At 45.6% G+C, this 70669-nt stretch overlaps 2 protein-coding genes and 1 pseudogene across 5 annotated transcripts; all 3 read left to right on the forward strand.

The window, feature by feature from the left end:
* The first annotated feature begins 19722 nt into the window (after positions 1-19722).
* RGS16 (regulator of G protein signaling 16) lies at positions 19723-25931 on the forward strand. 2 transcript variants are annotated; one of them, XM_033853774.2, is made up of 5 exons: positions 19723-19924; positions 20812-20922; positions 21710-21771; positions 22060-22226; positions 23647-25931. In XM_033853774.2, the coding sequence occupies exons 1-5, from the start codon at positions 19881-19883 to the stop codon at positions 23857-23859; spliced, it is 597 nt and encodes a 198-aa protein (XP_033709665.1). In that variant the 5' UTR covers positions 19723-19880; the 3' UTR covers positions 23860-25931. The 2 variants fall into 2 exon arrangements, with proteins under 2 accessions (XP_033709665.1, XP_004329241.3); XM_004329193.4 differs by having other exon boundaries at positions 21707-21771; positions 23647-25930.
* A 5938-nt stretch (positions 25932-31869) lies between these two features.
* On the forward strand, positions 31870-52731 carry RNASEL (ribonuclease L). 3 transcript variants are annotated; one of them, XM_019918390.3, is made up of 8 exons: positions 31870-31996; positions 34429-36093; positions 40323-40408; positions 44579-44784; positions 45585-45717; positions 49683-49813; positions 49897-49993; positions 50467-52731. In XM_019918390.3, the coding sequence occupies exons 2-8, from the start codon at positions 34617-34619 to the stop codon at positions 50539-50541; spliced, it is 2205 nt and encodes a 734-aa protein (XP_019773949.2). In that variant the 5' UTR covers positions 31870-31996; positions 34429-34616; the 3' UTR covers positions 50542-52731. The 3 variants fall into 3 exon arrangements, with proteins under 3 accessions (XP_019773949.2, XP_019773950.2, XP_019773951.2); XM_019918391.3 differs by lacking the exon at positions 49897-49993; XM_019918392.3 differs by lacking the exons at positions 44579-44784; positions 45585-45717.
* Positions 40451-44084, forward strand: LOC117311686 (nucleolar and coiled-body phosphoprotein 1 pseudogene; annotated as a pseudogene).
* Positions 52732-70669: the final 17938 nt, after the last annotated feature.

Here is a 70669-nt window from a genome sequence, read left to right on the forward strand (position 1 = left end):
TTGGCAGGCGGACTCTCAACCACTGCACCACCAGGGAAGCCCCCTCATTGTAGTTTTGATTTGCATTTCTCTAATGATTGGTGTTGTTGAGCATCCCCTCATATGTTTGTTGCCAATCTGTACATATTCTTTAGAGAAATGTCTATTTAGGTCTTCTGCCCATTTTTGGATTGGGTTGTTTGTTTTTTTGGATATTGAGCTGCATGAGCTGCTTGTAAATTTTGGAGATTAATCCTTTGTCAGTTGCTTCATTTGCAAATATTTTCTCCCATTCTGAGGGTTGTCTTTTGGTCTTGTTTATGGTTTCCTTTGCTGTGCAAAAGCTTTGAAGTTTCATTAGGTCCCATTTGCTTATTTTTGTTTTTATTTCCATTTTTCTAGGAGGTGGGTCAAAAAGGATCTTGCTGTGATTTATGTCATAGAGTGTTCTGCCTATATTTTTCTCTAAGAGTTTGATAGTGTCTGGCCTTACATTTAGGTCTTTAATCCATTTTGAGTTTATTTTTGTGTATGGTGTTAGGGAATGTTCTAATTTCATTCTTTTACATGTAGCTGTCCAGTTTTCCCAGCACCACTTATTGAAGAGGCTGTCTTTTCTCCATTGTATATTCTTGCCTCCTTTATCAAAGATAAGGTGACCGTATGTGCATGGGTTTACCTCTGGGCTTTCTATCCTGTTCCATTGATCTATATTTCTGTTTTTGTTCCAGTACCATATTGTCTTGATTACAGTAGCTTTGTAGTATAGTCTGAAGTCAGGGACCCTGATTCCTCCAACTCTGTTTTTCTTTTTTAAGATTGCTTTGGCTCTTTGGGGTCTTTTGTGTTTCCATACAAATTGTGAAATTTTTTGTTCTAGTTCTGTGAAAAATTCCAGTGGTAATTTGATAGGGATTGCATTGAATCTGTAGATTGTTTTGGGTAGTATAGTCATTTTCACAATGTTGATTCTTCCAATCCAAGAACATGGTATTTCTCTCCATCTGTTTGTATCATCTTTAATTTCTTTTGTCAGTGTCTTATAGTTTTCTGCATATGGGTCTTTTGTCTCCTTAAGTATGTTTGTTCCTCGGTATTTTATTCTTTTTGTTGCAGTGGTAAATGGGAGTGTTTCTTTAATATCTTTTTCAGATTTTTCATCATTAGTGTATAGGAATGCAAGGGATTTCTGTGCATTAATTTTGTATCCTGATAATTTACCAGATTCATCGATTAACTCTAGTAGTTTTCTGGTAGCAAATTTAGGATTCTCTATGTATAGTATCATGTCATCTGCAAGTAGTGACAGTTTTACTTCTTCTTTTCCAATTTGGATTCCTTTTATTTCTTTTTCTCTGATTGCTGTGGCTAAAACTTTCAAAACTGTGTTGAATAATAGTAGTGAGAGTGGACATCCTTGTCTTTTTCGTGATCTCAGTGGAACTGGTTGCAGTTTTTCACCATTGAGAATGATGTTGGCTGTGGGTTTGTCATATATGGCCTTTATTATGTTGAGGAAAGTTCCCTTTATGCCTACTTTCTGGAGAGTTTTTATCATAAATAGGTGTTGAATTTTGTCAAAAGCTTTTTCTGCATCTATTGAGATTATCATATGGTTTTTCTCCTTCAATTTGTTAATATGGTTTATCACACTGATTGATTTGCATATATTGAAGAATCCTTGCATTCCTGGGATAAACCCCACTTGATCATGGTGTATGATTCTTTTAATGTGCTGTTGGATTCTGTTTGCTAGTATTTTCTTGAGGATTTTTGCACCTATGTTCATCAGTGATATTGGCCTGTAGATTTCTTCTTTTGTGACATCTTTGCCTGGTTTTGGTATCAGGGTGATGGTGGCCTCATAGAATGAGTTCGGGAGTGTTCTTCCCTCTGCTATATTTTGGAAGAGTTTGAGAAGGATAGGTGTTAGCTCTTCTCTAAATGTTTGATAGAATTTGCCTGTGAAGCCATCTGGTCCTGGGCGTTTGTTTGAAGATTTTTAATCACAGTTTCAACTTCAGTGCTTGTGATTGGTCTGTTTATATTTTCTATTTCTTCCTGGTTCAGTCTTGGAAGTTTGTGCTTTTCTAACAATTTGTCCCATTTCTTCCAGGTTGTCCATTTTATTGGCATATAGTTTGTAGTAATATAGCTTGTAGTAATCTCTCATGAGCGTTTGTATTTCTGCAGTGTCAGTTGTTACTTCGCCTTTTTCATTTCTAATTCTGTTGATTTGAGTCTTCTCCCTTTTTTTTTCTTGATGAATCTGGCTAATGGTTTATCAATTTTGTTTATTTTCTCAAAGAACCAGCTTTTAGTTTTATTGATCTTTGTTATTGTTTCCTTCATTTCTTTTTCATTTATTTCTGATCTGATTTTTATGATTTCTTTCCTTCTACTAACTTTGGGGTTTTTTCGTTCTTCTCTCTCTAATTGCTTTAGATGTAAGGTTAGGTTATTTGAGATTTTTCTTTTTTCTTGAAGTAGGATTGTATTGCTATAAACTTTCCTCTTAGAACTGCTTTTTCTGCATCCCTTAGGTTTTGGGTCATAGTGTTTTCATTGTCATTTGTTTCTAGGTAATTTTTATTTCCCCTTTGATTTCTTCAGTGATCTCTTGGTTATTTAGTAGTGTACTGTTTAACCTCCATGTGTTTGTATCTTTTACAGTTTTTTTCCTGTAATTGATATCTAGTCTCATAACGTTGTGGTCGGAAAAGATACTTGATACGATTCCAAATTTCTTAAATTTACCAAGGCTTGATTTGTGACCCAAGATATGATCTATCCTGGAAAATGTTCCATGAGCACTTAAGAAGAAAGTGTATTCTGTTATTTTTGGATGGAATGTCTTATAAATATCAATTAAGCCCATCTTGTTTAATGTGTCATTTAAAGCTTGTGTTTCCTTATTTATTTTCATATTGGATGATCTGTCCATTGGTAAAAGTGGGGTGTTAAAGTCCCCTATGGTTATTGTGTTACTGAGGATTTCCCCTTTTATGGCTGTTAGCATTCACCTTATGTATTGAGGTGCTCCTATGTTGGGTGCATAAATATTTACAATTGTTATATCTTCTTCTTGGATTGATCCCTTGATCATTATGTAGTGTCCTTCTTTGTCTTTTGTAATAGTCTTTATTTTAAAGTCTACTTTTTCTGATATGTGTATTGCTACTCCAGCTTTCTTTTGATTTCCATTTGCATGGAATATCTTTTTCCATCCCCTCACTTTCAGTCTGTATGTGTCCCTAGGTCTGAAGTGGGTCTCTTGTAGACTGCACATATATGGGTCTCGTTTTTATATCCATTCATCCAGTCTATGTCTTTTGGTTGGAGCATTTAATCCATTTACATTTAAGGTCATTATCGATATGTTTGTTCCTATTACCATTTTCTTAATTGTTTTGGATTTGTTATTGTAGGTCTTTTCCTTGTCTTGTGTTTCCTGCCTAGAGAAGTTCCTTTAGCATTTGTTGTAAAGCTGGTTTGGTGGTGCTGAATTCTCTTAGCTTTTGCTTGTTGTAAAGCTTTTAATTTCTCCATCGAATCTGAATGAGATCCTTGCTGGGTAGAGTAATCTTGGTTGTAGATTTTTCTCTTTCAAGACTTTAAATATGTCCTGCCACTCCCTTCTGGCTTGCAGAGTTTCTGCTGAAAGATCAGCTGTTAACCTTATGGGGATTCCCTTATATGTTATTTGTTGCTTTTCCCTTGCTGCTTTTAATATTTTTTCTTTGTATTTAATTTTGATAGTTCGATTAATGTGTGTCTTGGCGTGTTTCTCCTTGGATTTATCCTGTATGGGACTCTCTACGCTTCCTGGACTTGATTGACTATTTCCTTTCCCATTTTAAGGAAGTTTTCAACTATAATCTCTTCAAATATTTTCTCAGTCCCTTTCTTTTTCTCTTCTTCTTCTGGGACCCCTATAGTTTGAATGTTGGTGCGTTTAATGTTGTCCCAGAGGTCTCTGAGACTGTCCTCAATTCTTTTCATTCTCTTTTCTTTATTTTGCTCTGCGGTAGTTATTTCCACTATTGTATCTTCCAGGTCACTTATCGGTTCTTTTGCCTCAGTTATTCTGCTATTGATTCCTTCTAGAGAATTTTAAATTTCATTTATTTTGTTGTTCATCGTTGTTTGTTTGCTCTTTAGTTCTTCTAGGTCCTTGTGAAACATTTCTTGTGAAACGTATTTTCTCCATTCTATTTCCAAAATTTTGGATCATCTTACTATCATTACTCTGAATTCTTTTTCAGGTAGACTGCCTATTTCCTCTTCATTTGTTTGGTCTGGTGGATTTTTACTTTGCTTCTTCATCTGCTGCGTATTTCTCTGTCTTCTCATTTTGCTAAACTTACTGTGTTTGGGGTCTCCTTTTCTCATGCTGCATGTTTGTAGTTCCCACTGTTTTTGGTGTCTGCCCCCAGTGGGTAAGGTTAGTTCAGTAGGTTTTGTAGGCTTCCTGGTGGAGGGGACTGGTGCCTGTGGTCTGAGGTTGGATCTTGCCTTTCTGGTGGGCAGGACCATGTCCAGTGGTCTGTTTTGGGGTGTCTGTGAACTTATTATGATTTTAGGCAGCCTCTCTGCTAATGGATGGGGTTGTGTTCCTGTCTTGCTAGTTGTTTGGCATGGGGTGTCCAGCACTGGAGCTTGCTGGTCATTGAGTGGATCTGGGTCTTAGCGTTGAGATGGAGATCTCTGGGAGAGCTCTCACTGACTGATATCAGGACATTGGACCAAGAGAGACCTCCTGGGGTCAGGAGGTCCTTCTTGGTCCAATGTCCTGAACTCGGCTCTCCCACCTCAGAGGCTCAGGCCTGACACCAGGCTGGAGCACCAAGACCCTGTCAGCCACATGGCTTCTAGTGTTGGAGGGTGTACTGCAGAGGCAGGGGGTGGCTTTGGCTCACTGTGTGTATGAGGACCCTGGCAGCAGAGGTTCTGGGAAGTACTCCCCTGGTATATTTAAATGTTGGCTCATAGATCTTTGCTTGCCAAGAAAAGTATGAAGGCAGGGGGGCAATGAAACTTTAAGCTGAAATACCCAGTTGTCAGTGCGTGCTGAAGAGCAGTTGGCAATTAACAATGATTTCTGAAATGATGGTGTAAGCCAATGAGTATATAGAATCAATTCACAAAAATGCAACTCACGTGCAGCTTTGGGGTCATATGTGTTTTATGAAAGTAAGCCCTGCCCATAGCAGTGTAAACCCAGAGGTATAGAACCCCAGAGAAGATTTATGGAGGCCTGGTGGGCTAAGGCTCAGTGGGATGGGGACGTCTGCCTTGACAAAGAAGAAACCATAGATCCCTGCCAAATGGCCTCACAGAGCTTGGCTACGTGGGAGGCTGGGACAGCTGCAGTTCTGGGGTATCAAGAGGAGACATAGGTGGTTAGCAGGTAAAGAGCTGGAGCGCCTCGGTCCTAAATCCAGATGGAGTTTACTGTCCCCTCCCTCCATGGATCATGGCTGAGATTCAGCAGCAGGGATCTCTCTTGTGCCAAAATTTTGCCTGAATTTCAACCCCCCTAGGAGACAGTGTGTGTTCCTGTTTGTATAACGGGTCTGTGTTCAAATCTGCGCTCAGCCGTGTTCCAGACAAGATTCCTAATCTCTCTAAGCCTTAGATTCTGCATCCAAAAATGGAGAGAGTGAGTAGCTACCTTGCAAAGAGGTAGTAAGCCTGAGAGATGATGTCTGTAAAGGATTTGCATATAATAGGTGCTCCAAATTAGTAGCTATTATTTTTATTGGAAGAGAGGCTGAAATCCCATCAAGGGGAAAGAGAAAGGCTGCCATCAGCCAAAGTGTGTTTGGAGGGGGGCGGACTTCCATAAAGAGTGGATGGAGAGTCAGCCCTAAGCTCCGGTCTGCATACTCAGCAGCAATAGGACCGGTGCCAGAAGCTGCCTGTATCTGCCCAGCACAGCTTGGAAATTTGCATCAGAAGCAGCAGGGTGCCAGTTAGGTACCCTCATCTGGGACTCTTGAGTCAGGAGCTGGTGATGCAAAGAAATGGGGTGGGGGAGACTCCACTTTGAGGTTAGTGGTGGCCGTGGCCTCTGTTTTCCAGGGGCAGCGGAGCCAGTGGGGGGGCTCTGGGGAGTTCCAGCGCTGGCTGTGGAGCAGGCTGAGACATCTAGCCTTCAGCCGTGGCACCTTGCTGGTGCTCATCGGAGTGGTTCTGTGGAGGGATTTTTGGCCACCGAGCCTCCCTTTGTTCTTGTCTGTGTTCGGAGACTCCCCGAACATTCTGTAGGCTACCCCAAACTCCCTTCAATAATTTTTTTCTCTTTAAGTCAGAGACAGTCCATTTCCATCCTTAGCAACAAAAACTTGACCAGGACATCTTTCCGACCACCTTACTTAAAGTAGGTCCCCCTTTGCTCTCTGTTTCCTTTGTTGCTTTCGTCACTGTTCATCATTATTTTACCAATTTGATGCTTGTTCCTTATTTCTCTTCCCCTTCTGGATGGAAGCTGCCTGAGGGCTTCGTCTGCCGTCCTCTGGGGTCCGTCCACAGCCAGGCTCCTGGAAGCTGCTTGACATAGCATCCTGACTATGCCCACAGACGCCGGGGCCAGCCTGCCTGGGTCTGAACCGTGGCACTGCCACTGTGAGATTTCAGACCTCCATGTGTCTTGGCTTCCCTAACAGTAAAGCAGGGATAGTAACAGTTCCTGTGTACAGTTGTTGTGAGGATTAAATGAGGGCACATATAAGAAGAGTGCCCGGCACACAGTGTTCATGGATGAACTTAGGAGAAATCCAGATAAGAAGGCAGCTGCTTTTCAGGATTTAATGATCTTCGTCCCATTGCTCTAACCTTCACTCTCAGTGGAGAACCCCTTTCCTAGGGTTAGGCTGAGTTTATCAGATTGAAACTTGGGGTCCAGAACCAAGGGCCCAGTCTTCGACGTGCTCTCATCTTTTGAATATTTCATGCTGCCCCTGTTTTGTTACCTAAGCATCCCAAACCTGGGTGCTCAGAGCCTGGGAAGCCAAGCTTCTCTGAACCACTGAGTCATGGCCCGCCGTCTCCTTCCTCAGAGGCCTCTCACTGTCTTTCCCCAGACTGCTGGGGCTAGTGGGACAGCCACTGCTTCTAGGAAGAGCTGCTCCTTCTGGGATCCCCAGGCCTTGGATGATACGGGAACATCAGGGCAGAGCCTTTCACCCAGACAGGCTGTGGCAGGGCAGCCAACTAAAACATCACATTCCTGGATGACTGCTTTTCTCCAGAACCAGTGCGTTACTTTTTTTTTTTTTTTTTTCAGTGTGTTACTTTTTCCATGGTCTTGGCTCTTCCGGCGCAGAGGGCTGGATGCCACGTGAGCCATCCATTTCTCCGTGTCCCCTGCCAAAGTCCACCGATGGTGCAACCGAGCCTGGGGCTACGAGCCCAGATATTTGCTGCTCTATTTTAAGATTCTTAGTTCTGTCTGTTTCCCAGAAGTTGTCAATTGGTCAGAGGAAAGGGAAAGCGGGGGTGGGAGAAGATGAGGGCCAAGCCACAGTGGCTCATTCCTTCCAGCTGGGTGGAAATTCCCATCCTTCAATGAACCGAAGCACCGCCCTCCAGCCCCAGACAGAGTGACTCAGAATTCTTCACTGGTCCTGGCCACGACGAAAAAGTCTTGTTCATTTTAATAATAGAAATGAGGAGAGTACCGCATTATTTGTGTACATCTTAGACTTCTCAGAGCACAGTCACACACTTTCCCAAACAGAGGCACAGAGAGGTTGGTCATTGCCCACGGTCACACAGCTGGTTAGTCACGGAACTGGTCACAGAGGCTGGATCTCCTGAGTTTTAAACTGTTTTCTGCCATTCAGTAAACAGCCATTTATTATCTTTCCCCATGCCAAGGCGCCTTCCCGGACTTGTCAGCGTCCATGTGACGGAGAACGTAGCCTGGGGGCTGGTCTATGGTAATTCCCAAGACTTCCTGTTCCCATGGCTTATTGCTTCTCAACCTCACAGCAGAGGACATTCATTCATGCAAATGAACAGTTATTGTGTGCCTGCTGTGTGCAACTACCGTGCTTTTGCAGGTTCACAATTTGCAGAAGAGAAAGTTGCTAAATGCAAAATTACAATAAAATGTAGTAAAGTGCTGTGTTGTTGGCAAACACAGAATGTTTAGGGAACACAATGAAAGAGGTAATTCACTTTGTTGGGGGGAATTCCCTGGCACCCCAGTGGCTAGGACTCCACGCTTTCACTGCTGAGGGCGAGGGTTTAATCCCTGTTCAGGGAACTAAGATCCCAGAAGCCGTGCAGCCAATAAACAAAAAAACAAACAAACATTTTGCTGGGGGCAATGAGGACAAATCATAGATGAGGTGGTTTTTCCCCCAACTTAAAAAAATTTTTTTATTGACGTATAGTTGATTTACAATGTTGTGTTAGTTTCAGGTGTACAGCAAAGTGATTCAGTTATATATACATAAAGAATATATATACATTCTTTTTCAGATTTTTTACCATGATAGGTTATTACAAGATATTGACTATAGTTGCCTGTGCTATACAGTAGGCCCTTGTCTCCCAACTTTTAATTGTGAAAATTGTCAAGCATATAGAAGAGCTGAAAGATGATTATAACCACCACCTAGGTTCAACCATTGCTATCATTTGCCATATTATCTTTCTCTCTCTTGATATATAGACAGGTGGATATAGATACCTAGATACGCAGATATATACACACTTATGTAGGCATATAGCTGAATCATCTCGAAGTCAGTGAGGGATGTCATGACACTCGCTCCTAAACATCTCAGCAAGCGTCTTTGAAGAATAAGGACATTTGGAGAGGTGCATTTTGAGTTGGGTCTTGTCAGATGAATAGGAGTTTATCAGACAAAAGGGGAAGGTCATTTCAGGTAATGGCAATGACGACGTACGTGAAAGCAAGTGAACGGTGTGGAGCGTTTGGGGGAAAGGTTATGGAGCGTGACCAGAGCTGAAGGGGTTGGGGGGCAGGTAGAAGAGGAGTCTGCAGCAACGGGTTGGCACCAGACTGTGGAGGAACGGGAATGTCCTGCTGAGGGTTTCAGTGCGGCCCTGGGGGAGGTGGGAGACACTGGAGGCTTGAAGAGGGTAAGGACACCCTCCAATTTTTCTTTATCTGGCACCACAGTGGGTAGGATGGGTAGGATGTGAGAAGATGGCTTAGGATGCAAGAAGGTGGACAGTGGTTGTGAGGATGGAGAAGGGAGAGTCCAGAGATTGGATGAGAGTAGACAGGACTTAGAGGCTGATTGGAAACAGGAGGGATGAAAGTGAGGGATCGTCGATGGTGAGTGAGATTCCTCTCAAGAGCAACTGAATGGATGCTCTCCTGCCATTCATCAAGGCCATTCATCGAGTCACATGATGGTATGTACACCATATTGAATGAGTTTTGGACAAGTTAAGTATGAAGACACCTAATAAGCAGGTGGAAATATGGGTCTTGAACGCTAGAAGGGGTCAGAGAGATGGGTTCGGGAAGGCAGCAGTGTATAGAGAGTGGTTGAAGCAAATACAGCTTACTCTGCTAGAGGCTGAAGTACCAGGAGAGAGGCTGGCCAGGGCACAACCTTGGACGGCACCTATATGGAAGGACAGATAGAAGACAAGAGGGGCAGCCTCGGAGGTGGGAGACCAGCTAGAGGGAGGCCCGCCCACCCGCCAGGTTCCCAGTGGGCATTAAATGAGCTCATATGAGTGAGATTCCAAACTCCAGGCTAGGACTGGGTAGGTGTTGGATAAGTGAAAATACCATTCTTTTTTTTTTTTTATGGACCATTTTTAAAGTCTTTATTGAATTTGTTACACTACTGCTTCTGTTTTATGTTTTGGTTTTTTGGCTGCAAGGCATGTGGGATCTTAGCTCTCCCACCAGGGATTGAACCCGCACCCCCTGCATTGGAAGGCAAAGTCTTGACCACTGGACGGCCAGGGAAGTCCCGAAAGTACCGTTCTTAGAGTGGATGGATGTTCTAGGTGATGAGCGCGGCTCCAGGGTCAAAAGCTGCCGGGATTGGAGGGCTGGCTCCTCCTGAGCTGAGCCTTGGAAGCTGAAAGCCCTGTTCCTGTTCCCAAGAAAGGAAGCCCAGACTGAATTAAAAGAGAAGGAAGGTAAACCTCCATCTCGCGAATCCTCTTAGAGCTGCGGATGTGAGTGTTTGGAACCCAGGGCAGGAAAGAGCTTTCTGCAACTCTGGAGGGGGCGAGGAGGGGGCTGTCTACACAGTGAGTGGCTCACTGCGTGGGTGCTGGCGTCAGACGACCCGGTATCAAACCAGGGCTCTGGCCTCTTGTCCCTTCTTCAATTAGCCTCTCTATGCCTCGGTTTCCCCATCTGTAAAACCACAATAGTAGGCATACCTTCCGCAGAGGTTAGCGTGAGGATGAGATGAGATGAGAAGAACCATAAATTTGGAGCACAGAGAATGCTCGCTTCACGTAGCAATTGTCCTCACCGTTGCTGCCGCCCGGGGGTTCGGGAAGCCTGGGCATTTGGATCCAACAGGTTCTCCTGTAGCCCACACCGGAGCGGCACAGCCACGTGGAGAGGGAGTGGCTCGCCGGGGCTCAGCCACACAGCCCAGCGCGTGTCTCCCCCGCGCAGATGTCCGGGGCCCATTAGGCAGAGCTCATTTCTTTCTCGGCCAAACATCACGCAGCCTCCCGCTGCGCTCTTCCCCCTGTCCACCTGGGCCTGTTTCTAGGACATCTGCTATGTCAGGAGCTGATGGCCGGGGAGGTTGTGAAAGGATCACCTGTTCCCATGGCTCCCCCCCGCCCCCTTCCCTCCCACCCCACCTCTGCCGGCCCCAGCCTCCCGTGGCTCAGACAGCTGGCCACGTTCCTCCCTTCGCTCGGGGATCTGCGGGCACAGTGTAAGGAGGCACGTTTCCTCCCAACTTGTTACGGAGGAACAGCTAGCGTTGATGCTTTGTCAAGCCTCCTGCTTTCCTACAAGATTGCTTTTCCTCTGTGCCCCTCCTTCAACCCTCCCCACCGGCCCCTATTCTCTCCCTATTGAAATGGGGGTTCATGCGCTGTGACTCAAAAGAGGGCAGGTCCCAAACTCCCAGGAGATGGCAAACCACTCCTGTAGCTCCGACCTGACATCTCTGCACGTGTGTGAGACATTCACATGCCGGGGCTTGCTGTGTGAGCAGTCCTCGTGTGTCATCTGTGGCCTGTGTAAGCACCTACACATCCCTATCTAGGGCAGCGTGGAGAAACGGCCTGAAGTAGCAGCCAGGGGCCAGGGGGAATGCTGCTCAGAGGCAAGAGGACGGGGCAATGAGTAGCCCTGCGTCCGGATCTGCTGGACAGAACTGGGTTTCAATCCTGGCACCTCTGTTCACTGGGTGGGTCACTGTGGGTAGATTACTTACCCACGCTGTTGGTTTCTCCATCTGGAAGGCACTGAGCTCAGTGTTGGGTCACGGGGGCCCTGCAAATGGTATGTCCCTTCCTCCAAGACAAGGTCTAGAACAGGGCCAGGTGTTAGCCAGCTGCAAGCAGCTGAAATCTGTTCTTGCTACCAAACACAGCATCTCCCTAGCACCTGCCTCTCTGGAATACCTAGGAGAGAGGGAAAGGCGGCGAGGTGTGCCAGGAGCTCTCCTCACTGAAGACCTTCAGAGAGACGGGACGAAGTGGCACAGCTCCGTGTGTGTCTGGTGCCCTGTTTCCAACTCGAGCTGGGCTCTGGAAGGACGGATGCGTGTCAGACTTTCCCTGGCTTTGTGCCGGTTTGCCTGCATTGGGGGACTCCACCAGCCCCAGTGGGGGCCATGTGAGGGAAGTGCATGATAATAAATTTCATTGCGTAAGGCAGACTGTCTGCGACCCAATTCCAGAAAGTCATCAGCTTGGAGTTCAGCCAGGAGTGTCTGCGACCCCAAGGAGCCTGGAGAAGCCGAGCTGACGATGGCTCTCCAATGACATCCACCGTGTCCAGTGGGACGCACTCCTTCCTTCCTCAGCCAATATGTCATGACTGAGCTGACAATGGCTCTCCAATGACACCCACCGTGTCCAGCGGGACGCGCTCCTTCCTTCCTCAGCCAATATCTCATGACTATCTATACTATGCCCGACACTGAGCTGGGCACAGATTCCAGGTTCCAGGCCACCCTGAGGCCATTTCAGACCCGCCCAGGTGAGCACCTACATCTCAAAGGCAGCTTTCCAGCCGAGGAGAGCACACCAAGTGTCTCTAGGACCAGGGATGGACTGGTGTGCTGAGCTCCCCTAAGAAATGAAGGGGGGTGGGCTGGGACTTAAACTGCTGCTTGCAGAGGTTTCCATCTCTGAGGGTCTTTCAGTCCCCCGTCCGCCACCCCCCCTCCCCCCCATGTGGTTTGAGAGTAAAACAATGTTTCAGGTAGGCCATTTGCTTCCCAGAGAGCAGGGGGCCTTCTCCTTGCCCAGAGCATCGCCTATCAGTGTTGGTGGCTGCCCCGGCCGGTGAATATGGTAGAGGGAGTGAGTCGGTCAGAAGCCCCCTCTCCTCCCCAACCGGGGGTGGCATCTGTTAGATTCCCCCGGTGCTTGTTTCCTGCCTGGAGTGAGACACAAGCCGGCAGGCGATACCTGCCTCACGTCCCAGGTCTGGAATCCCAAAGTCCTCACTCCTCAGTCCAGGAAAGAACAGGGAATTGGACATGTAAATTTCACCTTGCAGTCATTTGCAAATCCCAGGCCTCACTTTTTTGCCCCCTCTAATCTGTCATTCTACGTGGCTTCCCAGGGCCTTGGAAGATTATGAAATGAGAACAATCTAGATTTTTATAAACTTTGTTTCCAAGACTCAGTGAGTAGAAGTGAGATGCTCTCAGAAAAATGACATTCGTGACAAAAGTGAAAAAGGAGATGGGGAGGGAGGGTGAAAAGGAGGAAGACAGAAACCCAGGGCGCTTAGGTGACCCTCCTCTTTTGGAATTGGCAGTATTAGGGTGAGGGGGGGCCTCATTTATTGCCACTGATTTCGTTGATACTCTAGGGAATGAATCAATATGCGAGCACACGCATGTGAAAGCTGAGGCAGCGCGCTGCAGGGGGACCCCAGACGCCGGGAGAATTCACGATTCAAGGCAGGCAGACAGTCTGGTTGGGCTGTGGGGTAAAGCAGACCATCACAGCCAGACAGGCGAGCCCGCCTGCATGGGGGAGACCACAAAACACCAAGCACGGGGCCTGTGAAGGGCCACGGCCCACATGCAGCGGAGAAAGCATTAACCCCAGAGGCTCCATCTACCAGAAGAGGATGAACAAAGGTTTCCAGGGCCCACACATCCCAAAGGCTTTGGGAACTGGAGCTCTGCCTCCCTTGAAAGCTGCCCCTGGGCTCTTTCCAAGCTGGGAGCCAGGATCCTCTATGAGCAAAGAGGGCTTGGGAAGCACAGCTGGGAAAGGAGGCGTGGCAAAGCAGCTGAATTGAGTTTTCCTGAAAACATAATAAAAGCCCAGATGTTAACCAAGGGATTTTAGCAGAGGAAGGAGCTCTCGGCAGCCACGTGTGGGAATTGCATACGCAAGAGACAAAAGAAACAGACAGGTCCAGAGCCAGTGATGACACACAGCTGAAGGCAAAGACAGAAAGTGGGAAACGTGAATGGCTGCAGAGGGATGGGGTGAGCAAAGAAGAGGGGTCGGGGTCGGGGGGATACAGGAAAGAAAACTACAGAAAACAGAGGATGAGGTGTAACGTCCTTCCCAAGCTTATGCTTCGTTCTTCTCATAGTGAGCAAACTCTGAGTTCTAGAAAACACCATACAGCAGACTGGCATGGTGTATGTTAGCAACACAGGCTCTGGAATTGGACTGAGATCAAAACCCAGCTTGACCACCCACTAGCTGTGTGATCACAGGCAAGTTACTTAACCAGCCTCTGCCAGAGTTCACTCAAATGTAAAATGAAGACAAGATAGAACCCGGCTTATGGGGTGATTGTGAGAACTGAAAGATAATTCAGCGGAAACAGCACACAGAACAGAGCCTGGCACACAGTTAGAGTTCATAGCTATTAAGATTTGTGTTGAAACAGAAGCCAGCCTGCCAGCCAACATTTACAGAATACACACCAAACTGGGCACGGTGCTAGGGGCTGAAGATAAAAAGAGGACCAAGGTTTGGGCTTCCCTGGTGGCGCAGCGGTTGAGAGTCCGCCTGCCGATGCAGGGGACACGGGTTCGTGTCCTGGTCCGGGAGGATCTCACATGCCGTGGAGCGGCTGGGCCCGTGAGCCATGGCCGCTGAGCCTGCGCGTCCGGAGCCTGTGCTCCGCAACGGGAGAGGCCACAACAGTGAGAGGCCCGCGTACCGCAAAAAAAAAAAAAAAAAAAGAGGACCAAGGCAATGGTTCCCTGCCCTGCAGGAGCTCACAGAGCAAACAGATTGGGAATCAATTCTGAGTTCAGGGTAACATAGGCAGGAACAAGTTCCAGGGATGAGAGAGCACTTGCGCCAGGCCTCAAAAATATGTAGAAAACAAACTCAGGATTCAATGTGAGTCCTATGGTTCTAGGACTCAGACTAGTGGTTGCCTCTGATGGGGGGTGGTGGGGGAGGCTGGCTGGAAGGAGCATGAAGTTTTCTAGGGTGACAGAAGTATTCCGTAGCTTGATTGGCTCTTGATTAAAATGCCACCCAGCAAGCTGGCATGGTGTATGCCATGGTTACGTGGATGTCTACATTTGTCAAAACTCATCGAGCTGTATACTTAAGATCTGTGCATTCATTATATGCAAACTATATCTCAATATATATAGTTTATTGAAAATATCTTTTAAAATGAGTAGAACTGGGATTGGAGGGTCCTTCAGGCCTAGAGAACCTCGTGCTCAGGGCTTGTTGGTGCAGGCAGCATGGTGCCTGGGGTAACCTGCAGCTGCTGAGGTTGGCTGGGTGTTAGGGTGTGAGGTGAAGGATGCGAGATCAGTTGATTAGAGCCTTAGGTGCCATGTAGAGACGTGATCCTACTAGCCATAGGTGCTGCTGAAGAGTTTCAGCCTCTCCCAAGTGGCCGGGACTGCCCTCCTTGCAGGCTAGGGGTCCATTGGTCCAGTTGGGTAGAGAGAAGCAGGCCTCCCATCCCCTCAAAACTCTGCTCAGAGGGAAGGAGGGGAGGGAAGAGGAGAAATCAGAGCTGAGTAGTACAGCCATCAAAGTGAGCTACACCCAATGCCCTAAAGGATGATCAGGGGAAAGCGGTCATTTCTTGCACCCAGGCTGAACTCTGTCAACTTCTCCTGCCCAGGAAGGGAGAATACCCACAGTTCTTGTCATGATGCAGCAGGGAACTGACCCCCAGAGACTATTTCACGTCTGCTGGAGGTGATCTCTCCCTTCTCATGCAGACGTCTTAGGATATGTGCTGCCCCTGCTGTTTTTGTGCTTCTAAACCTAAAAGTGGCATCCAGGTGTGCACACTGCCAGCTTAAGCTCCTCTGCCTGTATGTAAGGAATTCCTAGATCTTTGTGCATCTTTGCTGTACCCTCAAACTACAACAGGCATTTCCTAGTTGTTTGTCCCACCGAGGCATGCTTCCTCCCACATGCCCTGCATATTCTGACCTTCCATGGTGCTCAAACCTCTCTCACTCCTGTTTTTTTTTTTAAACACTGCCAACGCTCTCTGATCTCTCCCTTTCCTGGACACTTGTTGCAACACCAGGCAATCATTTCCTATCACCTCTCCCTCTCCCCTCTGGTAGTTCTGTTTCCTCAGCTGGAAGGAAATATAAGGCCATTACAGTCAGAGAGGAGCCTTAAAAGCTGTTGTTTCCCCATCAACTTGGGAACATAGTACATTCTTTTTTTCTTTTCTAATTCTCTTTTTTGGGGTCATGTTTCTTTTATTTATTTATTTATTTATGTTTGCGTTGCTGCACGTGGGCTTTCTCTAGTTGCGACGAGAGGGGGGCTACTCTTGGTTGTGGTGCGCGGGCTTCTTAGTGCGGTAGTTTCTCTTGTTGCGGAGCACGGGCTCTAGGCGTGCAGGCTTCAGTAGTTGTGGCACGCGGGCTTCAGTAGTTGTGGCCCGCGGGCTCCAGAGCGCAGGCTCAGTAGCTGTGGCGTATGGGCTTACTTGCTCCGTGGCATGTGGGATCTTCCCGGGCCAGAGATCGAACCTGTGTCCCCTGCATTGGCAGGTGGATTCTTAACCACTGCACCACCAGGGAAGCCCCATAGTAAATTCTTAATAAATATTCATTAGTAGATTGATGACTGACTTTGGAAGGTCCAGACCGCTGTGGGGATCGTCTGTGCCAAAGTCGAGTAAGTATTTTCATTTCCTCTAACTGTTTTCAGCAGACAAAGGTCCTGTCTAGACCTCAGTCTCTGTGGAAAGAGTGGTCCTGGGGGGTCAGAGGGGCGGAAGGAGATGGTAGGCAATGCGGCTGGGATATTGTGGGATGTTGAATCCTGACCCCAGATGACCCAGGCTGCAGAGCTGTGTCCCCATACTCTCCACTAAAGAGAGCACAGCTGCACTGGGAGCGCTGGGCAAAAATGAGGTCAGGTTCTGTCAAAGCCAGTACGATTCACAGGCGAGCTCAGCTTGCTGGATTGACAGCAACTGTTGAGTCATTACTGCAATTGTAGACATGAACCGCTTTACCTGCTGGGAAGGGAATTTAGGATAAACCGTGAACTTCAAAAAGTTTCTGCCTGGAAACTGAAGAGGTAACCATGGCAACCGGGAGGCAGGCTGAACTTGGAGAGGGCTCTTCGTCTTGAGCAGGGAGCTTTGTGCTCTTGGCTTTGCCCATCTGTGCACCATGCATCAATTCCTTTGTCTCTTTCGCTTTCTTTGTCGAATGAAAAAGTACTAGCTCGGGAATCTGGAGATTCGGCCCAGGGTTCAGCTGTTTTCAGCTCCATTGCATTTAACTAAGGGCCTTTAGCACTGCCGTTTTGTTGTCTGCAGAATGGAAATTTAAAAGCTCCTCTGGCCTATTCACAGGGAATGCAGAAAGGACAGGAAGGTTTGAGGAGGTTTTCTGCCTAATCACTATTATTGTTGTCATGTGGCCACGTCCAGGCTGATTCCAACGTGGTACTACCGAGGGTAAGACCGGGGGTTCGATCCGTCCATAAACTTGCTCTTATTGCTTGGAGAAAAGCTGTCTCAGACACCACCCACGTCCCCATTCGGCAGCTGCATAATAAAAGCATATGCACTGGGGCAGAAGCAGCAGCAGGTGACAAAACAGCCCTCATCCCAGCTGACGAACTCCTCCAGCAGAAGGGCCTGCTAATGCTGCCGGCTGGGCTGCGTCATCGTGTGGACCAAGGGCTGTGCGGAGAAGCAAACGTTCAAAAAGGCATCCTTCCGTTGCCCCCCTCCCAACTCTTGCCCATCGCCCTGCCCCACACCAATCCAGCCCTGGACTTGTGAGAAAAGTAGAACAAGAGCCCAGGTGGGCCAGACGGGGTGCAGGTGGGAAGCGGCATCTAAGATGGTGCTACCAATGCGTGAGCTGCTGCCTCGCCTGTCCCTGTGTTCCACTAACCACCGGGAGGCTGGGGAGGGTTCAGCTCTGGCTTCAGAGAGCATTAGGTTTTGACTAACTGGATCATCTTCCGCAGGCCCTGGCTTAACAAGGGAATCTGCTCTGACAAAAGACCCCCCATATTGTTCTGATTGGGGCCTCTTTTCCTATAGCGGTGCCTCAGCGGCTCTCTCACAGGCCTTCCTCCCCTCTTCCCCTCTGTGGTTTTCCCCTTTCCTTCCCTGACCAGCTTTTCTGGGACTTCTCACTGAGCTCTGTCAGGTGGAACCTCTTCACCTCTGGTTTCCGACCCTTGCTTCCAGGAATAGCAACTCTTAAACGCCCCTCATGAAATAAACACCTAAACTCCGAGAGTCACAAAAAAAACTTGCTACTTTTCCTTGTTGTCTAGCAACCCCTGTAACCCTACTAAGTAAACCTGAGAGCCAAGGCTTGACTGAGCGCTGACTACGAGCTGAGCTCTGTCCCAAGCACCTTCCAGGTGTGGCTACAGGTGCTGTGGTGTGTCTCCCAGATCTGCGTTTGGGACCAGGCCCTTATTCCCCAGGGTGCTGGCTGCTGTAGGCTCACAGCCGTCTCTCCCTTAACAGAGGGAATTGCCTCGTTTAAAATTAGGCCGTCCAATGAACTGTTGATGAGGGATACAAAGGCCCGGCCCCTTGCTTCACTGCGGGTCTGCTCAGAAGAGTCATCCCACTCCAGAGCACCCCCTGGGACCAGCTTCCGGCATTCGTTTCCTCCCTCTGCCCAAGCCTGCTTCCCTCACACCCTCTTAGTTCCCAGAACTCTCCCCAGCAAGTCTCTGCCTCCAAGGAACTGAGTTTCCTGTCTCCTGGGGAATTCAAACTAAGAATTACATTTCTTTAGTCCTCACAACAACTTTATGAAATAAACGCATCATGTTTTCCGTTTTAACGACAAGGAAACAGAGGCATGGAAAGGTTGAGAAACTCGCCTAAAGTCTCCCATCAGTAAATGGTGGAGCCCAGAGTTGAAACTGAGAAATCTATCCCTAGATGGTACACTCTTAACTTCAAGTGCAGCCTCTTAACAGCAATCCCAAAGGGAAGTGAGGGGCAATGGGGAGGCTGTGATGCCTTTATGGGAAAGTGAGGAGAGAGGCAGAGCATTTATTACCTTTATCTCAGAGATGAGGATGCCGAACTAGCTAGCAACTGCTTAAAGGCAGGATCATTCACTAGTTCCAGGGGTGGTGGGATTCTAATCTGCGGAGGGGCAGTGAAAAAGCATGGTAAATTCATATTTGACTTCTTGCAAAACACTTACTGTGTGACTTTGAGCAAGTTATTTAACCCGAGTCTTAGTAAAAAAAGTACACAGTAGGGCTTCCCTGGTGGCGCAGTGGTTGAGAGTCCACCTGCCGATGCAGGGGACACGGGTTCGTGCCCCGGTCCGGGAAGATCCCACATGCCGCGGAGCGGCTGGACCCGTGAGCCATGGCCGCTGAGCCTGCGCGTCCGGAGCCTGTGCTCCGCAACGGGAGAGGCCACAACAGTGAGAGGCCCACGTACTGCAAAAAAAAAAAAAAAAAAAAAAAGTACATAGTAGATGCTCAATAAAGCCAGCCACCAACCCCAACCCTTGTCTGCTATTTCTAACTCTGATCTTGGGCAAGTCTCTCTAACGTTCTGACTCAGTTTCTTCATCTAGAAAATGGAGGTGAGGATGACAAAGGGCTTACTTAGTTGACCCGTGGCCATTTGGGTAGGAGCACAGTAAATGGAAGTTATCAGTATAACCATGATGCTCTCTTGCCTGGCTTGCTTCCTGTGCTCCGGTCCTGCAGGACCCAACAGACTCAGGCTCAGGCTGTGCTCGACACCGTGCGTGCCTCCCCGAGGAGGCACCTCAACACCAATCCTCCTGGCACCGCTGAGTTGGTTTCCTGCTTTTACTAGCGGCAGAAGGTGGTTTTTTTTTTTTTTCCCCCTACTAAACTGGGTGTGCGCTTCTCTTCTCCGTGTGAGTTCTCTGCCGCTTCTCCCTCCCCACGCTGGTGTCCGCCAAGAGGAGTGGATTAGCCCCGTGAGCACCCCCGCGGTGTGAAGGTTGCACGAGGGTAGCGGCGCATCCCGGGCAGCGAGCCCCGCCCCGTCGAGCTGCAGGCCCCTCCTGCGCCTTCGCCCGCGCTCAGTACCGCTCTCCAATTGGTCGGCGGCGCGCAGCCCCGCCCCGCCCCCTCCAAGGCAATAAAAGCCGCTGGCTCGGCGCAAGCAGTTGAATAAACCCAATCTGCGCAGACAAGCGCTGGCGGCTGCTGCTCTGCCTCCTCGTGCCCTGCGTTGCCCGCTGGAGCCCGTCACCATCCTCCACACGACGTGCTGCCCTGCACCCGCAGCCATGTGCCGGACCCTGGCCGCCTTCCCCACCAACTGCCTGGAGAGGTAAGAGCAGCTTGTCCAGCTGCCTGGAGGAAGAAGAACAAGTCCCACCAACCTTAGGGAGTGCAGCGGCGGCAGGCTTGCAGACCTGGGTGGGCTGGAGAATGGGACGCAAGTGACGAGAGGCGGAGGTCAACTTGGTTCCACGTTCTCAAATGCCTCCTTAGAGTCTTAGAGAAGGATGGGCGACGAGAACGGAGAAGGCAAAGCAAAGGGAAGCAGAGGGACCACTGCTTACTGCCATTCCCCACCCTCTGACAAGTGGCGCTTCTGCTCAGGTGACCCAGCTTTAGGAAAACCACGGTGGCATCACCAGGCAGAACCGAGTCTTCCCCGGTTCCTTAAGCACTTGGTTTTCATTCTAAGTCATAGGTCTAGGGGCCCTCTGGCCCCGGAAAGGCAGGCAAGTGTTTTTCAGCAGCCCCCCCTGTGAGGGATGTGCCCGCTTCCCAGGGAGCTACTCACCCACTCCAATCCTTGCTGGAGCTGGGAAGGAAAAAGTAAAGAGGAAGGCAGAAATCAGCTTCCACACAGCTCCAGAGATATCTGTGACAAGTCTAAGAGACTGCTGAACTGCCTTCTGCTAATCAACAGGCACAAAGATGGATCAGTGGGACTTAAGTGGGCAAAAGCCCACGTGTGCTGTACTGTAGACCCAGAAAGTATAAGACCTACCGAGGCACAGCTTAAATACTGCTTTCATTGTTTCTGGGTTCATGATACCGCTGAGAGAGGCAACGTTTAGGCCCTGGGAACAGTTAACGGGTTCCCAGGAGCCCCAAGGCTGGAATTTGAGTGACACTAACCTGAGCTCTTCTGGGACCTCATAACTCTCTCTGCCCTGGCTGAGCGAGTGGAGAATCCTCACAAGCTCGTGCTTTGTCTTCCAGAGCCAAAGAGTTCAAGACACGGCTGGGGGTCTTTCTTCACAAGTCAGAACTGGGCTCCGGTACTGGGAGTGTTGGCAAGTTCCAGTGGGACAGTAAACACAGCAAAGAGGGGTAAGTCCTGCTGAACAGCCTAGGGCCGCTGGAGGGAGGGAGCCAGATTCAGGAAAGGAGTCCTGAGAAGGAAAATACCAGGAGAAATTAGGACATGCCAGCGTGGACGCTGGTGACCTTTTCCTAGAGATTGTAATGGAGCTGGTCATAGCCGGTCTGCTATGGCTGCCTGGCTCATGGGTGACTGCGTGGATGGCTCCAGGCTTCTAATGCCACCAACAAATGAAGATACCCAGGGCCTGAATGTCTAGTTACCAGACTCTCGCACCTGGAGATGTCATTGCACATGCAACCAGGGCAAGGGCAGGGTCCAAGGCCACTGGAGGGTTTTAAATTAGTGACTACTTTCACTGACATGCACTTTACCTGGAAGCCCTTTTATACTGACCATCAACTGTGCCAGGTGCTGCATTAGGCTCTGGGGTTATGGGTAGACATAATCTCTATTCATAAGACCCTTATTTCCTTAAGAAAGTATACAAAACAAGCTCTGAGAGTCAGGGGCATAGAAAGAATTTTGGACAGTGAAGAAGACAGTCTTAGATATTTAATGAGGGTCAGAAGTTCCCTGCTTTGGTTTCTGGTTACTGAGCTGTCCTCTAGAAAACACAACTATTTCCCTGAACCCCAACTAAGAGTTTGAGGCATCAGCTCCAATAATTATCCAATTATACAATTGTGTGAATTATACAACTTCCATCAGCGTTCTGGCTAGGATTTGTGCTGTGCAGTAGTTTGTTGATTTTTTTTTTTTTAATTAAAATCCTGCCTTTTTTTTTTTTAGCAGAAACTTCTCAGAAGACGTGTTGGGGTGGAGAGAGTCATTTGACTTGCTGCTGAGCAGTAAAAGTGAGTGGGGCCCTGTTGTGTCTGTCTGTGGATGGCACGTGTGTGCCCATGTGCCGTGGAGGCAGCCTGAGGATGCTAAAAGTGTGGGCAAAATAGTAGTAGTAGTAATAATAATAATGATCCCCTAGTGTGCCAGCCTCTATTCAGAATACAAAGGCAGGTCCTTGTTGGAGAAAATTACATCCTAAAAATAGACCATTAACTACAATTGCTGTCTTTTCTTCTTCTATTCCCGGCTGGCTGTCCCCGCTGTCTGACCTGTCTCTTCCTCTCTCCCTGCAACCCCAGATGGAGTGGCCGCCTTCCACGCCTTCCTGAAGACAGAGTTCAGCGAGGAGAACCTGGAGTTCTGGCTGGCCTGTGAGGAGTTCAGGAAGCTCCGGTCAGCTACCAAGCTGGCCTCCCGGGCTCACAGGATCTTTGAGGAATTCATCTGCAGTGAAGCCCCCAAAGAGGTCAGAGCCGTGACATATGCCAGGGATCCTGCAGACCCTGCCTGCTCCTTCCCCACTGAGAATCGGGGATGGTGGGGGGCCAGCAAGGAAAGGGCCGAGTTTAGAAATACAGTGGCCTCATTTGGCACAGGAGGCTGGAGACTATAAAGCCAGGCTCCGGGCCACCCCTGCCTCCTTTTACCCTCATACTCACCAGTGGGACCGGAGGGGTTGGCAGGGGTTTTTTGGCTTCTGTCCATATGCACTTCTGTAAACGAAGCCCTTTTTAGAGCTCAAAACACTTACACAACTGGGGAGACAGGTCATCACAGGATAACCTGGCTCAGTCCCCTTGTTGACCTGCCTCAGGTCTGTGGTCCGTGGACCTTTTAACCTTTCCCCAGGCCTCCACTGTGTTTGATAGAGAATATGGCGCCACCTTGTGGAGAGAGAGTAGTAATGCCTTGCTTTTGTATCTGTACAATATATTTTCTGAGCACTTTTATTTATTCCATAAAGATTTGTTGAGCATCAGTTACATGCAAGGCAGTATTATAGACATTGAGGATGTGGCAGTGAACAAAAAGTCTCTACCCCAGTGGGAGAAGGTGACAATAACCAATTAAGTAAATATTGTCAGGGAATGATCTCTGCTCTGATAAAAACAAAGCAGGATATGGAAGGGAATACCAGAGTACGGAGTGGGAGGATGTGAGGTCTTTCCGATTTATAAAGGGAAGTGAGGGGTGGGCTGTTTGATAAGGTGACATGCGAACAGAGACCTGAAAAGGAGTAAAGAACATTCTAACACAGGAAACGGAAAGTGCAAAGACCAGAGAGTGCCTGTTGTGACCACAGACCAGCAAGTGGGCCCATGTGGAGTAGAGCGTGAGGGAGAGAGAGTGGGAGATGATGTCACACAGGTGGCAGATGGCCAGGTGCCGGCCCAGGTGGCCGTGTGGGCTCATTGCACACTTGGGTTTTTCCTCTGAGTGACGGGAAACAACAGAGCTGCTAGCAAACTGACTTGGGTTTTAAAAGGCTCGCTCTGCTGGGTGGAGAATAGAGCCCGGGGTTAAGGGGAGAAGAGAGAGACACCAGGTAGCAGGCGCTGGCACTAGTCTAGGACAGAGGTGATGGTGACTTGAACCCGGGTTGTTACAGTGGAATGGGTGAAAAGAGGTTGGATTTGTACCCATTCTCAACATATCCTGGGTCATTCTGAGAGACTGGAGGACAGACACTGGATCAGAGGTGGGGACAGGCCCAGAGTTGAAAAGCCTGTTGATGGTCAACTCTGGAGAGCCCCGGTTCCGTGTTTGGAATCCAGTGCGCCTTCCACTGCCCCACGTGCCAGTCCTCCTGTGCCTGCTGGCCTCCTGCCTCTGCCACCCTGTGCCCTGACGCCCACGCACCCACGTGCTTGCCCTCCATCCCACAGGTGAACATAGACCACGAGACCAGGGAGCTGACCAGGACGAACCTGCAGACGCCCACGGCCATGTGCTTCGACGTGGCTCAGGGGAAGACGCGCACCCTGATGGAGAAGGACTCGTACCCGCGCTTCCTGAAGTCCCCAGCTTATCGGGACCTAGCTGCTGAAGCCGCGGCCGCCTCCGCCTCTGCCTCCCCATCCGAGCCCTCGCATACCTGAGCCTCCAGGCTGGGAGGGGCCCGGCCAGGCAGAGAGGTTGGGTCGCCCGTAGCCGAGGCGCCGCCCCCGTGTGGGGGGGGCGGGTTCTGCAAAGCCAGAGAGGACAGCGAAGGGAAACGCCCACCCGGTGACGCCCTCTCCTCTAGACCCTGCGGGACTGAATTCCGTGCGTGAGAGGGTTCCCCCACTTCTAGGACCTGCGCCCAAGGGCTGAAGAGGAGGGTTGTGTGTGGCTCTCTGGGGGAAAAGAAGGATGGTGCCAGAGTCAGCATCGGCTCTGGCCCTTCTCAGCGGGGCAAGGGATATTCCAGGGTGCTTTGGGAAACTTGTGGATAAAGGGAAACTTGAAAATGAGTGAGGGAAAGACAAGCAGGTTAGACGTTCTGCCTGTCCGTCGGTGGACACGTCCTGGTTTCCTGGTTCCCAGACTGTCCTGGGCACACAGGGAACCATGGGTGTGGAGCCTTCCCATCCCGTCCTCTTCACCTGCCTCTGGGCTGCCCGGCGGGTTCCTTAGCTTGCATTTCTCAGCACTCCTGTGTCCAGCCTGGCAGTCTTGTCAAGGCCAGAGAACCAATGTGATGCTTGCCCCAGATGAGATTTTTACCTCAAACACTGGCCTTCAAGCCCCTTTCCCGATCAATAGAGAGCCCTGAAAAGAGGCCATCTTGCTTATGTGAAATGAACCTTGGTGCTCCTGGTGGCCTCTTGCGGGTGCCCCGACCCTGTGTGTGCATCAGGGTCCACCTGTGAGCAGGGCCCGCTGAGGACCTCTTGCTGGGATGTGCCCTGTCTTAGCTCCGTGCTGCTGTTGAATGTGGGGCCCATCAGGAGAAGGGCATGGGGCCTCTTGGTGAGCGGCTAGTCCAGCTCTTTTGCCGGGCAGGGTGGAAGGAGGGAGAAAAGGATCCTGAGAAACAAATCTCTTGGCAGTTCCAGAGAATCCTCTTTAAATCAGGCTCATCTTTTATTTTTGTGGGTATGAGAACAGCGAAAAAGAGATTCCCCAGGATGGAAGGGGAGCCTCGTGTTTCTTTCCTGTGGATGTGAGGTAACGCTCACTGGGGTGTTGGGAGAAATGAGGCAGGAACCTCAATGAACTTGGACGGACCGTAGAAGCTGGGAGTGAGGCTGGGAAGAGCAGGACTGGGGGCAATCAGAACCCGCTGGTCACCTCATGGCATCACTGAGCACACGTTCCGTGGTGGGACTTCTGCCCGGGCCCAGGCTGGGGAGGTGAATTAACCGGGCAGCTCCCCTGTGCCCCAGGAAAATCCACACTGTTCTCTCTGCGCTATGAGCTCCTCCAGGAGACAATTATTTAAGTCTAACATATTGTTGGTTTTGTGACAGTGGTCATGGCACATTATTTTCACTGCTGTTGTCGTGTTGTTGTATTGTTATTTATTGTCATTTGAGTTTGCCTCTACTGGAGAATCTCAACAGGAGCTGGCGGCCTGACTGTCTCCCTCTCCACTGGACTCTACCTCTTGAACATGCTGGGAACCTCTTAGCGCCTGTCAGGAACTCCTCCCTGTTTAAATATTTATTTATTGTTGACAGCTGGAACTGGTTTTCTGATGTGAATGATGTACTCGATCCCCATTTTCCTGCTTCAGCATGTTATTTTATTGTGAAATAAAATAAAACCCAAGTATGAGATCCTGTCTCCAAGGGCTGTGTGGTCAGGGGAAGAGGGAAAGGGAAGTACGGGCGGGAGTCTTGTGGGAGAGCTGGCGTCCGGAGATGCCACAGGATGCATGGGGAGCTTTCGAGGTATGGGCAGAGGTGACTGTTCTAACGGTGGCCACCAGGATGGGTAACTTCATTCAGCTGGTGACAGCCCAACTTGTGTCAAGCCATTGTGTCGTGTTGATTGGACCTGGCTCAGCTGTCATTTCAGAGCCCATCTCCTCTCTCCACCCGGCCCAGCACAAGCCATTCCCAGTTCTTCTTCGAACAGAGCAAGGGGTGGTTGCCCCGGCCAAGTAGCCACACATTATCAGTTGCGGGGGGACTTTTGTGCCATTTTCACCTTTGCCCATTTTCAATTTGCATTAGTATCCTTTTAAGATGTCATATAAATTCAGGGAGTTAGTATTCCTTATAATTTCATAGACGTCTCTGAGATGAGCTTTGGGAAGCCACTTGGTACATGGGACTGTTCCATTCCCGGGGCAGAGGGAATGAGAGGTTAGCGCTGGGCTGGAAAGAACTTTGGGGTAGGCTTGCAAGGATCCAATCTGCTCTCCCTCTGCCGATCACCTACTCGTTCTCCCTAAATTCTTCTCTATGTTGAATTATCTGTTTATATAAAGATAACTGAGTAAAGTGACCATACTTCAGGTACATCGAGTAGAAAACCCCATGGAATCACATTCGAAGCCCAGATCTAAGAGGCGATTCTATGTGTGATGCCAGGAGGGATTCTGAGGTTAAGGGCCTGGAAAGGAAGATGGGAACACACACCGTGGCAGGCCCTGATCTCATTGAGTCCTTACCACAGCTCTGTGAGGTAGGTATGATAACCCTACAATACAGATGAGGAAACTGAAGCTCCTGGGGCCATTGGGGGTGGGTGGGTGAGAGGGGAACATGCCCAGGGCAGCTGGCTCGAGAGAGTGGCAGAGATGAGATTGGAACCCAGTGACACCGTGTCGGGGGGGGCGGGGGGTGAGTCCAGTCTGTGAGGGATGGTCGAGGGATACGATGGATGAGGGAAGAAGAAAGATGGTACCCAGAGAGGTGGGAAGGTAGGAACCTTGTCCTCTTCTCATTACTTTCCTTCCATCTTTTTGCCTTTTTTACATGCATTTATTGCATCTAGTGCATTCTATGTGCCTGGCAGAAGACCAAACTAGTAGCCGTACCATCAGCTGCAGGTAGCCTCACTTTATGGTGGGTGGGGATTCTGGGTAACTTTAGACAAGGGCACAAATGTGTATTTTCTGAAGCAGTATGGGTGCCCGTAGGAAAACGTGGGTGTAATCGGCTAGTAATGGAGAAATGAATGGGGGTGACGGACATCCAGTGACTGGGGTGGGTGCTGGCAGGCTCCCCAATCCAGCAAGACCATCCTCAAGGCTTGTTCCCCTCTCCTAGCCCTTCTTCTCACATACAGGGTGGTCTTGGAGCCCATGGCGTGGCCTGAAGGTGGTAGATACTCATTAGAGATAAAGAAGAACGACTCTTGGCTGACCTATACGTCTCCCAGGTGTCAGGCTCAAACCAACACAGGACCTCTACTGTATTGGTTCTCAGAGTGTTTAAGGGATTTCCTGAAAATCACTCAGCCGGCAAGAGGTCGCCAATACCTTCAAACTCACTGGCTCTGGTCCTCCCCCAGCGCACTTCAGGCTTTGGCTTAGCAGGCAAAGCACTTCCTGCTTCCAGGCAAAGCACTTCCTGCTTCCAGGCAAAGCGGCCTGCTTATGCCTTTCCGGCCTCTGCTCCCAATCGCTCACCTGCCCCTTGAAAACAAACCTTTCACGGTTCCCAGATTCACCCTACTGTTCAAGCCTCCTTGCTTTTGCCTCCTGGACCACCTCCCTGCTGTGTCCCCTACTCCCATCACTCCTTCATCAGCCTGGGGACGCATCTTTCAAAAGCCGGCTCAAGGGTCTTTCTGCGGCGCCTTCCCTGAGCCTTTGGGTCTGACCCCTGAGGCCTGTGCTTCATGTGCCCCCACTGCTGCTAACCCTCATCGGAGCACTTACATCCCTCCTTTCTGTCTCCCTTTACCAGACGGCAAACTCCTGGGGTTTAGGCATGTCCCCCTCTCCAATTTTCTACACCCAGGGCCTAGCATATACATGTTTAGCAGACGGCTCTTACGTTAATGATTAATTTTAAATCCAGCAGGAGAAACGTTTAGATGACCATTTCCAACTTCCTACCAGACTCCTCTCCCTGGACGTCCCACAGGCTCATTGTATGTAGCACATTCAAAACCAAGGTCATCATCATCCCCCTCAGATATCCACAGCCTTCTGGTCCTGTAACCCTGATAAGGAGAGACGCTGCTTCTCCTCCCGGCTCACCGAGACGTCTTTATAGTTTTTGTTTTTTAATAAATTTATTTATTTATTTATATTTTTGGCTGTGTTGGGTCTTTGTTGCTGGACATGGGCTTTCTCTAGCTGCAGCGAGCGGGGCCTACTCTTCATTACGGTGCGTGGGCTTCTCATTGCGGTGGCTTCTCTTGTTGTGGAGCACGGGCTCTAGGCACGTGGGCTTCAGTAGTTGTGGCACGTGGGCTTCAGTAGTTGTGGCTCACGGGCTTAGTTGCTCCATGGCATGTGGGATCTTCCCGGACAAGGGCTCAAACCTGTGTCCCCTGCATTGGTAGGTGGATCCTTAACCACCGCGCCACCAGGGAAACCCTCACTGAGATTTCTTAGAGGAACCTTTCATCCTCTTCAACTTAGGCTATAAAAACGACTTCCCACCTGGTGCCCCTCCCCAGTGCTCTCCCCCTCCAGTTCATTTTCCATGCCGTGTCAGTCTTTATCCATAAAGCACGGATCTGAGCACGCCATGGCTGCATTTAAGCCCTTCAGTGGCTCCCCTTTGAGTATGAGAGAAAGTCCAGCTCTTACAATGACGTACGAGGTTCGTGCTGACCTGACCCAAGTCCCTCTCCTGACTTCGTCCCTGCCTAGATGGCCCTTACACACATGCTGTTCTTTCTGCTTATAATGCCCTCTTTGTCTTTCTTTTAATTAGGGGTTGGGGGCTGAGGAGGAGAATGCCCTCCTCAAAAGGCCTCCTGAAAATCTAGCAAAAACATCACCTCCTCAAGTGAAGCCTTCCTTCCCAGACATCCACTGCCCAGAGTTCATCTCTGCCACTTCCATGATTCTAGGACACCCTGTCCTAACCTTGATCGCCTCATGTGTGACATGGCACTGTCACTTGCCTCTTCACAGCTCTTTTTCTTTCACTAAACCACTCTCTTCAAGATGGGGAGCCACATTATTTGATAAGATGGGGCAGAACAGACCACGGCTGAGTGATACACAGCCCAGCTCGTGGGGTTGGAATGTTGGGGCTGGAACTGGCCCCTTCGCTGTATGACCTTGGGAAGCTACTAAGCCTCTCCAAGGCTTAGTTCGCTCATCTGTAAACGAGTGCAGTAAGAGTGCACCCCTCAGAGGGAACACGGAATGAAAGAAAAGTGGCACAGTGCTGATATCCCACGAGTATTAACTATGATTGTTATCTGATTCCAGGTACTCAGCACAGTACCTTGTACACAGTCAATAACTATTTATTGACTTTTTGAAAAGAATGGAAGAGTCACAATTCAAAGCCAGGATTCCAAGTCTACTTTCCCAAGTATAGTACAGCTGTTTCCATACTGTATTTTATCTGATATGAAGAGCATTCCAGAATTCCAGATGAGGAAATCAAGGACTGAGCCATTAAATCCAGACAGTACTCACTCAACCCAGGCTCGTGTATTTCCGCATCAGTGCTGTTGCTTCCGTGTTGGCTGTGGAGGGCTCTGGCCTATCCCTCACCCTCTGCTGCCTCCCTGTGGCCATGTCAGGTCAGGCTATACAAACTTTTCCCTTGGAACTGCTTAACTTTGCTTGGAGTTGGCTCTAAGCAAAGGAGTTGGCTCCTTCCTTTGGAATTGTATCCAAGAGGTATAACTTTTAGTTTTGTTTATTAATGCAGTTTAATAAAGATGTGACATTTCAATAGAACTGAAAATTATTAGCATAATTGCTAAGGTACCTCAGGGGGTACAGGGGTTAAAATTAGATTTCTTTAGCCAACAGGGCTGAAATCACCTTTAAAAACTGAAGCTCTTGGCGTGGATGTAGAGAGAAGGGAGAACTTGTGCGCAGTTCGTGGGATTGTAAGTTGGTGCAGCCAGGATGGAAAACAGTATGGAGCTTCCTCAAAAACTTAAAACTAGAACTGCCACATGATCCAGCAATTCTACTTCTTTTTTTTTTTTTATTGTAGCTATATGAGATAACGGACGTTAACTAAACCTATTGTGGTAATCATTTCAGAGTATATGTGAATCAAGCCATCATACTATATAACTTAAACTTCTAGAGTGATGTATGTCAATTGTTTCTCAATAAACCTAGAGGGAATTCCCTGGCGGTCCAGCGGTTAAGACTCCGAGCTCCCAATGCCGGGGACGCAGGTTCGATCCCTGGTCAGGGAACTAGATCTCGCATGCTGCAACTAAAGGAGCCCACATGGGGCAACAAAGATCCTGCATGCCGCAACTAAGACCTGGCACAGCCAAATAAATAAATAAATATTTAAAAAAAACAGTACCTACCTCATAAAGATTAGATTATAAAATTTTATATTTATATATATATATATATATATATATAAAGGGCTCAGAACAGTTCCTAGAGCATACTAAAGAGCTACATAAATGCTTGCTACCATCATCATTCTTCTTCTTCTTATCATTATTATTAGTTCAGGTAGCAAAAGCGGCATGTGCAGAGACATGGTGGTGGGAAGCAGTGTGATGTGATGGGGAACTGGATGGTAGTAGTGGTGATGCCCATGAGGAATCAGGACAGTCAGGGACCATATCAGGACCTGAAATCATGTTACATATTGCATTTCTCCATTATTTATGATCTATTTCTGTCTACTAAGATGCAAGCTCCAGGAAGACCCCCACGAGGCACTTGTGTGATAAATCACTGTATCCCGAGCATTTAGAATAGTCACTGGCAACACTGTCAGTGCTCAATAAATATTAATTGAGCGAATGATGGGTTAAGGATTTTGAACTTTGTCCTGCACACTATGGCGAGTCAGTGAAGCAGGTAATACTAGATTAGAGGCTGAGAAGCAAGTCATCAGTTTCTTCCAGTAAGCAATAGGAAGGGCTGAGGTAGTCATCCCCTTGCAGATGAAAGTAGGAGACTTGGGATTGGAATGAGAATGGGGAGTGGCATTCAGGGGCTGGTACCATTCATGGGGATGGAGAAAAAGGAAAGGAGCAGGTTTAGGGAGAGATGAGAATCTCTGTTTGGGACACGTTCTAGATTTGTGGGTCTGAAGTTCAGCAGAGAGGCTGGGGCTAGAGAGAGAGGCTTGGGAGTCACTGGGGTGTAAGGGGCAACAGAGGTCGAGAGTCTGGATGGCGTGCCGCTGGTGACCAACATGTCACCACACCTTGCTCGCTGTTCATGACCCTCTAGGAAGTTTGTCTCCCGGCAAGACTGGATGTTCTTTGAGGACAGGAATACTTCCCATGGTAGCCTTCAGTATACAGCGTGCATCTCCATGCTAGGAAAATGGTCAGGAACGGAACTTCTAGAGCAGAAAGGAATCTTAAAAACCATATTAACATGAGAGAATGAGGCCCAACGTTGTTCAACCACTTGCCTGTGGTCACTCAGCAAAACAGCCACAGCTCTGGCTGCAGGACCAGGTCTTAAGACTGCCAGCCTTGTGCCCTTTCCAGGAGGCCACATCGCCTCAGGGTGGTGAGTTGACAGCACCCAGGTGAGCGAAGGAGCTTGGGCTTTGGGCTGATCTAGCTTCCTGGAGCCTCAGTTTCATCATCATCAAGATTGTTAGGGGTTGATCGGGTCCGAGTCTCTTGTGATGCAATGAACATAGTGCCAGGCACCCTGTCGGTGCCCAATACATGTTTATTTACCATTCATTTCCCTCAAGAAGATAGGGGGTTTGGAACAACGTGGTCAGGTTGGAGCTGTGACCTGAAAGCCTGAAGGCTGAGCAGCAGGAGCTTGGACATCAAATCAGCCCTCAGCAATCAGTTAAGAGCCACCGAATAAATACATGTATATGTATAACTGAATCCCTTTGCTGTACACCTGAAATTAACATATTGTTAATCCACGATACTCCAATAGAGAATAAAAGGTTAGAAAACAAAAGAGCCACTGCTTTCCTCTAGGAGGTTTAAAGGTGCTACTAGCTCAGGCCACCTCTGCTGAGTGTAGGCGTGGTCAGTGTCCCCTCCCTCCTCCTTTCACTCTCCTTTCTAGGCTCCGCCCGGCTGGCTCGCTTCTCGATGCTCCAGCCCCAGAAAGAACTGTTTCCTTGTTGGCTACAGTGTTTGAGGGTTAGGTGCTGCCAGAGAAATAACCAAGGAAGAGGCGTCTCTGTTTAGAAGGTAAGGTGGGCAGAAGGAGGAGAGCTGGGAAAGCTTGAGAAGTTGTTTTCTTTGAAGGATTCCTTGGGCTTTGGGGACTGGAGATGACAGTGGGTGTAGAACTGGAGGAGAGGAGAGAGCTCACAGAGCCAGCTGGTCAGCCCCAGGGGGCCCTTTGGGCCTGAGCCCACCTGAGATTCCCAGGGTTCTGTCACAATCCACACATTATTTATGCAAGTCATCTCAGTTTATCAGGCACATCTTGTCATGTGGAGAAAATGAAACTGAAAGCAGGACTCTTCCCTTGCAGTGTTTTTGATGGGTTATTTTCATTTTCTACTCTGATATTTCACTTGGGGGTTCTTTTATTATTATTATTATCGTCATTTTTATTTGCATTTCCTCAAAAGGAGTCCAAGATGTGGTATTCTTAAACGATTGTATTACACTGAAGTTAGCAGTTGGAGGTGGGCTGGAATAAATAAAAGACCGGAGGAGGAAAGAAGTTCGAAGAAACCCTGAGTCTTCCAGGTTTCTTCGAGATTCTTTCCTTCTCTGGTCCTTTATTCCAGCCCACCTCACACTCACTGTCACCGGAAGTGTTTACACAAACATTGGGTCCAGAGAGTTCATTACCGGGTGATTGTGCTTCCGCTGCACATTTGATTAGACCTCTGAGGTAAGGGCTTTGACACTGTCGGAGGGGGTGAGATTGCTGAAAAATGGTTGCTCTGTGAATTTTGCAGCAGACGTAGTTATGTAAATATTCAGGTAACAGTTTGCTGCCATCTGCTGTTTGAATTGGGTCTAAATTGCTCAGAGCTGATCAAGGGCAGTTGGATTAAACTGACACCCCAGGTTCCCTATTTGTGTAGTATGTATATGCACATGGGTGGGGAGACTTGGATTTGTTAACTTTTGTTTTCATAAACGGACGTAATTAGCTCTACCATTTATTGAAGGCTTAATATTTCCCCCTCTCCCTACTTCAATGCACTTTATACGGGGGACTGTATTTATTGTTGCTCCCATTTGAGGGAACAGAAAATCGAGACTTAATAATCTAAGGTTACACGATTAGGAAGTAAGAGTCTAGAATTACACGACCAGGGGCTCAAACTTCGATCTTGCTGAGTTGGGAGTCCGAGTTCTTAACCATACTCTACACTAGTTTGAATAGGACTGCACACATGCAAAGAACCAGGAATGTGCTGAGCGTGTTCAACCAGAAACACAAACTGATGAAAAACACATATTTTCTTATTAAATGAGGGTTCTGTTTTTTTTAAAAGGCCATCTATTCCTAGTAAGAGTATGTTTATATGGCATTGGGAAAAAATGTATTAATATAGGTTGAGAATCCTAAAAACAATCATAGCCTTTGACTCGGCATTCAGTTCTTTGAAATCTATCATAAGAAATCTATTATAAGATCTATCATAAGAAAACAAGCTAAAGTAAGCTAAATTTGCTCTAACATTATTTCGAATTGTGAAAAAAATAATCATTTTGAAACTCTGTTTTAAAAGTTATTTAAAAAATTTGCTCCATAGTAGAGAACTGAAAAACCTCTCTGATGGCATATTGCATAGCCATCAAAATGTTTTAAAACACTTGTAGGGCTTCCCTGGTGGCGCAGTGGTTGAGAGTCCGCCTGCCGATGCAGGGGACACGGGTTCGTGCCCCGGTCCGGGAAGATCCCACATGCCGCGGAGCGGCTGGGCCCGTGAGCCATGGCCGCTGAGCCTGCGCGTCCGGAGCCTGTGCTCCGCAACGGGAGAGGCCACAGCAGTGAGAGGCCCGCGTACTGCAAAAAAAACCAAAAAAAATCCCACTTGCAATAACATAGGACATTATTTATAATAAGGCATTAAATGAAAGGAGGCAGGATACAAAGTTACTTACAGAGCATGAGCCCAACTATTTTTTTAAAAATCTATAGAAATATACTAAAATATTAACAATACCTGTTCCTGGGCAATGGGAGAATAAAGTAATAATTTTCTTGTTTAAAATTTATATATATTTATAATATTCTATAATAAAAATTTCTATAATAGATGTATTTTGAAAAAGTTGCTAGTAAAATTAATTTCTCAAATTCAAATGTTTTCGTTTTTTTATAAATTTATTTATTTTTGGCTGCATTGGGTCTTCGTTGCTGCATTCAGGCTTTCTCTAGTTGCTGCGAGCGGGGGCTACTCTTCGTTGCGGTGCACAGGCTCCTCATTGCGGTGGCTTCTCTTGTTGTGGAGCATGGGCTCTAGGCGCGTGGGCTTCAGTAGTTGTGGCTCACGAGCTTAGTTGCTCCACGGCATGTGGTATCTTCCCGGACCAGGGCTTGAACCCGTGTCCCCTGCATTGGCAGGCAGATTCTTAACCACTGCACCACCAGGGAAGTCTAAATGTTTTCTCACTATTATAAAATTATGAAGTTCCTCTCTCATCTCCAGGTGGAAAGTCAGAAGACTTCAAGAGTATTGTCCTTCCTGATACTGGTGGTCTGTAGCCAGATAATTCTGATTTACCCTGACAGGATTTTCTAAGAGTTCCACGTCTCTTTGATCAAATCCCAAGGAGATAAGTTTTTCATTTTCTTGAAAAAAAGGCAAAAAATTTGTAACCAGTGGTATTTACCATCATGGAGACCAAGAGCCCTAACAATCCTCAGGAAAGACCCACACCCTCTACTAATGGGAGGGTTTCAGAGGAAGACAATCATTTGTTGATTAAAGCTACTAAAGAAGATGACATTGAGCTGGTCCAGCAATTGCTAAAAAAAGGGGCTGATGTCAATTTCCAGGACGAAGAATGGGGCTGGTCACCTTTGCATAATGCAGTACAAAGTGGCAACGAGGACATTGTGGATCTTCTGCTTAACTACGGTGCTGAGCCTTGTCTGCGGAAGAGGAATGGGGCCACTCCCTTCATAGTTGCTGGCATCACTGGAAATGTGAAGGTGCTCAAACTTTTACTTCCGAAAGTAGCAGATGTCAACGAGTGCGATGTTCATGGCTTCACAGCTTTCATGGAAGCCTCTGCGTATGGTAGAGTCGAAGCCTTAAGGTTCCTGTATAACAATGGAGCCAAGGTGAATTTGCATCGAAAGACAAAGCAGGATCAAGAGAAGATTAGGAAAGGAGGGGCCACTGCTCTCATGGATGCTGCTGAAGAAGGGCATGTAGATGTCGTGAGGATCCTCCTTCACGAGATGGGGGCAGATGTCAATGCCCGAGACAATATGGGTAGAAATGCTTTGACCTATGCTCTTCTGCACTCTGACAATGAGAAGGTGAAGGCCATTACTCGCCTTCTGCTGGACTGTAAGGTTGATGTCAGTGTGAGGGGGGAAGGAAAGAAGACGCCCCTGATCCTGGCAGTGGAAAAGAAGAACCTGGGTTTGTTACAGATGCTTCTGGAACAAAAACATATAGAGATCAATGACACAGACAATGAGGGCAAAACAGCACTGCATCTTGCTGTTGAACTCAAGCTGAAGGAAATTGCCCAGTTGCTGTGCCGCAAAGGAGCCAGAACAGATTGTGGAGACCTTCTTGCCATAGCAAGGCGCAATTATGACCATGACCTTGCAAAGTTTCTTCGCCAGCATGGAGCCGTAGAAGATTTTCACGCTCCTGCTCAAGACTGGAAGCCACAGAGCTCACGCTGGGGGGAAGCCCTGAAACATCTCCACGGGATATACCGCCCTATGATTGGCAAACTTAAGATCTTTATTGATGAAGAATATAAAATTGCTGACACTTCTGAAGGGGGCATCTACCTGGGGTTCTATGAAGACCAAGAGGTAGCTGTGAAGCTATTCTATGAAGGGAGCACACATGGACAAAATGAAGTCTCCTCGTTGCAGAGCAACCGAATCAACAGTAATGTGGTGACATTCTATGGCAGTGAGAACTACAAGGGCTCTCTGTATGTGTGCCTCGCCCTGTGTGAACACACACTGGAGGAGCACTTGGCCAACCACAGAGGGGAGGCTGTGCGAAATAAGGAAGATGAGTTTGCTCGAAATGTCCTCTCATCTCTATTTAAGGCTGTTGAGGAACTACACCTGTCTGGATACACTCACCAGGATCTGCAGCCACAAAACATGTTAATAGGTAAGTTCCCAGTGTTCTCTTAGAAACGTAGGGCCTTTTGTTACGAGGGGAAAGGATTTTCATGGCAGAACAGGGAAGAACTAGAGTCAGTGTGGATTGTTCAGTTTGAGGATTAATGTAACAAATCGATGGTGACAGTGCAACCTCTCCTGCTACCAGGTATAACCCGTATTCCACGTGGAGGTCGAGGATGCCAATGGAATAGCAGGCTAACCTTATATTGCCCTTGGCAAATACAGATTTGTAGGTCTTGGATGGAGCCAGCTCCAGAAGTTTGAATTCTTAGAGTAGTCTGCAAGTCAGGAAACCTAGAAAGTGTGTTCCTTCAGAGAAGGTGGCAGTTACAGTGAAACTTAATGGCAAAGCTGAGGTTAAAATTGGGATCCAGGTTAAGATGTGACACGGTGAAACATACTGCAAGCAGACTGAACAAGTCAGTGTCCACTGCTGCAAACCCAAACCAAAATAAACTAAAGCAACATTCAAGGATACAAGCAGAGCTGAGGGCTTTGCTGGTGGCGCAGTGGTTAAGAATCCGCCTGCCAATGCAGGGGACATGGGTTCGAGCCCTGGTCCGGGAAGATCCCACATGCCGCAGAACAACTAATCCTGTGCGCCACAGCTACTGAGCCTGTGAGCCACAACTACTGAGCCCGTGAGCCACAACTACGCACCTAGAGCCCATGCTCCACAACAAGAGAAGCCACCACAATGAGAAGCCTGCACATGGCAACGAAGAGTAGCCCCTGCTCGCCGCAACTAGAGAAAACCTGCACAGCAACGAAGACCCAACACAGCCAAACAAACAAACAAACAAACAAACGAAGCAGAGTAGGGAACAAACGTATGGACCCCAAGGGGGGGAAGTGGGGGGGGCAGCAAGATGCATTGGGAGACTGGGATTGACATATATACACTAATATGTATAAAATAGAGAACTAATAAGAACCTGCGGTATGAAAAATAAATAAATAAAATAAAATTCAAAATCCCCCCCCCCCCCCGCCAAAAAAAAAACAAGCAGAGCTGAGTGTAAAGTCCCAGGGGGCAAGGTGGGACAGTAAAAATAGCCTTGGCTTCAGCCATATTTAAGGAGCCTTGCAGCCTTGTCCCACCACTTTGTAGCTTTGTAACCTCAAGCAAGTCGCTTAATTCTGTGAGCATTGGTTTCCTCACTTGAGACTGATAATACCTCCCTCATAAGGTTGTTATGAGGTCTAAGTGCAGTATGTCAACTGGACAAGTCATCTGTACATTGTAAGTGCCCAACAAAGGCCAGGTGCTTGTCTAGAGGGCTAAGCAGAAGCAGATACCTAACCTACAGACATGCACTGACATTTCAGCTTGGTGTAAGGGACCAGGGCAAAAAGAAGATGTGGGTACTGAGAGTCAGAGAACGGTACTTAAGGTCCTGGAAGAGAGAAATAGGTAGACGTAAGATCTGGTTTTAGTGTGAGGACAGGTGTTTGTGGCACTCCTTCCTGGTTTTAAGCAACTTCGCTGGGGAGACTGACAAGGGCCAGAAATATGTGCAACTCTACCCAGTAAGGAAGTCTTTGAGGTTCAGCCAAAGGTGAGGTCCTTCCCAAGTTTACCTGCTGATCTTGATGCAAAAGGATCACATATCACGTTCTAAAGAAAAATAAGTTGTGACTACCTATTCTTTGAAATTTCTAGCACCACTTCTTCCATTCTTAAGCTTGAACAGTAAAGAACTGATTATATTTCTGCCTCAAGGTGGCGAACCTAGCACGTACTGCAGACTCTTCCCTGTATTAAATCCCTCCAATGATGGGAAAAGATTTTTAAATGAATTCATAACTGAGATCAACATTAAAAAAAGAATTCCTAGAGGACAAAATCCTTGAAGAATCATGGAGAGACTAAACATAGATAGGATGGGATTGAAGAATAATACAGGAGTCCAGGACAAATGCAGGAAGCCACAGATAAACATTACTTATGAACGTAGGAACAGTGTAGAAAAGTGCCACTCCAAAGTGATGGAAGCCAGAAGCAGGAGAGGACCAAGGACCAGCTAGCAGGCAGATTGCTGCGACAGTCGACACTAGGAAGATCAAACCCTGGGCTTCCCCTCTTCCCCAGGGACCAAGCATCTATGACAGACCTTTCTTCTACAGACAGGGGGACTGCTTGAGACACTGGGTCATTGGTGATATCAAGAGAAACAAAGAGCAGTTAAACATGCAAGATTTCTGCCAAAGCAGCTACTAAGTGGCATGTCCTGCTTACCCCCGAGCTTCACTGAATAAAATGCAAAGCAGAAGCTCTGACGACTGCCTCCATTCCTCCACTCTGTTGGGTGGCATTAACAGAAACAACTCACAGGACATCAGGGAGTCTCGACTGCAAAGTAAGGCTTACAGTCGAAAATCACTTAGGATATGCAAGAGGTGCCAATACCATGAAAGAGAGGCATGAAACAGAAGAATTTACACCCAAAGAAACATAGCTAACCAAATGTGTACGTTTCCATGACTGTTAAAAGAAATTGTCACAAATCTGGTGGCTTAAAACAACAGGAATTTAATCTCCCACAGTTCTGGAGGCCAGAAGTATGAAACCAGTTCCACTGGCACCAAATCAGGTGCCAGCAGGGCCAAATTCCCTCTCTACACTGTAGTGCAGAAACTGGGCATAAGCATTAAAACTTTTTATAGCACTTTAACAATATCTGTTGAAACTGAAAATAAAAAATTGGGGCGTGTAAAAAACAAATCAAATGTTAGAAGAGATGTGAGGTATTCCATTAGGTACTTTCAAATGTCAGTAGCAGAAAACTCGACTCCAAGTGGCTTAAATAAGTGAAGGGAATTTATCACTTCAAATAATCGAAAGTGGTCTGTGGTTTATGATCTGCACCCCATCTGCCCCTTCACCCTCATCACAAGCAACTTTCTGACTCTGTCCCTCCTCCCCAAGTGCACACTTGGGCCTTCCTTCTGCCAGAGTGGACTTCTCCACGCATTCCTAGCTGGAATCCTCTCTTCCCTCTGTTCCCCATTCCACTCACCTACCCAAATTCTACTTTCTGATCTTTTCTGTCTAGGCGTCTCTTGCATTTTTTTTTTTTTTTTTTTTGGCCGCACCATGCAGCATGTGGGATCTTATTTCCTCAACTAGATTGATCCCATGCCCCCTGCAGTGGAAGTTTGGAGTCCTAACCACTGAACCAGCAGGGGATTCCCTAGGTGTCTCTTCCTTAAAGAAAACTTCTCCACCCTCCCCGCACCCCCACCCCAGCCATGTAGCTCTTCTCGTGATCCACTTTTAGGGCATCCTGCACTTTTGGCTAGCATTTTCAAAATTGCAATTCATTTAATGTTTATCCTCCTTTAGTATCGGTCCCCTTGCCCAGAGACTCTAAACTCTGTAGGGCCAGGACTGTGTTCTCCTTCCTCGCCATCATTTTTTTCCCCTCACTAAACACTTGTTGAATGATTTAGTGGGTTCCTTTTTGTTAGACTCTGAGTTTCCTCACAACTGTGATGTCTAAGTTCATAATGAAAGGAGTTTGAGAAGCACACAGTTGTACTGGCCATCATCCTGTGTGGGGTTACCCAGCCTTCCTCTCAGACTCCTTGAAGCCACCTCTTCGAGGACAAATTACTGACTCACCCACCTTTCATTTTGTTCCTGACCTCTCTCTTCCATGCATCCCTCTTTCTGAGGACTTAGTGGCTTCCTTTAAGGGAGGAAGATTCTGAAGGGGGCAAGGAGGCAGTGACTCATTACCAGCACATGGTTTATTCGTGGTAACAGATTACAGCGTCTTAGTGGGCAGTGACCAGTGGGCTTGATTTGGTGGAATGCTATGCTTAAGGTGGTCTTGGATTCGGAGCCTTGTTTAGTTGTTCTTTAGCTATAGGATGTAACCTTAACTCCTGCCAGCAGCTTCTTTACAGATCTGTGCTCTTTGACCCCAGGAGTTGCATGACTGGGGAGCTGGTTATACTTATCCTCATGCTTCCCCACCCCTTGGCTTGGAACAAATAAAATGTAAGTCCTGCTCTTGGCAGATACCTGAGAGATCAAACGACACAGTGCACATGACAGTGTTTTGAGAAGCAAACAACAAAGCAGATATGAGCTTATCATTGTCTTCCTCAGAGATGATAGGTTGTACATTGTGTTACAGACTTATTTAAATTAATTACAGCATGTGGAGAATGAGGATTTTCAATGCATCTCTACAAACTCTCCCTTAGATTACAAGAATGGCGCTTACCTGGCAGATTTCGATAAAAGCATCAAGTGGACCGGAGATCCACAGGAAATCAAGAGAGATCTAAAGGTAATTTCTACAAACAATTTACTTTTCCATCTTTCTGCTTCCTTCTTTATTCATTACTTTACTCCCTGTGGCCAGTTAGAGGATGTTCCTATTTCAACCAGAAGGAAAGACATTTCACGGCATTTCCCTGGTACTCACTGCCTTCACTCCCTTGCAGACAGCCAAGTGGGTGTGGGGTTGACCATCGCCGTGGCCCCTTTCTCTATGTCTTTAGATCTCTCTCTGACCCCACAGGCTGAATAGTAAATACACTGAACACGCCACAGTTCTTCCAGAATTACCGCCAGGAGATTTTCTCCAAAATAATTCCACAATTCCTGTAGGAGGTATTTTCTGCCTAAAGACAAAGTAAATGAGATTTCTTTTCCCACTCTATTCAAACACGTGTGCCAAACTCCTAGGAGGGCCAGCGACTAAGGCCCTCTCAAGCACAGCGGAGGGATGGGATCGATCCGCACCTCAAAAGAGACTAAACTTGGCCCCAAAGATTGAGATCCTGAAAGAACTGTTTCTCCAGAGAGGAGACAGAACAGAGACGTAGCCTCTGCAGACCACGGCTCCCAGATAGATTCTGAGCTTGTCAGCGCAGCTCTCGCCTGGAGTTTTCCAGGGCGCTGAACTTCCAACCCAATAGACGAGAACTCTCCATCCATGCCTGGCCTTTCTGGTTCAGCGGCTCCAGATTTTAGCTCCTTCACTGACTGGTGTCCTTCCCAGTGCAGTTTCTATGCTGGCCTCCTTCCTGGTCCTTCCTCCCTTGCTGTGCCCTGACTCCTGGGGCCTTCCCTCTATTCTGCGGGACCTGGTCTGGCTCCTGACATAGGCCCGACCCAAAGTCCCAGTTCCCACCCAGACTCTGAGCATCCCCCTTGTTTAAAACCTTCTCCCTGAGTGACGCGTATTGCCGAGAGGATGGTGGACGCCGGCTTACGCCGCGTGGTTCCCAGCGACCTGTATCCCCTCGTGCTCGGCTTTCTGCGCGATAACCAGCTCTCGGACGTGGTCAACAAGTTCGCCAAGGCAACAGGCGCTACCCAGCAGGATGCCAATGCCTCTTCCCTCTTGGACATCTATAGTTTCTGGCTCAAGTCCACCAAGGCCCCAAAGCGGAAGTTACAGGCAAATGGACCAGTGACTAAGAAGGCTAAGAAGAAGACTTCATCCAGTGACAGCAGTGAGGACAGCAGTGAGGAGGAAAAAACCCAAGGGCCTCCCGCTAAGAAAGCTGCTGTACCTGCCAAGCGGGCCAGTCTGCTTCAGCATCCTGGAAAGGCTGCAGTCAAGGCATCAGAGAGCAGCAGCAGCAGTGAAGAATCCAGTGATGAGGAGGAGGAGGACAAAAAGAAAAAGCCTGTCCAGAAGGGAGTTAAGCCCCAAGCCAAGACAGTCAAAGCTCCTCCTAAGAAGGCCAAGAGCTCTGATTCTGATTCTGACTCAAGCTCAGAAGATGAGGTGCCAAAGAACCAGAAACCAAAGACAACACCCGTGGCAGCTAAAGCTCAGGCTAAAGCCCTAGCCAAACCAGGTATACCAGTTCGTCCCGCACCTAAAGTAGTCAATGGCAAAGCAGCTGGTAGTAACAGCAGCAGCAGCAGTAGCAGCAGCAGCAGTGATGATGACTCAGAGGAGGGGAAAGCAGCAGCTGTATCTAAGAAGACTGTACCTAAAAAGCAAGCTGTGGCCAAGGCCCCAGTGAAAGCAGCTGCCACTCCTGCCCAAAAGAGTTCCAGCAGTGAGGACTCCTCCAGTGAGGAGGAGGAGGAGGAAGAGCAGAAGAAAAAACCCATGAAGAAAAAACCAGGTCCCTATAGTTCAGTTCCCCCGCCTTCTGTTCCCCCACCCAAGAAGTCCCTGGGAATTCAGGCTCCCAAGAAAGCTGCAGAGAAGCAGCAGCCTGTGGAGAGCAGTGAGGACAGCAGCGACGAGTCTGATTCAAGTTCTGAGGAAGAAAAGAGACCCCCAGCTAAGGCAGTCATCTCCAAAGCAACTACTAAACCAGCTCCAGCAAAGAAGGCAGCAGAGAGCTCTTCAGACAGCTCAGACTCCGACAGTTCTGATGAAGCTCCTGCTAAGCCAGCCAGTATCACCAAGAATTCCTCAGGTAAGCCAGCTGCCACTCCCAAGCAGTCTGCGGTTAAGCCAGCTACAACTCCCAAGCAGCCTGCAGCCACTGGCCAGAAGCCTCTGACCAGAAAGGCTGATAGCTCCTCCAGCGAGGAGGAGAGCAGTGCTAGTGAGGAGGAGAAGACGAAGAAGACTGTAGCCACCCCTGAGTCCAAGGTGATGGCCAAAGCAGCTCCGTCTTTGCCTGCCAGGCAGGCCTCTCAGGGTGGTGGGGACAGCAGCTCTGATTCAGACAGCTCCAGCAGCGAGGAAGACGAGGACGAGAAGACGCCTAAACCCCCAGCCAAAAAGAAGCCACAGAAGGCAGGGGGAACTGTAGCCCCTTCCAAACCAGCCTCTGTGAAGAAAGCAAAGGCCGAGAGCAGCAGCACTTCTTCCTCTGAGGACTCCAGTGAGCAGGAGGAAGAGGAGAAGCCCAAGGCCAAGGGCACTCCAAGACCACAAACCGCCAAGGCCAATGGCACCTCTGCACTGACTGCCCAGAATGGAAAAGCAGACAAGGACAGCAACGAGGAGGAGCGGGGCAAGAAAAAGGCAGCAGTGGCAGTTGCTAAGCCAGGTTCAGGAAAGAAGCGGAAGCAGAATGAGGCTGCTAAGGAGGCAGAGACTCCTCTAGCCAAGAAGATAAAGCCCCAGACCCCCAACACGTTTCCTAAAAGGAAGAAAGGAGAACGAAGGGGATCCTCCCCATTCCGAAGGATCAGGGAGGAGGAGATTGAGTTGGATGCTCGAGTGGCAGACAATTCCTTTGACGCCAAGCGGGGTGCAACCGGAGACTGGGGGGAGCGAGCCAATCAAGTTCTGAAATTCACCAAAGGCAAATCCTTCCGGCATGAGAAAACCAAGAAGAAGCGGGGCAGTTACCGGGGAGGCTCCATCTCTGTCCAAGTCAATTCTGTTAAGTTTGACAGCGAGTGACCGTGGACCATCTGTAGCACAGCAGGGGTGATGATCTGAGACCACTCACTTTCCCCAGTGGACCTGGGAACCCTCAGCTCTATCGGGGGAGGGTCTCAGTGAGGAGAGCAGTTTAGATTAGGTCTGAAGGCTTTGCGTCGTAACATCCTCTAAGGTCCTTTTCTGTGTTTGTGGTTTTGTACAGATTTGTTTTTGAGTGTTGGGTAGCAAGGACAAGGTAAGGGGAGTGTTCTTTTTTAAGAAAAATTGTTTTAGTTGTCATTCTCCCTGTTTTGTGGAAGTTCTCATACTGAGAAATTTGTATATTTTACATTAGATTATTTCTTACTGATTTTTGTTGTGGTTTTCAGAGGTGGGTTCACAGATTAAAATCTCAGCTATCTTCCAAGATGTGGTAAAGGTCACATTATGAATTTTTATAATTGGAGAATTCTGTCTATGGGAGTGCTTGTGTCCACATTTCATCCTTTCTACCCCTCAGGGCCCTGGTGAGGGGTGGCTAAGACTGGTTAATGTATTTATCTGTTAAGCATGAACTATGTACCTCATTCGTGGGGTCTAGGACTGAAGTTTTCAGCCAGCATGGACTTACCTACTTTGGCGGATAAAATTTACTGTTTTGTTTCAGGCAAAATTCTGGTGTGGTGTGAATGCCGTCGGGTCAGTCTGAATATTTCGTTTGCTATAATTTTCTTATTACATAATGTTTGCGATATATGTTTTTTAATTTGAAAGCATAAACTTTTTTATTGTTCAAAGACAAAAAAAAAAAAACCTTCTCCCTTTCCCCTGTTTATCTAAATTCTATCCGTACTTGGAGGTCTAGCTCAAATTCCTCTTCCTCTAAGCAGTCTGCCCTGACAACTCTGGCCTGGGATTATCTTTTGTTCCTTATAAACCTAAACCTATAAACTATACTACCTTGAAGGGGTAGTATCCTAGACTATACTACCTTGAAGAGTTCTCTGTGCACAAGCCCATGCCTTCTCTCCCTGACCAGGCTGTGGAATCCCCTCGAGATTCTACGCGTTTTCCATTTGCTCATAGCCTGTGCCACACCCTCCAAAGTTCCCCAAATAGAGCGAAAATTCATAAGCGCTTTTGGCTTGATTTATGGCTTTTGTGTAGGCCCTGGGACTGCTGGTCCTGTACGTGGTAAACCAGGGAGACATTTCTTTTGAGAGGCTGAAGGATCTAAGACATGGAGAGTTGATTCAACTTTCTCCAGATGAGGAAACTCGGGACCTCATTCGTCACCTGTTCTCCCCTGGGGACAATGTGAAGGACCATCTGAGTGGCCTGCTGGGTCATCCCTTCTTTTGGAGTTGGGCGAGGTAAGGAAAACTGAGTGTATATTACAGGCCTCCAGGACAGAGACAGTGAGTGTATTAGTCAGGGCTCTTTATATATGTACAAAATAAGGAAATGCCTCATGCAATATTGGGGCTGAGAAGTTCCACTATTTGCCATCTTCAAGCTGGTGACCCAGGAAAGCCAATGGTGTAATTTAATCTGAATCCAAAGGTCTGGGAACCAGGGGAGCTGAAGATGGAGATTCCAGTAAGGGTCTGAAAGCCTGAGAACTGGGACAGCTGAGGGCAAGAGAAGAGCCATGTCCCAGCTGAAGCAACCAGGCAGAGAGGGGCGAATTTCCCCTTTCGTTCTAGGCAGGCCCTCCATAGATTCAATGATGCCCACTCACATTGGGGAGGGCCATCTGCTTTACTGAGTCCACTGGTCCAAATGCTAATCTCCTCGGAAACATCCTCACAGACACACCCAGAATAATATTTAACCTGGGCCCTGTGTGGTCAGTGACATTAACACATAAAATTAACCATCATGGTGAGGTGGGCAGGAGTCAGGCTGGGAGTCAGCAGACCCAGGCTTTTCTCTCAGCTTGGCATTTCCTGGCTGGGTGTCATTGGAGCAGTGACTGAACTTCTCTGGATCTGGTTTTCTCCATTGAAGAATAGAAAAAGGATGAGGGAAAACAGAGAGAGAGAGCGCTCTCCCCTTATGCAGATTTTAGAGACATGCTTTTACTACTCCTATCAAAAGCCAAAATCTAATAGTTCTGTAAAGATTAGATGGAATTAGGATGGAACAACCGTGATGATTCTGTCATTCTCAGCCGCTACAGGACCCTTAGGGATGTGGGAAATGAATCTGACATCAAAACGAGAAATGCTGAGAGCAAGATCCTCCAGCTTCTGCAACCTGGAACATCTGAACTTTCCACAAGTTTTGCCCAGTGGACAACTAAGGTGCGAACAACTCCTATGGTCTGGGAGTTATTCCAGGAATAAGAATCTGTGTCATGTGTTATGTTGGTTTTCCTAACTTTTTTATACTACGGGCCTGGCCCAACCAAGTGGTGAGAAAGGGGATTTTCCTCTCCCTCCTCCCATCCCAGGTCCCCTCTGCCCTTTGGGTCTCTGCTCCAGGCCAGGCCCTCCTGAGAGACTCATCCAGGCTCCTCTTTAGGATGGCCTTGTCACAGCCCAAGAGCCTTTTTCTTTTCTGTGACTCTTTCTCTCAAGCCTTGTTTTCTGAGCGAGGTCTGACTAATAATTCTATTTCCACTGTGACAAGAGCAGCTGATGAAATAGAGTTTAGCCCAAAGGAGGGACTCCCCCATGGGGCATTTCCATCCAGGGAGACTGGCTCCCTCTGCTGTCAGTGAACAGCCCTGCCTGAGCATCCGTGTACATAGACACACCTATTTTCTGTATGAGAGAACAGAAAATGAAAAAAAAAAGAAAAGAAAAAAAGATGATCTTTCAAATTCCTCCTCTTCCAGAGAAGGTCCACTCAATATAGTGGAACATAAAAATTAATCACCATTTCAGTCTAGTCAGTACTACCAGAACTTTCGTTATTATTAATGAGCAGACATCTATCAAGTAGCAGTATGTGTTAGGCCCATGCAAGGTCAGAGATATACAAAACAGAGTACAGCATCCATGTGGGGCGGAGAGACCCACAGAATCATGGCTGTGGGATATATGCTGGGTACCCCAGAGACATGGGCAAAGCATTATGGGAAAATCCATAGCTCTCAAGTCTTTGAGTGAGACCAGCAGCTTCTGTTATCTTAAGAGCTGAAGAGTTCTTTCAAACCTCTTCATTTCTGCGTCTCATTTTTCTTTCCTTCCCTTGCTTGCCTCTAGACCACATATCACACTCATAATTGCTGGCTTAACGTCTCTCTTTCTTGCTACACAGTAAGTTCCACAGGGCAGAGACCATCCGCTGTCTTGTCTGTCATTGTATTCTTGGCATGGAGTAGGTGTGCCATGACTCTTTGCTAAATGAATGTCTATAAAAGTTCAGCTAAAAATTAAACTTGTAGAAACAAAGACATTTGAAACCAGAGCAGATGATAGTAATAGCTAACGATCACGTAGTGCTAACTACATGGCAGCTGTAGTTCTCAGGACTTTCCATGAGTAACCACAGTTAATCTTTACAACAGCCTCTGAGGCAATTAGCTCCATCTTGCAGGTGGGTAAACTGAGGCACAGACAAGTGATTTGTTTCAAAGGCACAGAATCAGTAAAGGGTGCAGCAGGATTTGAAGCTGGGCACTCTGGCTTAAAGGCCATGTGCTAACCTGTAGCTGATAGAGATTGTCATTTTCTTTTTCTTTTTAATGTCTGAGACAGAGAAACAGTACTACAGGCAATAGAAAGGAGAAATCCAACCTCAAGACTGAAGTGCTAGTAAAAGTGGTTGCAAAAGTAGAAACAAGAGAAGTATAGAGCACAAAGCACAGAAGAAGCAGGTGATGAAAGCTATTGTTTCCCTTCTTTTCTCACTCTCCACTCAGTGTTAAATGGAGCATTATTTTCAGACCATATAGGAAAGTCATTCTCTTGAAGGTTAATTATCTGGCCTTTACTTTCTGTTTGAAAGCAGAAGCAAGGTTTGAGAAAATGCAGTGGTGTTGGGTAAATTGTCAATCAAAGCCCAAAGGTCCAGAGGCACAAGAAGGAAGGACAGAATTGAAATGAAGAGGAAAGTACAAATAAGGTGCTAAATATCACTAGAGAGATAAAGGTTATGGAGGTAATGGAACGTTATCAGTCATCAGATGTGATGATACAGGTGGGGTCTAAGGTGCAAAAATGTAATTTTAAAAAGCCTGTCCAGGGGCTTCCCTGGTGGCGCAGTGGTTGAGAGTCCGCCTGCCGATGCAGGGGACACGGGTTCGTGCTCTGGTCTGGGAAGATCCCACATGCCGCGGAGCGGCTGGGCCCGTGAGCCATGGCCGCTGAGCCTGCGCGTCTGGAGCCTGTGCTCCGCAACGGGAGAGGCCACAACAGTGAGAGGCCCGTGTACCACACAAAAAATAAATAATTAAAAAAAAAAAGTGTTTCCAGAGAACAAGATACAACAACGAGGAACCTGGGAGACAAGGGGGTTGGAGAACACGGGGCTGAACCCAAAGACGCAAGACTCTATCATCCAGAGAAAGGAGCCTCAGTTCTATTTATAAACATGAAAAATCATGGTAGAACTACTTTTTTATCCTCAGATAATTTACATAAGATTTTATTCTGATTGTACTACAAATGACAAAAGGATACCCAATCTACTGTAATAGAAGGTACAGAATTGAAAAGCGAATAGGAAAATAGAGATACAGAAAAAAAGATAATACAAATGAGACCAAATATTAAATGTGCCAATTCCCCTAGAGAAACATTTAAAACTGATTAAAAATAAAAATATAAAAACGTATTTAATCAACAAGGTCCTACTGCATAACACAGGGAACTATATTCAATACCCTCTAATAAACCATAATGGAAAAGAATGTGAAAAAGAATATGTATATATATGTATAACTGAATCACTTTGCTGTACCAGAAAGTACAACATTGTAAATCAACTATATTTCAATAAAAAAATGGGAAATAAAAAAAAAAAGGCCACGCGCTAAAGCGGCTCACTGCACAATGTTATGATGCCATCAAGTCCACCAAATCATTTAATTGCCAAGGAAGTTGAGGCTCAGAGGTGGAACCCCAAATACTCAGGGCTGGAAAGCCAGAGGTTGGCAGAGCTGGAAAGAGAATTCTGTTCTTTTGTCTCCCAGTTCATTGGTTCTTTCCCTTAAATTTCATTGACATATGTTGAATTTTGATTGACTTCAAGTCTTATCTTTTCATTTTCAGTTTTGTTGTCCTGTTGATTTTGGTGACTTGCCCATTTTCCTGGGCGTGCAACCAGTTTTCCAGTGTGGACTCCACCTTCTTCACATGGCTGCCTCTTCTCACAGACATACATGTTCAGCATTTCTCACATGTGCTCCACACATAGTACCCCCAGGCAGGCTTCTAGTCACCAGTTACTCTTCCTAAGGGACCCTCTGGCTTCATGGTTGTTGCATCTTATTCTCTTACTCCAGACTCTTTCTACCTATCAGAGCCATCTACAAGAGGAAGGCATTATTATTATTATTATTATTATTATTATTATTTTATTTGTTTGCGGTATGCGGGCCTCTCACTGTTGTGGCCTCTCCCATTGCGGAGCACAGGCTCCGGATGCGCAGGCTCAGTGGCCATGGCTCACGGGTCCAGCCGCTCCGCGGCATGTGGGATCCTCCCGGACCGGGGCACAAACCCGTGTCCCCTGCACCGGCAGGCAGACTCTCAACCACTGCGCCACCAGGGAAGCCCAGGAAGGCATTATTAATATGACAGCAGCTGCCCTGGGACACCTAGGGACAAGGAGAAACATGTAACCTTTGGAAACATAATTACAAACAAAACAAAACAAAGAACAACCACACTCACTATGGCAATGGCTGCAACGCCTGGTTTCAGTCAGGACAACCCTCTTGAAGGAGGAGATGTAATCAAGTATGAAATTGGAAGGGTGGCCACAAGGACAGTGCTACTGTAGAGTATAGTGAGCAAATTTCCTCGTATAGTAGCCAACGATTTCCTAAACCATGTTTTAATGTAGTTAATTTCTATGAAAACAATTCTCTTGGAAAATAGATACACGAATTTAAAGTTATTTATAATTCCACATCCAAACACAACTACAGTTAGCGTTGTGGTGTACGGTGCTTACGTCCATTCTTTTCTTTGTATTAATTTGCTTTATCAATTAGTGGAAATTTTGACATATATTCAGATTTGTACTCTGCCTTTTTGTACTAACATTCAGGATTTATTTTGTGTTGCCACCACATTCTTGTGTAATGTTTTTTTAGATTGACAAATTTGTGATGGAAAAAATGAATGAGTTTTATAAAAAAGGCAACGTTTATCAGGACACCGTGGGTGACCTGCTGAAGTTCATCCGGAATTTGGGAGAGCACATCAATGAAAAAAAGAATCGAGAGTAAGTCATGTATGAGAAGTCATGTTTGAGATGAGAATAATTGAAAAATTCCAGTTCTAAATTTATATCTGCTAATTTGATAGAAAGAAGAATATTTATTTTGATGAAAGTCATTCCTCCTTCTGTGTGGAAAAGGGCCATCACAAGGGTCTTACAGTCAACAGTGGACATGCCCTGCAGGTTCTCCTCTTCCTTTTCATTTTTTGCTGAGCCCCCTTTAACAGTAGGCTAGCGATTCTTGTGTGAAGAAACACAGGGGACTGCGTGGCTGGGTAAAGCGAATGTAGCATTGGAAGAGTAGCCCCGTGTTAATCCAATTAGCTTTCGCTGCCAAAATTCTTAGCTGTAAACTCACAAAAGGCTTGCAGTTTTGAGGGCTTTTTTGGATTTCAGCATTGTAGATAAGGGATTGTGGGATAGTATTATGTTCATTTTATGGATAATAAAACTGAGGTTCATAAAACTTAAGTTGCCAAAGTTTAGTCCATTAGTTGAAGAGTCAGGAGATGAATCTTGCTCTGTCAGATTCCAAAGTCCTCATTTATTCTGCTATAGAAACCAGGGGAGCAAAAAAGGTTTCCAGGGCCATATGCTATAAAGGGGGGAGGCAGAGTTTGGGGCAAGCATATCAAAATATTTATGTTTCATTTCAGGATGAAGTCAAAAATTGGAGAACCTTCCCAGTATTTTCAGGAGAAATTTCCCGATCTGGTCATGTATGTCTATAGGAAACTACAGAACACAGAATACACAAAGCATTTTCCAAAAACTCACAGCTAAATAAGCCTAGGTGTGATGGAGGTGGTGGTGGTGAGCAGGCTGGCCAGCCCTAGTGCCTTTTGAATTCAGGGAAGTATTTTTTTGCTGTGTAATCCTGGGCAAGTCACAACTCTCTGGGCCTCTTGACATTTTTTTTTTTTTTTGGCCGCACCATGTGGCATGTGGGATCTTAGTTCCCCCACCAGGGACTGAAGCCATGCCCCCTGTAGTGGAAGCACGGAGTCCTAACCACTGGACCACCAGGGAATTCCCTGAGCCTTTTGACTAACCTGGTTGCTTGTGAGCAATGAATTGGATAGCTGATGTGTCAGTTCCTGGTGCCGTGCTCAGCATTCTCCACGTTTATAACAAAAACAAGCATATGCTCAAACTACTCTAGTCCTTTTTAAGGGTAAAGCTTAGTGGCAGGAGCTGGGAGAGCATCCTGCTAAGATTCCTCTTGTCAACTGCACCAAAGGAGTGAGTTCCTAAACCTCTAATGTTTTATGTTTTACATCAATTATCTCATGTAATTCTCCCAACAACCTTGCAAGATAAGATTAATATCCCCTTTTAGGAACTGAAGAGCCTGAGAGACTCAGGGAAATTGAACTACTTGCCCCAGATTATACAACTTGCACAGAGCGCAGTATAAATGGACGTGGTGTTATTGTTACCTCTCACTCGGCACCTTAGAACTTAATTACTAGCTCAGAGCTCTTCTACATGAGACCCAAAAGGTCAAATGGGCTCTGGGTGGCTCATTCATTCATTCAATATTTGTTGAGCACTAACTAGTATAAGTCTAAGCACCAACTGTATGAAATGCATTCCTTCTAGAATCACCTGTGTTGGTTTTCTATTATGTCAAGGCTGTATTTCTCAACTGTAGGCAATCTTGCCCTTCAGGGGCCATTGGGCAGTTAAAATGTCCGTCAAAGCTGAGGGTGGGGGGTTGTACTGGCATCTAGTAGATAGAGGTCAAGGATGCTGCTGAACATTCTATGATATGCACAGGATAGCACCCCCGAAACACAGAATTATCCGGAAGAACAGAATTATCAGTGACACTGAGGTTGAGAACTGCCTTAGCGGGCTGGGCTACCTTTGAACTGGCTGGGAGCCCAGGACTGTGGACTGTGTGGCTCACCTCACAGAGGACTGACTTGAGTGTGATGTCTTGCTTTTCGATCTGCAGTGAGACAGTTCCAGTGTCACCCCCTCAGGAAGTCCTCTGAATGCCCTCACTTTCCACACCCCTGTCTGAGTGTCCTCTCTGGCTTCCTAGCACCCATGGCCACCCAAGAGCATGTTTCTCTCCACCCAGAGCATGATTCTTCCCCACTGGAATGATATATATGTCATTGGCTCCTTAGGGCCCATGATAGATATATTTTTTGATGTGTATCGTACAGCCTAGCAAAATGTCTGCCACATGGTAATGACCAATAAATATGCATTGAAAAATGAACGATCCCTCTTCATACATGAGTAATAATGCTAGGACATATTTTGATGGTGTTTTATAAGTTATAAATTACACCTGCATATTTTACTTCTTTTCGTTTTCAAAATAATCCTGTAAGATACGTGTTGCGATCCTCATTTTGCAGATGAGGAAACTAAGGTTAGAGACGTGTTGATTTACTCTAATGCATAGGAAGTGTCACTGTCTGAATTTGAAAAGATTTTCTGGCATGAAGTCTGATATTCTTTCCATTTATCCTCACTGTGGTGGTGAAGATGAAGCTTTGTAATGAGAGGAGCTGTGAGAAAAAAGTGTCTTAGGTTCTTTCTGAAAAGGAGATGGTCTTGACTTCCCTGGTGGTCCCGTGGTTAAGGCTCTGCACTTCCAGCACAGGGGGTGCGGGTTCGATCCCTGGTTGGGGACTAAGATACCATATGCCACAGGGCATGGCCAAAAATAAATAAATAAATAGAATTTAAAAAGGAGGTGGTCTAAAAAGGGTGTCACTGAATGAAATTAACAAGTACTGGAAGAAAAAAAATTAAGACTTTTCTTTAAGGTTTTAGGAGCAGCAAGGTTGCTTTAAGTTTTAAAAGTAAGATTTGTTTTTCTGATTTGTAGTAAGTACTTGGATATGACAATCAAATGCCCATTTGTAAAGCATATTCAATAAAACTTTGAATTACCTGAATGTCTGATTTTCTCTGAGTGACATTTCTACCTTAGAGAGTAGTGATATCTACAATAGAAAATGCTCAGTGATTAATTCCTGGGTAAGCTTTAAGAAAGGCATCCTGCTCTTTAAAAATGGGAAAAGGAGCCTAATTTCAGCCCTCCATTAATTCGGGAACAATACACACCTTGGGGGTCCTTGTAGAAAAGGAAAGGTCTGATCATTGTACTCTCTACTTTAATCCTCTAAGCGTTTCTGTGGACATGCTGCAAATATTTCTTATTCAGTTGCCATTATCACAAACATTTAATTGAGCTTGTAGTTCATGTTAGGTACTGTGTTAGGCAAAGTGATTCTGTGCTTGGGCTTGTCAAGCAGAAGCGCCGGTTACACAGAGACGAGGGGAGCTTGCCTGCCTAGAATGCACTGAACAAGCAACACAGGAGAGGAAAATTATGGTAAGAATAATAGTTACCACCTCTTGAGCACCTACCGCTTTCCAGAGCCTAATGCTTTTATATATGACATCCCATAACAAACATGACAATGCCATAAGATGTAATTATTTCCATTTTACAGAAGAGGCAACTAACGCTCAGAAAGGATTGCTAAGTCGCCCAAGTTCGTATGGGTAGTAAGTGGAAGAGCCAGGGTGCAAACCCAGGTCTGCAAGTCTCCATCTTTCTGGAGAGCCAAAGATGGGGAGTTCAGGTAGGCTGGATGGTCTTTGTGAGAATGTGTATCGGGGCTTTCATCCATTCCTTCCTATTAAAGCCTAGGAGGTCAAGGTTACCCATAGCAACCAAATCCAATGGTCCTTCGCTGTCTTCATCAACCTCACACCACAGTTGATTCAGCTGACTACCCTTTCGCTCTTGCACCTGTCTTCTTTAGCACCTGCAGCACCACACTTATTGCTTCTCCTCCCCAGTGGTTGCTCCTCCACAGTGTCCTTTGCCAGCTGCTTCTCTGCTCAACCCCTAAACCTTGAGTGCCCCCAAGTTAATCCTCAAGCAATTCACTTTTCCTCTTTTCTCCGTGGATGAACTTTTCAAGTGCCGTGACAAGTATCGTCATAAATAGACAGATGATATCCATGTTCTGAAATTTATCCACATAATTGCCTACGAATTATCAGTCTTGTTTGCTTCTTTTTTCCCATATGCCCTACATCCAATCTATTAATAAGTCCAGTTGGTTCTCTCACCAAAATAAATTCTAAATCTGTTCACAACCTTCTGTGTCTGCTGTGCTCAAGCTACCGTCATTTCTCATTTGGAATGAAGCATGAGCCTTGAGCTTTCATCCCCATGCCCCATCTTTTCTCCACAAAGTGATCTTGAAAAAATAGCCCATGGTGAGAAACTGAAACGAGCTCTTCCCCCGGTCCCTCTTTCAGCCTTGCACATGGCCAGACCCCCACTAGCTCAGTGTGAGTGAGGAAAGATGGTGACCAGTGAGATGAGTTGGGCCCTGATTATGCGGTGCTTTTGAAGCTAGGCACCAGACCCTCTAGGGACATTCATCAAGTGACATGGGATGGACACAGAAGCATGTGTACAATCCACAGATCAAAGTTATCCTCCATCGAAGGTCCCTTGCCTTCTATGGTCCCTAGCTGACAGCGATGTTCCCAATACATATCAATGTATTGAAGGAGGGAGGTGAGTACAATGGGCGATTTGTTACAACATTTTACTCAGTGGGATCTCCGGAATCTTAACGTTCCCTGGTTTCCTTTCTCCTTTGGCTAGTTGAGCTGAGAATCAAGTTGTCAAATCAACCCTAGATGGAAATCTTATTCATTCATTCTTTCAACAGATATTTATTATGTGCCTACTAAGTGCCAAGTACCATCTAGGTGTTTGGGATACATCCACAAACAGAACAAAAATCCCCGCCCTCAAGGAGCTTATACTCTAGCAGAGGAGAGAGACAATACACAATAGCATAATAAATACATCCTCTAGTGAGAATGAAAGTTATAAGCATTACAGGAAAAAAGGAAAGGAGGACGTAGGGAGAGCTAGGGCAGGGGTGGATGAGTGGGCATTGGGCCATCAGGGTAGCCTTCAATGAGGAGGTGAGAACTGCCCAGAGACTTAAGGTGAAGGGAGGTCCATGTGAATACATGGAGGAGGAGCCTTCCAGGCAGCGTGAACAGCCAGTGCAAAGCCTTGAACTGGGAATGTGTCCACTATGTCTGAGGAACTGCAGGGAGGCCAATCTGGCTGCAATGAGGGAGCAAGAGAGAAGCAGGAGATGAGGTCAGAAAGGCAATGGCGCCAGGTCTCTAGGACCTGGAAAGGCATTTTAGGGGCGCTGGATTTCACACTGTAATGGGAGCCATTGGTGGTGGTGGTGGGGAGGGTCAGCGAGCAGAGGAGTGACATGAACTAATGGATGTTTTAAAAAGCTCACCCTGGCTGCTGGGAGCAGAGAACAAGAGCAGCAGTGAGGAGACTGATTCAGAGATGATTTCAATAGCCAGGCGAGAAATGATGGTGGCTCAGGCCAGGTGATAACAGTGAAGGTGGTGCTACCTTTGATTCTGAACATATTGTAAGCAATTTGGCCGTCATTAACTCTCTCATGTCTGGCTGCAGTGAGACAAACAGCCCAGCCCATCAGACTCCTGCTTGTTGCTCTTGGTTCCGATTTTTCAGCCTAAGATTTCGCCGCAACACAGCCTGAGCCAACCGTACATCTAAGGCCATGAAGGCAGCCCGTATTTGTACCTTACTGTAGGACTGACAGGCACGGGATGCTGTGCAACCTAGCTGCCCAGGTTTCTCCCCACACACACCTGCCGGCTTACCTCCTTCTGGGGACTGAACGAAACTGATGAACTCCTGACAGAGAATGTAATGGAACCACAAGTTGGTTTTACAGAAGAAAGGTAACTGGTATTTTTCCAACCAGGTCAATAATCCTTTGTACTTTACAATCTAGAGTCCAAAGAAACAAGGAACAGAAAAGAGAAATGGAACTGAATCGCTAAGAAATGCAGCTTACCAAGGGCAATAAATAACCTCATGCTTGTAGTATTTGGCCCAGAGGAGAGGTATGATGATTAAAAATAGTATCTAAGGGAGGCAGAGATTGGGGTTGAGGTTCTCAAAGGACTGATCGGTAGGAAAGGAAAGGCTTGTTTTCTCATCAGAAAAATCTTTCTTATTCCTGGGTGAGGTTGTTTAAGAAAAGGTCAAAGTAAAAAAAAAAGTCTAAGTTTTGCTTGAGAGAAGAGAAGCAGGAGAGATTTTGGTCTGTTGTGTCAAGTCATAACTCTACTCAACTTGCTTCTTTGTAAGCACACTTACAATTTCTCACAAGCTCCCAACCCATATCACCAGCACAACACAACGAAAACACACAAACACTTACACATAACATCATTTAGAATACGGGATGGATCCCTGAAGGATGTAACTACCAGAGAAAAGAAAAGAAAAGAAAATTTTAAGTCTTGGGGTTCTCCTAAGGAAACCAAATATAAGAATCAAGTGGAGTGTCTTTCTCAGCTCTCCAGATCCCAGAGAATAATAAAACCTTGTTGTGAGCATGGCTGAGTGATCTTTCTGATGCCACATGTCACAGGTAGGGCATGAGGAAGCCATTGGTGAGTCCAAGGTCTACAGAGTGGAAAAGGAGAACAGGAAGGGGGGAAAAGGAGAAGAGAAAGACAGTGAACAAGGACAAGGAAAAAACATATAAAGAGAAAAAATGATTGGGAGAAAGATAGGTCTCATGGTCAAGCAGTCACTAGGAACTGTCGAGTGTCATCTTGACTTGAGCTACACCTTACAATGCAAATAATTGCTATGTGGCCCATGGGCTGCACTGCCTATCTCACACCCATGGCAAGCATCGCAAACCAATTCCCAGACTCTTTCTGGCTTAGGTGTGGCCTCAGAGTTCTTCTCAACACAGTCCTCCAAGCACCTACTACCCAACGACCACAGTGGACACGAGAGGTTAATCCCTTTTGCTAGCCATGGACTAAAATATAGAGGAAAGAACTCACCAGCAGTTGCTTGCCCAAGTGGAAAAAATGCAAAAAGCAGAAATGTCTACCTGGCTTGATGCTGTTTGTCCTACTTACCTGCTTTATAGTTTCTTCCATAGTCACCCTCAGTAGCTCCTTTCCCTCTCCCTCTCCGAATCCACACATCAAATTCAGCTGCCTCTTCCCCCATCCCAAACCATACACCATTCAAGAATCATACGCACCAAGTCATGGGGTATTTCTGGCCACAAGCTCCACTATGAATTTTCAAGAGTGTAAAATGGTGTCTGACCAAAGACCTGCAAAAGAAAGCTAAGAAACAGCCAAAGGGGTCTAGAGTTTCTCTTCATGAAAATGTCACAGTCCATCTGCAGCCACAGGCGAAGAGAGGTTCCATTGCTTTCCTATATCAAGGGACATTAATTCTTAACTTTCTTGCACTGAATCAACTTGCTTTGTGCAAAACAACCAAGAAAGATTAAACTGCAAGATTCATTTACCTTTTGGCTCCATCCTGCCCCGACCTGGGAGTTCTCTTGCCTGTGTGCAAAGGCCAAAGCTCATGACATTAAAAGGTATTTATTTTGTGTATTGCATTATTCATTTCTACAGGACTTAGAAAGAGCAAAGGCCTAAAGCCTTTTCATAAAGAGAAATACCTTTGGATTTGCCTAAATTCTTTAACTGGAGAAAGTAGAGAGAACAGAGGATGTGAGGATTAAAGGTACAAATTACTTAGGGGGGCATTAAGAGTGTCCAAAATTGATAGAAAATTCTAGGCTACTGTCCTCTTTTGTCAAGGAGAAGGGTCTGTGACCTAGGCAGTTTTGAGACTAATGTGAAAGGGCTTCTATGTTTACAGGTAGCTATGCTTAGCAGTCTCACTGTAGGCATCAAAATATCTCAAAGTACCCCCAAAGTATGTGTGATAAACCAGAGGGGCTAAAGTGAACTCTCAGCACATCACGTCATTCTGACCATCTCCCCGAGACCAACAGCCCCAAACTTTTGTCAGTCTGCGGCCCCCTCCGTCTCTTCCCTTTGTTCTTGGCTGTATCGATGGAAGGTGATGGTGTTGCCTGCACTTCACAAATATCGGTCTATGAAGGAGACTCAATCCTTAGTGACCCCTCCCTGCTCTGCACTCGGTGTTGGACAAGACACGCCCTGCCTGGCGTGTGAAGTTACCTTTATGGGATGTGCGGTGGGACTGTGAAATCGTGAGATTTTGTGGGAGTAGTGCGTGGGAGCATTTTCACCATGTGACATTTGTGCCATTCAGGGCCGGAGGCTGATGTGGAAAACACACCAGGCCTGGAGCCACAGGACCTGGTCACTCTAGGACTGCCCCAGATTTGCCAAGTGATCTTAGGCAAGTCATTTAACTTCTGAGACCCATCTGTAAGGAGGGAGTGATGTCGACCTGACAGGGTGATTATGGACAGTAAATGGTAGAAATTTGTAAATTGACAGCAGCACTCAACATGAAATACCACTTTCTTCCTAAATAGACCACAGCGACCTAAATGGCCAGGACATTCTCAGGATTCTACTTCCCACATTACGTTCGCCATTTCTATAACATTATTGCGGGCTGCATAATTAAGTTGACAAACTGATTAGCTAAAATGCCTTAAGGTTACTTCTGAAACCTTTCATTAAGACAGTGGCAGATGCTAGACTATGAGTGCGGATCACCCCCAAACACCTGCTCTTCGAGGCCTTTTCCTCCTTCCCTTTTTTACCATGTCGCTGGTACCACCATCCTCCCAGGCACCCACGCCTGCTACCCTGATCCCTCTCTTCTTGTTACCACTTCTGTCTGACATTCAGAGTGATAGGTCCTGCGTTTCGCTTTGTGAAAAATCTCTCCTATTTATCCATCCTCTTCATCATTTTGCCTTTAGACTCTCATCGCCTCTCACCTAGTCTTGAAACAATCTCCTGACTAGTTTCCCTGTCTCCTCTGTGGCCCCCTGACAGCGCTATCCATGGCCAGACTTCTGCAGAAATAATTTTCCTAGATGAAAGTCTGATCATGCCACTCCTTTACCTAAACCTCTGATGATTTTCTGTTGCCCTCAGAATGATGTCCAAACTCCTAAGCTCGGCCTACGTACTCTCGGAGGCCTGGCTGTGCAGCCTCATCTCTTGCTATGTCTGCCTCTCACAACTTTTTCTTCAGCCTTAGAGGTTCCCCCAAGGTGCCACAGGACTGTATTCCATGGTGCCTTTACTTACTCTGTCCTGTCCCTAAGGCCCCTGCTTCTCTTGATACTCAACCCCCCAGTCTTTTCCTCTTGCTTCTTTATCCACCCTTCCCTCCCCATCTTCGTCCCCAGACCATTGTCAAATATCTAGTCTTCTTTCCAGGCTTGCCTTGTGTGACCTCTTCACTGGCACCTTTCTGACTCTTCCAGGTAGGAGTGGCCTCTTCCTCCAATGTACCCCACTGCCTCCTAGAGACTTCAGTCATGTCACTCACAACCCTTTGCGCACTGGCCTTAAACACTGGTCTCTCATGTTAGACTGGCATTCCTTGAAGACACAGATGGTATCATTAATATCTGTGTCCCCAGGACTAAGCTCAGTGTCTAGCACAAAGTGGCCACCCAATAGGTGTTTGTGGAATAATAGTGTTCTTTCCTAGTTTTGTGAAATTTCACCTTTTCACAGGCAGCATCCATGGAAAAAGGTGCACTGAGATGAGCAACTATTTATAAGGCACCAGCGCTCAGATGCAACCAAATATTTAAACCAAAACAGAAGCAGGATTAGTGTAGGTTTGGTTTGAAGAATATTTTGATATTTGAGGTTTGTTTTAGTTGCATAGATTGAGAAGATATATAAATTTGGTTTCAGTTAACAACTCAGCAATTGCTATCTGCCAAACACTGGGTGAAGGGAGTAGAGCAGAATGAATAATCCATGGTCCTTCTGGAGGAATTCACAACTTCACAATCCAGTGGGGCAGATACACACATATAACACAAGAAAGTTGCAAAGTGTCAAGGGGCACAGAGGCAGGGAGAAATAAGTTCCTATTGGGAGGACCTAGGAACTCCTTAAGCAGAGCAGGATTTAACTAGAGATCTGAAAAATGGTTAAGAGTTTGGTGGGTGAAACTATGGAAACTAAGAACACAGCCAAGGAGAAGCGTAGAGGTGGGAGAATGCCAGGTGTGCTTTGCAAGGGTAGAGCGGCCATCACTGCAGCACTGGGTACCAGCAAAGGGTGTGATGAAAGATAACTGTGTACAGGCAAAGGCGATCAAGGAGGCTGGGGATTTAGGATTTCATTATATCAATAACTGGAACTCCTGGAGATTTTAGAGGATTTTCTACTTCATATTTATTTGCTCAAATTGAAATAGTTTTGATTTGGTAAGAAGTTTATTTTTTAAAAAATGCTGGAGAGGGTGTGGAGAAAAGGGAACCCTCTTGCACTGCTGGTTGGAATGTAAATTGATATAGCCATTATGAGGAACAGTATGGAGGTTCCTTAAAAAACTAAAAATAGAATTACCATATAACACAGCAATCCCACTACTGGGCATATACCCTGAGAAAACCATAATTCAAAAAGACACATGCACCCCATGTTCATTGTAGCACTATTTACAATAGCCTGGTCATGGAAGCAACCTAAATGCCCATCGACAGACAAATGGATAAAATAGATGTGGTACATATATACAATGGAATATTACTCAGCCATAAAAAGGAATGCAATTTTGGGTCATTTGTAGAGACGTGGATGAATCTAGAGACTGTCATACAGAGTGAAGTAAGTCAGAAATAGAAAAAAAATATCATATAGTAACGCATGTATATGGAACCTAGAAAAATGGTACAGATGAACCTGTTTGCAGGGCAGAAATAGAGACACAGATGTAGAGAACAAACGTATAGACACCAAGGGGGAAAAGTTGGCTGGGGGTTGTGGTGGTGGTGGTGGGATGAATTGGGAGATTGGGATTGACATATATAGACTGATGTGTATAAAATGGAAAACTAATAATAACCTGCTGTATAAAAAATAAATAAAATTTTTAAAAAAGGCACTTAGCTCAGTAAGAGTCACTATTCAGCTGTTGATGAAACATTTGGATTTAAGTCTGAGAATGCTTACTGGGAGAGAAAGAAATGTGTTGAAAAAATCAGCAAAGGTTTCATCCTCTAGCAGAATTATAAGATTTGTAGAACCAATTATCTCTAGATGGGGAGAAAAAAAAACTCTCATAAGCAGGATTGCATTTAGGATGGGAATATTAAGCAATAGAACAGATCATTTTACAAGGGTAAATCTCAGCATGACGATGGCTTTTAGGGTCATCTAACTCAATTTCTCCCCTCTCCAGGACCCTCGTCTGCCACATCGCTCTGCCTAAACACTCCAAGCTGTGGGGAGCTCCCCGCCTCACAGGACTGCCCATTCCATTTATGCAGAGAGAAAATAGTTTCATAAGATCTTTCCTACCGTGAACTGCCTTCCTTTACCTTCTTTCTGTTTGTTGAAACTCTGCCCTCTGAAGCTTGATTGAATTCATCTAAGTCCTCTTTTAATGGACAGAGATCCCATATTTACAAAGTCATTACAACCTTCTACCTACCTCCACCCCCTCTGGCTAGTCACTAAGCATTTCTTCAATTATTCATCACATGACCTCCTTTCCATCTGGTTCTCTTCTCCTTGGCTAGAGGGGCGCCCACAACTCAATCATTCCACATCCTTCTCAGGGAGGAGCATAAGACAACTATTACCCATGTTCTATGTTATATTAGCATGGCCGGAAACGGGGTTAGCTTTTCTCACGTTACACTATTAACTCCACCATCTTTAATTTGTGCAGTCACTTTTCAGAAACCAAGTCAAATTTCATCTTGTCGGTTTGGGCCCAACATTAAAGCCCCAAAAGAGGTTTTTTGAATATATCGGTAATGGAACATATTTATTATTTCTCTCAAGCTTGATCATTGTGCTGCCCAAGTTAATCTCAGGAAATAAGTGTTGACTGCCTCAAAGTCAAGCATAGAGACCACAGGTAGACTAGCTGGTCTCTCTAAGTTTACTCTAATTCACTGTCGCTGCTTTTTAGTGTATAATGTCAACTCTTGAATAGTAATTTAATTGTTCTATCAAGGGCCCAGCATTTTCCCATCATACCTAAAGTGTATAATGAAAGACTTACAGGGCTTCCATGGCGGCACAGTGGTTAAGAATCTGCCTGTCAATGCAGGGGACATGGGTTTGAGCCCTGGTCCGGGAAGATGCCACATGCCGTGGAACAACTAAGCCTGTGCACCACAACTGCTGAGCCTGTGCTCTAGAGCCTGTGAGCCACAACTACTGAGCCTGCGTGCCACAACTACTGAAGCCCGTGCGCCTAGAGCCCGTGCTCTGCAACAAGACAAACCACTGTACTGAGAAGCCCACACACTGCAACAAAGAGTAGCCCGTGCTCGCCACAACTAGAGAAAGCCTGCACAGCAACAAAGACCCAACACAGCCCAAAATAAATAAATAAATTTATTTAAAAAACCCCAAAACACTTATAAAATGAGAAACCTAAATATTATACACTAGTCCTATCTCTCAGTCCAGCTAAATGTCTGGTGAGAAGAGTATGTGCCACTCCTCTAGGGTGAAGTTGTAATAACAAAAGAAAACTAAACAATCCCTTTCATTATTTTTCCTAATGACACTTTGGTGGTTATTGTCTTCTTATAATAGAAACAGAAATAGAAACCCAGACAATCAAACACTATTACAACAGAACTGATGCCAGTTCCTGCCCTCTGCTCCATAGATGTCTTTTTTTTTCGGTACCTAGTGTTGTAAACATTTATGTGTTTTTTTTCTATCGTCCTCCTCAGCCTTCTGCTCATCTTTTTATGAGAATTCCCTGATTCTTTTTTTTTAACATCTTTATTGGAGTATAGTTGCTTTACAATGATGTGTCAGTTTCTGCTTCATAACAAAGCGAATCAGTTATACATGTACATATGTCCCCATATCTCTTTCCTCTTGCATCTCCCTCCCTCCCACCCTCCCTATTCCACCCTTCTAGGTGGTCACAAAACACCAAGCTGATCTCCCTGTGCTATGCGGCTGCTTCCTGCTAGCTATCTATTTTACGTTTGGTAGTGTATATATGTCCATGCCACTTTGTCCCAGCTTACCCTTCCCCCTGCCCATATCCTCAAGTCTGTTCTCTAGTAGGTCTGCATCTTTATTCCCGTCTTGCCCCTAGGTTCTTCATGACCATATTTTTTCCTTTTTTTTTTTAGATTCTATATATGTGTGTTAGCATATGGTATTTGTTTTTCTCTTTCTTACTGACTTCACTCTGTATGACAGTCTCTAGATCCAACCACGTCTCAACAAATGACCCAGTTTCATTTCTTTTCATCGCTGAGTAATATTCCATTGTATATATGTACCAAAACTTCTTTATCCATTTGTCTGTCGATGGGCATTTAGGTTGCTTTCATGACCTGGCTATTGTAAATAGTGCTGCAATGAATGTTGGGGTGCATGTGTCTTTTTGAGTTATGGTTTTCTCTGGGTATATACCCAGTAGTGGGATTGCTGGATCATATGGTAATTCTATTTTTAGTTTTTTAAGGAACCTCCATACTGTTCTCCATAGTGGCTGTATCAATTTACATTCCCACCAACAGTGCAAGAGGGTTCTGTTTTCTTAACAGCCTCTCCAGCATTTGTTGTTTATAGATTTTTTGATGATGGCCATTCTGACTGGTGTGAGATGATATCTCATTGTAGTTTTCATTTGCATTTCTCTAATGATTAATGATGTTGAGCATTCTTTCATGTGCTTGTTGGCAATCTTTATATCTTCTTTGGAGAAATGTCTATTTAGGTCTTCTGCCCATTTTTGGATTGGTTTGTTTGCTTTTTTGATATTGAGCTGCATGAGCTGCTTGTAAATTTTGGAGATTAATTCTTGGTCAGTTGCTTCATTTGCAAATATTTTCTCCCATTCTGAGGGTTGTCTTTTCATCTTATATATGGTTTCCTTTGTTGTGCAAAAGATTTCAAGTTTCATTAGGTCCCATTTGTTTGTTTTTGTTTTTATTTCCATTTCTCCAGGAGGTGGGTCAAAAAGCATCTTGCTGTGATTTATGTCACAGAGTGTTTTGCCTATGTTTTCCTCTAAGAGTTTGATAGTGTCTGGCCTTACATTTAGGTCTTTAATCCATTTTGAGTTTATTTTTGTATACGGTGTTAGGGAGTGCTCCAATTTCATTCTTTTACATGTAGCTATCCAGCTTCCCCAGCACCACTTATTGAACAGGCTGTCTTTTCTCCGCTGTATACTCTTGCCTCCTTTATCAAAGATAAGGTGACCATATGTGCGTGGGTTTATCTCTGGGCTTTCTATCCTGTTCCATCAAACTATATTTCTGTTTTTGTGTCAGTACCATACTGTCTTGATTATTGTAGCTTTGTAGTATAGTCTGAAATCAGGGAGCCTGATTCCTCCAGCTCCGTTTTTCGTTCTCAAGATTGCTTTGGCTATTTGGAGTCTTTTGCGTTTCCATACAAATTGTGAAATTTTTTGTTCTAGTTTTGTGAAAAATGCCAGTGGTAGTTTGACAGGGATTGCATTGAATCTGTAGATTGTTTTGGGTAGTCATTTTCACAATGTTGATTCTTCCAATCCAAGAACATGGTATATCTCTGCATCTATTTGTATCATCTTTAATTTTCTGCATACAGGTCTTTTGTCTCCTTAGGTAGGTTTATTCCTAGATATTTTATTCTTTTTGTTGTAATGGTAAATGGGAGTGTTTTCTTAATTTCACTTTCAGATTTTTCGTCGTTAGTGTATAGGAATGTAAGAGATTTCTGGTGCATTAATTTTGTATTCTGCTACTTTACCAAATTCATTGATTAGCTCTAGTAGTTTTCTGGTATCAGCTTTAGAATTCTCTATGTATAGTATCATGTCATCTGCAAGCAGTGACAGCTTTACTTCTTTTCCGATTTGGATTCCTTTTATTTCTTTTTCTTCACTGATTGCTGTGGTTAAAACCTCCAAAACTATGTTGAATAATAGTGGCGAGAGTGGGCAAGCTTGTCTTGTTCCTGATCTTAGTGGGAATGGTTTCAATTTTTCACCAGTGAGGACGATGTTGGCTATTGGTTTGTCATATATGGCCTTTCTTATGTTGAGGAAAGTTCCCTTTATGCCAGTTTCTGGAGGGTTTTTATCATAAATCGGTGTTGAATTTTGTCGAAAGCTTTCTCTGCATCTATTGAGATGATCATATGGCTTTTCTCCTTCAATTTGTTAATATGGCTTATCACATTGATTGATCTGCATATATTGAAGAATCCTTGCATTCCTGTAATAATCCCCACTTGGTCATGGTGTATGATCCTTTTAAAGTGCCATTGGATTCTGTTTGCTAGTATTTTGTTGAGGATTTTTGCATCTATGTTCATCAGCGATATTGGCCTGTAGTTTTCTTTCTTAGTGACATCTTTGTCTGGTTTTGGTATCAGGGTGATGGTAGCCTCATAGAATGAGTTCGGGAGTGTTCTTCCCTCTGCTATATTTTGGAAGAGTTTGAGAAGGATAGGTGTTAGCTCTTCTCTAAATGTTTGATAGAATTCACCTGTGAAGGCATCTGGTCCTGGGCTTTTGTTTGTTGGAAGATTTTTAATCACAGTTTCAATTTCAGTGCCTGTGATTGGTCTGTTCATGTTTTCTATTGCTTCCTGGTTCAGTCTCAGAAGGTTGTGCATTTCTAAGAATTTGTCCATTTCTTCCAGGTAGTCCATATTATTGGCATATAGTTGCTTGTAGTCATCTCTCATGATCCTTTGTTATTTCTGCAGTGTCAGTTGTTACTTCTCCTTTTTCATTTCTAATTCTATTGATTTGAGTCTTCTCCCTTTTATTCTAGATGAGTCTGGCTAATGGTTTATCAATTTTGTTTATCTTTGCAAAGTACCAGCTTTTAGTTTTATTGATCTTTGCTGTGTTTCCTTCATTTCTTTTTCATTTATTTTGGATCTGATTTTATGATTTCTTTCCTTCTGCTAACTGTGGGGTTTTTCTGTTTTTCTTTCTCTAATTGCTTTAGCTGTAAGTTTAGGTGGAAATAGAAACAAAAATAAACAAATGGGACCTAATGAAACTTAAAAGCTTTTGCACAGCAAAGGAAACCATAAACAAGATAAAAAGACAACCCTTTGAATGGGAGAAGATATTTGCAAATGAAGCAACTGACAAAGGGTTAATTTCCAAAATTTACAAGCTGCTCATGCAGCTCAATATCAAAAAAATAAACAAACCAATCCAATAATGGGCAGAAGACCTAAACAGACATTTCTCCAAAGAAGATATACAGACTGCCAACAAACACATGAAAGGATGCTCAACATCACTAATCACTAATTAGAGAAATGCAAATCAAAACTACCTGTCAGAATGGCCATCAACAAAAATCTACAAACAATAAATGCTGGAGAGGGTGTGGAGAAAAGGAAACCCTCTTGCACTGTTGGTGGGAATGTAAATTGATATAGCCACTATGGAGAACAGTATGGAGGTTCCTTAAGAAACTAAAAATAGAACTACCAGATGACCCAGCAATCCCACTACTGGGCATATACCCTGAGAAAACCATATTTCAAAAAGATTCAGGTACCACAATGTTCATTGCAGCTTTATTTAAAATACCCAGGGCATGGAAGCAACCTAAGTGTCCATCGACAGATGAATGGATAAAGAAGATGTGGCACATATATACAATGGAATATTACTCAGCCATAAAAAGAAACGAAATTGAGTTATTTGTAGTGAGGTGGATGGACCTAGAGTCAGTCCTACAGAGTAAAGTAAGTCAGAAAGAGAAAAACAAATACCATATGCTAACATATATAAAAAATGGAACCTAAGGAAAAAAAAAAAGGTTCTTAAGAACCTAGGGGCAGGACAGGAATAAAGATGCAGATGTAGAGAATGGACTTGAGGACACGAGAAGGGGGAAGGGTAAGCTGGGACGAAGTAAGAGAGTGGCATGGGCATATACACAGTACCAAATGTAAAATAGCTAGTTAGTGGGAAGCAGCCACATAGCACAGGGAGATCAGCTCACTGCTTTGTGACCACCAAGAGGGGTGGGATAGGGAGGGTGGGAGGGAGATAAAAGAGGGAGGAGGTATGGGGATATATGTATATGTATAACTGATTCACTTTGTTATAAAACAGAAACTAACACACCATTGTAAAGCAATTATACTCCAATAAAGATGTTAAAAAAATAAAAATAAAAGCATAGTGTCTTAAGGAATGTGGGTATATATGAGTGCTGTATAGACCACTCTTCTAGGAAGAGAACTAAAAGAATTTCCTTTGTTATGATCTCTATTTTCCAAAGGAAGTGATAATCTAAGGAATAAAAGGTGATTATTAAACTATTCAGAGCTTCACCCTGAATTGTCTTAAGGTGTGTGCATGTGTGTGTGTTACCCTGATTAATGAATGAGGTAATTGATGATTGAAGAAGCATGGTAGGCTACAAACTCATCTTGGAACACATGAAACATCAAGACACACATGCAAGTATATTGTACTTTTAAAAAAATGTGTGCTATTTTGTGTATGTTGTTTTTTGTACAATAAAATGCTTAAATTTTGTTTTGCATTTTAAAATCTGACATTAAATTTACAAGAGCCTTTTTAAGTTCTTAGGAGAAACTTCTTTGTTAGGTTTGTAAATCTGCCTTGTTAGGTATGTAAAGTATTTTTTAAAATCATATTTTCAGCTCATAATATGAAATGCCTAAGGAATTTTAGTTAACAAAATATAGAAGTGGTATCTTTTTAGGAAAATTTGATTTATCAAATGTATGATTTTATTGAAAAATAAGGAAAAAGTGAAAGCAATTTAAAATAAAATTACATTTAAAAGTAATTCTATATGCCAAGTTTAAAAGCTTAACAATTAGTTTATATATATGTACCATAATATATTGAATATTGATTATAACACAGCAATTGCCAGTATTTTGTGGTTGGCACCTTGCTCCATTGGAAAAGCCCATTAATAATCTTCTACCTTTCACCTGAAATGCAAATTAACGAACTTTCCATAAAACAATTTGTGTGGCTCTTCCTTAGCCACCCTTCCTAGGGGGCAGGAACTCAAGAGTTTTCTCTGGTACCATCGAGCCATGAAATTCCATCACTGGAACTGCAGTGCTGGGCTTATGAGTACAGGAATGTATGACCTCAGAATGCCTGCCCTGAAATCCTCTAACAAACTCCTGTGTATCCCTCAAAACCCAGATCAGAATTAAATTAACATTTTATCCATGTTACACCTGTACTAGATGCTTTATTTACTCATTCACCAACTATTTATTGTATGCGTATGGGATGAGCTAAATGAACATTTTGATGATTTTTATAGAGTTGCTAAAAAACAGCCATTTTAACTCAAGCGTTTTGACACTGCTGTGTTTTTGAGACACACAAACATATATATCTATATATTTATGTATATACAGCTATCTGTATCTATATATCTATCTATATATCCATCTTTGTATCTGTGTATGTAGATCTGTACATATATACTCTATATCAATTGAATTTTATGCTTATTCATGTCCACACATCTAAGTTTAATAGGAAACAAACAGACCTTCATTATGCTTACTAGATGCTGGGAAAACACTGGCTTATGTATTTTTCTACCTTCCTCTTCATCCTTCCCTCATTTCTTTTAAAATTGATACCTCAGCACAAATGGAGAGCAAGGGCCCTTTCCTAGCTCATGCAAAGATGGTGCCCTCTGGTGGATGGTGGTAAAAATTACACCATTCTCTCCAGAATTCTGTTTGGGTTTTTTATTTTTCTTTTTTTCCCAGATTTATCTTCAGTTGATTTTACATTCCAGCGTCATTAGGATTACTGTCAGAGTGCTCATACCTACTGTGATATGAGGAATGCAGAAAGTTCCTTATCACCCAAACAGCAGCCCTGCCCATTCCACCATTCTATCAGGCCTCAGTAATGATCCTTTGTGGCTTTGAAGGTCCCTGCTACTATTTATTATTTTACCTCAAAGGTACACATTGTGAGACATAATAATATTTTGAGGCATTAATTTACTACAAGAGATGAGCTCATCAGTATCTGATCTCAAAAGTACTCAGAAGCAAGACAGATCTGTCAAAAAGTGGCTTAGGTATCTCTTCTACCTTTGTAGAGAGAAAATACCTTAAAATAGTAATATTGTGTCTGTTCTTTTCTGCCCTTGTATATAACTTTTCTCCCATTAGTGAAAGGAATTGCCTCAAGATGAGGTCAGATTGTAATACCAAAAAATAAAGTCAATTTTTAGGTTAAAAAAATCGAAAATATGCTTTTAATACGAAGAAGAGGAGGCCTGCATGAAGTAGAAAACAGAGTTTTGTCAAATCACTAGGAACGAATATAGAGGAAAACCAGACTCCCTGCCACCCCAAACTCAAGGCACTAGAGGAGTTCGAACGAGGCCACAGGAAGGAGGAGCTGCAAGGCTGGGCAAGGCCTGAAAAGGTACCCAAGGTTGCGGGTAAGAAACAAGGTGATGGGACCCAGAGGTGACAACCAGAAACAGAGAAGAACCTCCAGGGGAAAGTGCAGAGCTCCACAGTCACCAGGAGCAAGGAGAAGCACAGAAGCTGAACTACTGTCTGGGGAATATTTTATTTCCACCCCGGGGACCATGGCTCATCTCCTGTGGACAGCATCATTACCTGATCATCCCACTGGTGCAAGGTGTAAGCCTCCCGTGGAGAGCTGCCCGCTGCTCACACACTGGACGTTCAGCACATGCATGCCAGCCTGCATCCTGAGACACTGCTGAGCCCCCTGTAAATAACACTGGGTAGTACCTCCCTCCTTTGCAATCGTCAGAATGCTCACAGATCCCCAAAACCAGAGAGTAGAGGCTCTTAACAGCCAGACAACAATTTACCCCTGCTACACCTTAACTTTTGAACAAGAAAATTAACACGGAAGAATAGCGCCAGAACCAAAGGAAAAGGGTTACATCTTGTTTTCCTAGGAACTAGAAGCAAGGGGGAAACTAGAAGGATAATGGCTCTCTAGAATCCTTGTCCCAGCCTCACACTGTTCTAAGCATAAATATTTTAGCCGTGACCACAAGTAGGGAAGCTTAGATTCTCCACATCCTGGGGACAGCAAGGAGAAAGGCAGAACGGGTGGCATAAAGACATTCTTTTGCAAGATTCCAATACTTGAACTCTACCCGCACAGAATTCCATTCCCTTTGACTCGCAGCTATAGCATTATGTGACATGGCTAAATGTCTACCTACATTTAGCCACTTTGTTACGACTTTGGAGTTTTAGGTTATCATCTATAAGTCTACTTCATAGAACAGTAGTGAGGATTAAAAAGAAAAATATGCAGAATAAACAAGCCATTGGATTTTGTATTGGAGTATAATTGCTTTATAATGTTGTGTTAGTTTCTGCTGTACAATGAACTATATCAGCCACATATATATATATCCCTTCCCTTTTGGACCTCCCTCCCCTCCCATCCCACCCATCTAGGTCATCACAGCGCACTGAGCTGAGCTCCCTGTGCTATACAGCATTTTCCCACTAGCTATCTATTTTACACATGGTACTGTATTTATGTCAAACCTAATGTCCCAATTCATCCCACCCTCTCCTTCCCCTACCCTGTGTCCACATGTCCATTCTCTACGTCCACATTTCTATTCCTGCACTGCAAATAGGTTCATCTGTACCACTTTTCTAGATTCCACATATATGCATTAATATACGATATATGTTTTTCTCTTTCTGGCTTACTTCACTCTATAAGACAGTATCCATCCACATCTCTACAAATGACCCAATTTCCTTTCCTTTTATGGCTGAGTAACAGTC

This window comes from Tursiops truncatus, chromosome 1 (assembly GCF_011762595.2).
Source record: "Tursiops truncatus isolate mTurTru1 chromosome 1, mTurTru1.mat.Y, whole genome shotgun sequence".
Taxonomy (NCBI): domain Eukaryota; kingdom Metazoa; phylum Chordata; class Mammalia; order Artiodactyla; family Delphinidae; genus Tursiops; species Tursiops truncatus.

Coding starts and splice junctions, on each gene's coding strand:
- RGS16 (XM_004329193.4), top strand. CDS start 19,881: ATGTGCCGGACCCTGGCCGCCTTCCCCACCAACTGCCTGGAGAG. Junction 20,923..21,706: donor AGTAAACACAGCAAAGAGGG/GTAAGTCCTGCT, acceptor TTTTTTTTTTAG/CAGAAACTTCTCAGAAGACG. Junction 21,772..22,059: donor CTTGCTGCTGAGCAGTAAAA/GTGAGTGGGGCC, acceptor CTGCAACCCCAG/ATGGAGTGGCCGCCTTCCAC.
- RNASEL (XM_019918390.3), top strand. CDS start 34,617: ATGGAGACCAAGAGCCCTAACAATCCTCAGGAAAGACCCACACCCTCT. Junction 45,718..49,682: donor TTGCCCAGTGGACAACTAAG/GTGCGAACAACT, acceptor ATGTTTTTTTAG/ATTGACAAATTTGTGATGGA. Junction 49,814..49,896: donor AATGAAAAAAAGAATCGAGA/GTAAGTCATGTA, acceptor CTAATTTGATAG/AAAGAAGAATATTTATTTTG.